Source organism: Lactuca sativa, chromosome 6 (assembly GCF_002870075.4).
Source record: "Lactuca sativa cultivar Salinas chromosome 6, Lsat_Salinas_v11, whole genome shotgun sequence".
Taxonomy (NCBI): domain Eukaryota; kingdom Viridiplantae; phylum Streptophyta; class Magnoliopsida; order Asterales; family Asteraceae; genus Lactuca; species Lactuca sativa.
The window spans coordinates 95,228,870-95,300,958 of NC_056628.2; the positions used below are offsets into that span (position 1 = coordinate 95,228,870).

Below are 72,089 nucleotides of genomic sequence, written 5' to 3' on the forward strand. Positions count from 1 at the left end.
CAGTAACCCGCCAAACCCAGAAGACTCTTGATCTCGAATGGGGATCTCGGCACCTCCCATTGCATAACTGCCTCAATCATGGTCGGGTCGACCAAAATCCCATTCTGGTTAACGAGGTCTCCCAAAAACTGGACCTCTCATAACCAGAAATCACACTTGGAGAATTTGGCATAAAGCATCTCCATCCTCAATACCCCAAGAATCTCGCGAAGATGCTCCTCGTGCTGTTCCCTAGTCTTCGAGTACACCAAAATATCATCAATGAACACGATCACCGACCGATCCAACATGGACATGCACACCTGGTTCATGATGTCCATGAACGTTGTCGGTGCATTGGTGAGCCCGAAAGGCATCACCACAAACTTGTAATGCCCATAACGAGTCTGAAAGGCCGTCTTCTGGATATCTTCATCGCAAACTCTCATCTGATGATACCCAGATCTCAAATCAATCTTGGAAAACCAAGATGCTCCCTTCAACTAATCGAACAAATCTTCGATCCTCAGAAGTAGATAGCGGTTCTTGACTGTGAATTTGTTCAACTCCCGGTAGTCGATGCACATCCAGTGTGAGCCATCTTTTTCTTGACAAAGGGACCGACGCTCACCACGACGATCTACTCGGTCTAATGAAACCCTTCCCCAACAGCTCCTGGAGCTGTGAAGATAACTCCTGCATCTCGAGCGGTGCAAGGCGATAAGGTGCCTTGGTAATAGGCATCACACCCAAAATCAGATCGATCTGGAACTCCACCTGCCTCTCAGGAGGCACACCCGACAATTCCTCAGGGAAAACATCCGGGAACTCACACACTACTAGAACATCGGAAATAGAACTCGGTCTCTCATTGGCATCTCGCATATCCATCACGTATGCTAAAAAAACCTATGCACGCCTTTTTTAGACTCTGTCTTGCCCTAGTGGTAGAGCCGAAAGCTGATCCCGATCTAGTTCCCTCACCATACAAAGTAAGTACTCCCCAACTAGGGTCTCGTATGGTCACCATCTGATGCTCACAGTCAATCACGGCTCCAAAACGGCTCAACCAATCCATTCCCACTATGACACAGACATCACCCATCGCTATTGGTACCAGATGTATTGGAAACTCAACACCAAAAATCTCTAATACACATCCCCGGAATACATTAGTGGCAAAAACCACATGCTCATCGGCTTAGAAACCCTCAATGGTCGCCTCAACGCCTCGTGTCTAACACTGATGTGATGACTAAATGATAAGGACACGAAAGATCGACTCACACCCGAGTCAAATAACACCAAGGCAGGCATAGAACTCACAAGAAAAGTACCTATATGCAATACAGTATAAGCATAAATAATTCTCAAAATAACATGTATAAGGAGATACGTACCAGCAACAACATTAGGCGTTGCGCGGACCTCCTCGGCAGTCAGTTGGAATGCTCTCCCACGAGCTCTCAGAGCCTCAGCCTTCCCCGGCCGACCATCAGTAACACGGTAAAGCAGCATGAGAAGAAGCCTGGGTTGATCCCTGGGTGAGCTGAGGACAGTTAGCCTTCCAGTGGTCAATCTGGTTATAATGAAAGCAAACCGAAAATCCCTTGGGGTAGTCCTTCGCCAAATGCCCTTCCTTGCCATATTTGTAGCAAATCCCTACTCAGCAAGATCCTCACGACTCTTGCCGCACTTGCCACAATTGCGGCCCTTCTGGCCTCCTGCTCTCGAATCAGCAAGCTTAGACCGCTTCGTTGTTGGTTGCGACTGTACTAGCCTCCTGTCTCTCCCCTGAGACAGGGTGATCCTCTTTCTCCATTCCTGTTTATATTGGCCGTGAAGGGGTTACGTGTTGCATTGGTTCGGATGCGTCTAGCAAATGTTTATGGGGGTATTCATATTAACGGGATTGAGATTTCACATTTATTTTATGTTGATGATTTGGTGGTGTTGATGTCTCATTGGCATCCTGAGAATGCTAATCCGATTGTTCGTATTGTAGAAGAATTGTATTCGAGAAATCGATTTAGAACAAGAAAAATCAATGTAATGAACTCAGAAAGTAAATAAGACTTTGAAGTTTGTATAACTCTCAATAAGCTCGATTACAAAACAGATAACGAAATTGGAAAACTCGTATCTCTAAATCTAAGCTCAGTCCCTATTTATAGGGAAATAGAGAGTACAAAAAATACTAAGTCTAAAACTATTAAGCTTCGTATGAAAATGACTTAGAAAATATGTTACATACGAAATTGACTAAACACTATTCGACTCTTTACAAGACTTCGACCCTTACAATCTACTCCTTTGTGAACGAGTCGAACTACTCAGTTTGTATGAATCTGAGTAGCAAAGTGCATCATCAGTCGTATCTCCGAGTACCAGGTTAAAACCTTCCTTAACTCCTTCTTGTCACCTTTGTTGTTTTTCGTGTAATTGTTCATACGAACTATAAAGTTCGTATATTGCGACGTTGTATATCTTTCGATCTTAGGAACATGAAAGAGAAACCTCTTAGCCTTCTCCTTTGTATCCTTCCCAGCAAAAACTAAACCAAATCGTTTCAAACATATCTCTCCATCAACATACTTCTTTAACTCAGCTTGTGACTTCGAAGGTTCCATAGCTACATCTACCTTCCTTCCAAGATCTGAAGCCAACTCTTCGTCAGTCAATGCCAAATAGTCATAGTAATTATCAATGAATATTTTGATATGTGCTAGACCAATTCGAAAAAAAATCGAATATGTTTCCTTGAGCTGAGTTTCTTTGATGTCTTTTAAAAGCAATGCAACTTGAATAAGATCAATCAAGTTCATTAAAGGGAAGTCTGCAATGCTAAAGTCGAATGATTTGTTGTTTGCACGAACAACATAATACCTGAAGTTTTGTATCATGGTTTCGAACATAACATCCTTCTTAATAGCAGTAACTTTCTTAATCTTGATCAGGGACCATACTTCATCTTGATCTTTTCCAAGTACAACATGAAAACGAATTTTCATGTGTGTATAATCATCGGGGCTCTTGAATTTCTCACTGACTTTGTATTGTGCAGTGATAAACATCATTTAATTGATCGGAAGTCCAACTGACTGAAATCCGTGTTAGCAATCGAATAACTTTTTCTTAGTTTCTTCTCGAAAGCATACATATGATTGAATGCAACTCTCGATTTGATTGATTCATACAAATATAGCTTCTTGGGATCACCTTTGTCCATACCAGGTGGATCATTCTCCCTTAGCCTCAAAATACTTTGGATATGCCTCTGAAGTTCGATTTCAGCCTCAAGTTCTGCTTTCTTTTCTTCTTTAGACTTTTCGATTAAAACACCTTTCCCTTTGTCGTTCAAATCAGGATTCGGTTTTGTAGAACTTGAACTACCCCCTTATGTAGCCGAACCAATCACAATCCCTTTTGTAACATCCCGAATATTAAATAAATAAATAGATAAGGGTTAATATGATTCGAAACCCTATAATAATTAAAATAATAATAATAATATGGCAAGGTGTTGGCCTCGATGAGTTAATTGTCACGATTTAAGCAGTTGGGGGTTAAAAGTGTAAATTCCGGAGTGGTTTGTATATATTTTCAAAGGCATGGGCTGATTTGTAAGTTATTGGGACTTAATTAAATAGATTTTTGGGAAGAAAGGACCAGATTGTAAATTTTAGATTCAATTTGTAATGATTTCTGAGGGCGGGGGTTATTAGGTAAATTTTGTACTTAGTTTGAAGAAAATCGGGTAAGGAGGGGCTGAATGTGATAAAATGAATAGAAGTTTGGAGGGATGCGAGATCAGTCGGTGATCTTTATTCCCTCCCGTGTTCATGAATCAAACCCTAACCATTATTCTATTGAGCCGCCGCCGATTGGGAGTCCTCCTTCTGCCGCCACTCTTCTTTCCGGTAAATCGTGATCGGTGAGACCATGGCCAGCCATCGGAGAAGCTGCTGCCAGTAGCGTTGAGCAGCACAACGAAGTCAACAGTGAGTCGTCGCTGCCCAATCGAGATTGTCTGCCACGATCGCTACCGGTGAGACCTTGAACCGCCGAGCGCTCTTCTGTGATGCTAGCGCCGACGAATCCGAAGACCAGGAGCCAAGCCCCACACGCTGTCGTCGCCACCACCGCCCTGTGGTTATTCCAAATCTGCTAGCGAGCTCCGGCTGCTGCCACGACGAGGGCTGTGTTAGGGCGTATTTGGTGATCTTCATGCAGGTGTGCGTTGCTGTTTCCATTTCGGATTTGTGTGTGTTCTCCTTGTGGTCGACACCCCACTGCCACCACCATGAGGTGGTGGCTACCATCCATTTGTGTTTTCTGCCGCCACCAGCCGCCATGGGAGGTCGTCGTGGGTGTGTTTGTGAGTTTATGTTTGAGTATAATTATTGTTTTCGGAAATTATGAGGTTGAATGGGTGCTTGTATGGCCGGGAAACCCCCCCCCCCCCCCCCCCACCACCACCACCACCGTGAAGTGGTGGCCACCGCCGTGAGCCGCCACTGACCACCACTACCTGAGGTGGCAGTGGGTGGTCCTTGGCATAGTGAACCCTAATCAGCCTAAATGCTTGATATGGGCTTGTTGGATGGTTTATGGGCTAGAAAATTAGGGTTTAGAAAACCCTAATTTTAGGGTTTGTTGGCTTGGGCCTATTGCGACCCGCATTTGGACCAATGGACTGAAGTTATAACCCATGACGATTTTATTGTATGATGGCTTAGTGGAATCATGGACTTAATGGGTTAAGCCCTTAATGGGTTAAGTGAGAAACACTTAACCCTAATCATCATTTTATGTTGAAACCCTAGTTTCTACTTGGGTCGTGTGTTGAGCCTTTTATTGGGCTTTGGTGATTGGGCCATTGATGAGCCATCCAAGAGTAGTCATGTGGACTAGAATATTTAGATGAGCTTTAGGGTAAGACCTGTGTGAGGTTTTGGGCCCAATTTGGAAAATTGGGCCATGGTTGGGCCATTGGAGGACTTTTTGTGAACCCATTTGGTATTGGGCCTTGGTGGGCCCATTGGGCTTGGATTATTTATGGACCGGATTGGAGGACCATATTTAGACCTAATAATGTGAAGGTTTGTCTTATATCCCAATAGGTTTATTTGTGGGTTTGGCTTAGTGATAGAAGTCGGAGTGTACCAGCAGCATTTATAGGATCTGTTCCCCATCCGAGGTAAGTCTTCTCACTATACTTTACCTTGAGTGGTAGTTATGTGTGACCGGAAGGTCTTATGTGCTTACATTGAGTATTATGTTATCCTGTTGTATGTGATATGCTATGCATTATGTCTTTGTGATTTATGCTATGCGGAATTTATAGACCGGACCGAAGGGTCCAACGATTTATGAGGTCGGAAGGCTTAAGCAGACCGGACCGGAGGGTCCAACGAGCTTAGGACCAGAGGGTCCACAGAGTTAGGGCCAGAGGATCCACAGAGTTAGGGCCGGAGGGTCCACAGAGTTAGGACCAGAGGGTCCATAGAGTTATAGCCTCGAGTGGCTAATATGTGTTGTATGTGGTATTTTGGGGGACTCACTAAGCTTTGTGCTTACCGTGTTTTGTGTTATGTGTTTCAGGTACTTCTCAGGATCACGGGAAGGCGACGGCTCGATTGTACACACAAGATGAAGATTTATGTTTTGGAGGATCCTGGATTATTAATCAAACAGTTATGGATTTGTGTTTTGTTAATTTGATAATTGTGGATTTTCATGTAATGTATTATGAGAATCTTATGATTTAACAATGAAAATTTTATATGAAAATTTTCGGTGTTACAAGTTGGTATCAGAGCCTTGGTTTGAGGGATTCGAATGCACCTTCGGGTAGATCTGGACTCAAACTGAGGATTTGAGAAAAAATTTCAAGGAAATGATTTTTCTAAAACGGGCAAGAGTTTCTATAAGAATACGAGTTGGAGCAGTGTGTACAATCAGCCAGAGCCCGAACGTTGATTTCCCAAAATACCCTTACGTTTGTATTATGAGATATACTATGAGATATTATGCATGCTAGAGATAGGCTAGGTGTTTCATATGCTAGGACTAGAGTGGCCTGATTTGTGATGCCTTAGCCTAGGAGTTATTGTTATCTGTGATGTGCTTTCGAGCATGTGTTGAGTAAGAGTATCCAGCTGGAATCCTCTAGAGAGGGTTTTGAGTAAAGGGGTAATCTAGGAGAGATACCTAGATGAGCATTTGAGGAGTCTACTTATAGAGTAGTCAGATGCCCGCGTGGGGTAAAGTTGCTTGACCTCGGTGGTATCCTTAGAGTATGAGGAGAGCAAGTGGGTAATGACCTAGAGTGGTTTATATGTTAGTAGAGATTATTCGATGCTCGAATGCTACTTGCTTCGTGCTTTGTGGAACTCTTGATGATGAGAGCTAGCTACTAAGTGAATATGACGATATTCAGGAGGTAGATGGCTGACATCATAAGGAGTTCTTCAGCAGCTGATGGCGGGAAGTGTGAGAACCTAGGAAGAGCCTAGGAAAGGGTGACCCTATTCAGATGAGTACACTGACATCATTGGATATTTCACAGAGGAGCGAACACGCATAACGGGGTTGGTGAGTGAGAAGGTCGAGCAGCTACTTAGGGACTCAGGGATGGTCCGTGTGGAAAGTATGGGTAGATGTGGTAGGTAGTATGGGCCCGTACTACTGCAAGCAGAGGACCCATACTCGATGTAGAGAACATTCTGGAGGTCCTAAGTAGCAGATGAGAGGTGACTTCATGGTTCGAGTACCATGATTTGTAGCAGATGAGAGGTGATTTCATGGTTCGAGTACCATGATTTGTAGCAGATCGAGAGGTGACTTCATGGTTCGAGTACCATGATTTGTAGCAGATCGAGAGGTGACTTCATGGTTCGAGTACCATGATTTGTAGCAGATCGAGAGGTGACTTCATGGTTCGAGTACCATGATTTGTAGCAGATCGAGAGGTGATTTCATGGTTCGAGTACCATGATTCGTAGCAGATCGAGAGGTGATTTCATGGGTCGAGTACCATGATTCGTAGCGGATTGAGAACAGATAACATGGTTCGGGTACCATGATTCATAGCAGATCGAGGGGTGGCCACATGGTTCGAGTACCATGACCCATGGCGGTTAGTGTTCCTGGTTCTACCAGTTATGTCGTGGTGATTGTCTAGGCTGAGATCAGATGTGAAAGAGTTTGGGGCCAGAAGGCCATGATGAACAAGTTTTAGTGAAGCATCCCTGGAGAGGGAAATCGAGTTAGCTCCAAGGGATTGTTGGTGATATGCCAGTTGGAGTCGCAAGACTCAAGGATGAGTAGAGATAGCAGTTATGGAGGATTGCAGCATGAGTGAGCAATCAGCCGATAGTGGAGATGTCATCTTCTGTGACATGGATGGTATTATTTCCGTTTCCTGTGGGAAACATAAGAGGCGTTCACAATTCGGTTTCCGAGCTTGGGGGTAGAACCCTGCGGGTTAGCATTGATGGCGACCTTTCATCAGAGTATTTGGGCAGTATGTCTGTCGAGAGGTAATGTTAGAGCATGAGCAGGTTGTCAGCGGGGACTGAGATGGTTAAGGACAAGGATACACCCTATTTGAGCATAGTAGGGCATGTATTAGTTGCAGCGACAGACGATCGAGAAGAGGGTATTGGGGTAGTGGATCTTATTATTTATGATGAGTATCGAGTTTCGTAATGATTACTCCATTCTTATTACAATCCACGTGATGTATCATTGATTGAAGAGTCGAGGATGAGGAGTATGATAGTTCTTTATTTCAGATTAAGAGTCAGAGTTACTACTGGACCGTTGAGATGTCCGATAGTGGGATGATACGAGATTCCGAATGACTAGAGGTAGTCATGATGAGAAGTTTCTGAGGATTTCATCTGAGATTCAGGTAGTTGGAGTTGCTCGAACTCCATCAGGGAGATCATTGAGCATTGCGTATCACCTTCCAAGAGTAGGTGCGATGTTATGGGTAAAAAAATGTTTGTGGGATAGATTGTTGGTGAACCAATTGGTGATGGTTCGAACCCTGAGTGGGGGAGGACCGGGTGGTTTTGAGGAGATCAGAGATATGTTAAAGAGCAGTTAGAGAACTGGATATAGAGACCTGCGGTGCGGATTCCTGAGACCAGGATTATCGATGGTCAAGGCGAAGTGCAAAGCGAGATAGTCCATGTTGTATGTGTTCAAGAAAGGATGAGTGTCTGCACAACAGGTGGTCGTTAGGCAGAGGCCTTGTAGTAGGTAAGAATTTTTCGAGGTGGTTGGTTCGATGAATGGACTATTCTATGCTCTTTGGAAAGGGTAAGAGATGATCGTGCAACCAGCTTCATAGTCGGTATGAATATCCTTGGAGAGGTTTGAGCGACAGAGGAGGGAGTTTAGGATTGTCGACATCATGTTCTGATTCATCGACGATTTCTCTGTGTTTCAAGTTGAGGATTGGGATTTTCGAAGTTCTAAGATGTGCGAGATGAAGATCAGTTTTGAGATTCCAACAGAGTACATTGCGGTATCTGAGTATGATGTCGTGAGTATGAGATCAGTGGTGGGGGCGAGACATCATGAGATTCTGTGATGGTGTGCCGAGACATCCGGGCATGATGTCCTAAATTTCGGTTTATTTCGAGTCTTGAGTTATGAGATGACGAGTGGTGTATCAAGTGTCTATGGTTCCGGTGGGGGCCCTTCAGCTAATTGACATCAAATAGATTTATCTGAGAAGGTGAATTGCGGCGAGAAAAAGAGGTTTTGTCATGACGGTGGTCGTCCAAAGTTGTGATGTTTAGCCTGGATGGGTGTATGTGTACCTATCTATGCTGGGCCGTAGAAGATGAGTTAATGATCGTAGTGTGTTGTCAACTTGAGGATGAGATTGTGAAGTGGTAAGATTAAGTGCGGTAAGACTATGGGGAGCTGCAGCTTCAATGAGTCAGTGTAGAGAAGTTGTGGTGATGCTACAGGGAGCTATAGTACTCACTATTTAGTGAGAGGTTGTGATGATGCTACGGGGAGCCGTAGTAATCACTATTCAGTAAGAGGATGTGGTGATGCTACGGGGAGCCGTAGTACTCACTGTTCAGTGAGAGGTCGTTGTGATACTGCGGGGAGCCGTAGTACCCACTAGTCAGCGAGAGAACATTGTGATGAAGTGCTCTCTGATCAGAGCTTGACGCAGAAGAGTTTTAGGCTTGGGTAGTCCTAATAATTGAGTCTTTGGAAACATGGTGGTCGGGCCAGGGGCGAGATTGTGGTCTCCATGATGGTTGGGATCCGTTATATCTCGAATTGATTAGAGGTTGTGGCACATTGGTGGGAATTGGAGAAGTGATGTATACGTAGATTCGTAAATCATGGGTTGTGAGTTGAGTATCAGATTGGATTTGAGAGATTCCAATTCTGCTGTTGAATCAGACTCTCGAGTTTAGTTTGGCCCTATCTGTGTAAAGTTAAGATAACCTGAGATTTTAGATCCCTAATGGATTTCATTTTGAGTGGTATGGTTTACATTTGATGTTCTAGACCTGGGAGGGTTAGTTCATTCGGCTTGATAAGGACCGCAACATACATGAAGTTAGTGAGTGTTAGTCGACAGAGGTTGGTAATGATGTGTGATTACAGCTTGGGGTAAAGCGAACTTAGTGGTTGCATGTACATGTGGTTGGCTAAGATAGCTCTATTGGACGGAACGGCTGGGGTTATGCTTGGGCTTATGGCCATGCCGTTCAAGATGTCGGGCGTGTAAGGGATGGTAAGGAATGATTTCGAGCACGAAATCTAACTTGAGTGGGGGAGAGTTGTAACATCCCGAATATTAAATAAATAAATAGATAAGGGTTAATATGAGTCGAAACCCTATAATAATAATAAAAAAAAATATGGCAAGGTGTTGGCCTCGAGGAGTTAATTGTCATGATTTAAGCAGTTGGGGGTTAAAAGTGTAAATTCCGGAGTGGTTTGTATATATTTTCAAAGGCAGGGGCTGATTTGTAAGTTATTGGGACTTAATTGAATAGATTTTTGGGAAGAAAGGACCAGATTGTAAATTTTGGATTCAATTTGTAATGATTTCTGAGGGCGGGGGTTATTAGGTAAATTTTGTACTTAGTTTGAAGAAAATCGGGTAAGGAGGGGCTGAATGTGATAAAATGAATGGAAGTTTGGAGGGATGCGAGATCAGCCGGTGATCTTTATTCCCTCCCGTATTCATGAATCAAACCCTAACCACTATTCTATTGAGCCGCCGCCGATTGGGAGTCCTCCTTCTGCCGCCACTCTTCTTTCCGGTAAATCGTGATCGGTGAGACCATGGCCAGCCATCGGAGAAGCTGCTGCCAGTAGCATTGAGCAGCACAACGAAGTCAGCAGCGAGCCGCCGCTGCCCAGTCGAGATTGTCTGCCACGATCACTGCCGGTGAGACCTTGAACCGCCGAGCGCTCTTTTGTGATGCTAGCGCCGACGAAGTCGGAGACCAGGAGCCAAGCCCCACATGTTGTCGTCGCCACCACCGCCCTGTGGTTATTCCAAATCTGCTAGCGAGCTCCGGCTGCCGCCACGACGAGGGCTGTGTTAGGGCGTATTTGGTGATCTTCATGCAGGTGTGTGTTGCTGTTTCCATGTGTGTTCTCCTTGTGGTCGAAAACCCACTGCCACCACCATGAGGTGGTGGCTGCCATCCATTTGTGTTTTTTACCACCCTATGCCGCCACCAGCTGCCATGGAAGGTGACTGTGGGTGTGTTTGTGAGTTTATGTTTGAGTATAATTATTGTTTTCGAAAATTATGAGGTTGAATGGTTGCTTGTATGGTCGGGAAACCCCCCCCCCCTCCCCCACACACACCACCACCATCGTGAAGTGGTGGCCGCCGCTGTGAGCCGCCACTGACCACCACTACCTGAGGTGGCAGTGGGTGGTCCTTGGCATAGTGAACCCTAATCAGCCCAAATGCTTGATATGGGCTTGTTGGATGGTTTATGGGCTAGAAACCCTAATTAGGGTTCAGAAAACCCTAATTTTGGGGTTTGTTGGCTTGGGCCTATTGGGACCCGCATTTGGACCAATGGACTGAAGTTATAACCCATGACGCTTTTATTGTATGATGGCTTAGTGGAATCATGGACTTAACGGGTTAAGTGAGAAACACTTAACCCTAATCATCATTTTATGTTGAAACCCTAGTTTCTATTTGGGTCGTGTGTTGAGCCTTTTATTGGGCTTTGGTGATTGGGCCATTGATGAGCCATCCAAGAGCAGTCATGTGGACTAGAATATTTAGATGAGCTTTAGGGTAAGACCTGTGTGAGGGTTTGGGCCCAATTTGGAAAATTGGGCCATGGTTGGGCCATTGGAGGACTTTTTGTGAACCCATTTGGTATTGGGCCTTGGTGGGCCCATTGGGCTTGGATTATTTATGGACCGGATTGGTGGACCATATTTAGACCTAATAATGTGAAGGTTTGTCTTATATCCTAATAGGGTTATTTGTGGGTTTGGCTTAGTGATAGAAATCGGAGTGTACCAGCAGCATTTATAGGATCTGTTTGCCATCCGAGGTGAGTCTTCTCACTATACTTTACCTTGAGTGGTGGTTATGTGTGACCGGAAGGTCTTATGTGCTTACATTTGAGTATTATGTTATCTCGTTGTATGTGATATGCTATGCATTATGTCTTTGTGATTTATGTTATGCGGAATTTATAGACCGGACTGAAGGGTCCAATGATTTATGAGGCCGGAAGGCTTAAGCAGACCGGACCAGAGGGTCCAACGAGCTTAGGACCAGAGGGTCCACAGAGTTAGGGCCAGAGGGTCCACAGAGTTAGGGTCGGAGGGTCCACAGAGTTAGGACCAGAGGGTCCATAGAGTTATAGCCTCGAGTGGCTAATATGTGTTGTATGTGGTATTTTGGGGGACTCACTAAGCTTCGTGCTTACCGTGTTTTGTGTTATGTGTTTCAGGTACTTCTCAGGATCACGGGAAGGCGACGGCTCGATTGTACACACAAGATGAAGAGTTATGTTTTAGAGGATCCTGGATTATTAATCAAACAATTATGGATTTGTGTTTTGTTAATTTGATAATTGTGGATTTTCGTGTAATGTATTATGAGAATTTTATGATTTAACAATGAAAATTTTATATGAAAATTTCCGGTGTTACACCTTTCGGTTTTGTAATCGGTTTTATGGTTATGACAATTGTTGAGATGGGGTCAGACTTCATTGGGATTGAAATAGTGATTTGTGTAGAAATCACATTTCCAACAACTTTCGAATCTTCAATTGTCTTCTTCTCACATTCTCCCTTTTTATTCACATTCGTTCCTTTGCTCACTTTCTTTTCTCCCCCTTACACCCCTGTGACAACAAATGGGGCATTCTGTGGCAACATCTGAGCAAACTTCGATATGGGAGCAACAGCCTTCTGAATGACTTGATCAAGCACATTCAGCTTCTGAGTAAGGAACTCAGTAGTTAAAAAGGATTGTTGAGTAGGCTTTAATAAAACATTTTTCAAGTCAGCAACTAACTCGACCATCTTCACAAACTGGTCCTTGTCTTCAGTTGCTTTAGATTCGAACTTCAGCATAGTGTCTTGAAAAGTCATGATAAAATTTGTAATTGCCCCAGCAATTATATCAACCTTCCCTTGAATTGAATTGTACTAAGAATGCATATTATGAATCTGCTGAGAGACTTCCTTCTTCAACTCTTCCAGTTTCAAGTTGACAACTTCTCGAACCTTTTTAACATCTTGTACAAAAAGAACATGACGTTCCTTCGCAGTAGATTTCAATTCCTTCAAAGCTCCTTCAAATTTCCCTCCTTGAGTCTTTATTCGAAGCTCATTATTATGATCAGATTCATCTATCTCTTCAAGAAGTCTTCGTTCAACAGCTTTTAACATAACATCTACTTCAATACCCAAAACCGAGTGTTTTGCTCCAGAATCAGCTTGGGACTGAAGAATAGAGTTTAACTTCTTGTTCAAGATTTTAAACTACTTTCCTAACATTAACATATGATCAGGAATCTCCTCCTCTTCCGAATCGAAATGTAATTCATCAAAAGTTCCTCCGAAACCTCCGCCTTCTGTTTCATCATCAGAATGAGGTTTGGGTGTTTCTATGTATTGGGATGGAAAAATAGTAGTGATAGGTTGTTAAAGGATAGTTTCAAACAATGGAGATGAAGTAGAAGTAGATATGGGTGGAATGATTAGTGGTAATGAAACAAACGAAGTAGAACTGATGGGTGGTAATGAAAGAGAAAGAATAATAGGATGTGAAATATCAACACTCATTGTAACATTCACTCCCGAATCAGATACGTTAGCAGTGATGTTAGAAATAGGAACCTCCTCATGAAATGACTTGGTTACCACTATTTCGAGTGGAATAGTTGTTGTAGGTGAAATGGTAGAAGCATGCGAAACTAAAGAAGTTATGGGAGTAGAAGTTACCATAGGAAAAGTCGAAACCAAAGGAGTATCAGGAACAACTTCGTTCTCCGAGGAATCGTCTCTTATTACACTCTTTCGCTTGTACCGTTTCACTGTGATATGCTTCTCAACATCTTGAGGACGTCTCTTTTGTTGGATTAGTGTCTAAGTCCATAACTATTTTGGTATGTACTTGACCCGATGGTGCATGGTCCTTTTGGGTTTCCTTCACCAAAGCAACTTCATTGGAGAAAATAAATAGAGAGAGAGGTTATTATGATTTATTAATATGTTATAAGGATAATATATTAAAGGAGAAATCATATTTGTTTAATTAATATTGGTCAATAATTAATTAAGAATTAATTTTGTGATCAAGTGTAATTAATTAAACTAGAGGGGCTAATTTGTAATTATGTGATAGTTACAAAATAAGGTAAGGATTACCTTATATATAGGGTGAACGAATTTAAGGTGATAATGCCTTAGAATTCGACTAGGATAAGGGTTTCTAAGACTTATCTTATGGTTGCTTGGTGGGCAAGCAACTAGATAAGGATAAGGACTAAAACCCTAATCTTTACACCTATATAAACCCCCTAAGGCTCATGAATTCGTCTAACCCTTCCCAAGAAATCCTAGGGACGAATTCTAACACCTCTCCTCTCTCTTTATACCTTCTCCATTTGCTCTTGGTGTTTGTAAGCCATTAGAGGAGTGACACTTGTGATTCTAAGCCTTCCAAAGCTAATTCAAGGAGGAATTAGGATTGTTATTGCTACATAACAATCAAGGTAATATCTTAAACCTAATTATATGTTAATATTGATTTCCATATGCTAGAATTAGGGTTTATAGTCTTGGATTCAAAGCATGTACAATAGAGAAACCTAGATCCAAGCATTAGGGTTTGTATGAGCACATAGGATGTCTTATGACCAAAAACCCATCAGTGGTATCAAAGCCTAGCTTGGTTTCAATTGTATTGATGCATTGTATATCTAAAAAATTTGATTTTTGGTGTTTTGGAGGCTGGACTCGCCGAGTCCATAACTGAACTCGCCGAGTCCAAGGTGACTCGACGAGTCCAGGCTTGACTCGACGAGTCAACTCGTCAGATAGAGCTTATCTCGGGATTTCTTGCTGTTTTTGCATTGGGATAGTTACCTTATCATGTTAGATCAATATTAATCCGATTATATGATATATTTGACTATATTTTTGATCTAATTGAGGATATTTATCAATTAATAAGATAATTGTTTCCTTATAAGATAATTGATTAATTATTTTGAGTAAATTGATAAATTGTTTTGCAAGAAATCATTAAACAAATCAAATATGGATAATTATGTAATTAAATGTTAGTTTAGATTATTTGTTATTTGATCCTTGTTGTTATGAAAAGTTTCATATTTTGCCCTTTAGGTTTTATAGTATAAATTTGAACCCAATAGTTTTGTAGTTTTGACATTTAAATAGTTGAAACCCTAATGTGTTGAAATGTTTCAAAACTTGCCCTCAAGTTTTGGAATTTAAAAGTTGATTAAAAGTTTAATTAGGAATGTTAAATTCTAAAACTCTAGTATTGTTTTGAAAAAGTTCAAATCACACCCTTATGGTTTTATTAATTAATTAAGGTGTATAATTAAAAGAAGTTTAATAAATCCATAAAAGTTTAGGTTTTCAATTTAATTGAATTAAAGGTATAATTGTTAAATTAGACCACCTAGTATTTTGAAAGTATAAAATACACCCTATACTATATATATCATTAAAAGTCTAACATTATATATATGTATGAGTAAAAGTCAGTCTTACCGTTAGTAGGCCTCATTCACGAAGCTAGTCTATAAGGGGTGTTTAAGGAAATTGCCTATAAAATGGCGATTGAATGGGTATCCACTCTTACCCACCGCACTCTTGACTAGTGGAGGGTCGTTAGCCGAACGGGTAGGATAGGACAAAACCTTCCATTATAAGTATAATGAAATATAAAAGTAACTAAATGTTTTCATAAAATTCCCAATCTTAGTTACTTAGGCAAAAGTGAATTGATGCAATTCCATGAAATTACACTTTGTGCCCTTGCGAAGACGTTAGTGGAGCGTGTGTGGTTTACCGGCACACTAAATGGTTCTAAGCAAAGGTAGCAAAGGGTGACTCAATGTTTGTCATAGTTCGGTGGAGCATGTGTGGTTTACCAGCACATCGAATAGGTGAATGTAACATGTGAGGGCACCATGTAAGTTTGCATGGTTATTCACACCCGCTTTGTGATCCTCGGCATCCCAGTCACAAACAAGAGGGGCATATCGAGATTTAAACATTCCATTGAAAGTTCAATGAATCTCAAAGGATCTAGGAGTTTTCATAGATTTAAAACTTAAATTTCTTTTTCGTTTTTCATGGTGGAAATTAGTGAATCGTCATTCACTTACCTTCAAATATTCTGCAATTAGGGTTACAGCATCCCTCTCCCGAGTTGTAGAATATTGTGTTGGGTCCTAGCCTTAGTATTTCATTTGGGTGATTTACTAAGGACTCAATCTATCAACTAACTTGAATTCGTTTTTCTCCCGTTTTGTAGATGTCAAAGTTCGACAACTATGGTCTTCCCAAATTCCGTGGAACAAGCATTCCACATGAAGATGGTATTCCACGATTCAATCGAGGAACGAGAAATCATGCTTCACTTCCTCCTCCTCCTCCTATTGTTCTCCCCAACCCACAAGATCGAACAATTGAAAGGTTCAATATCACTAAAGCCCTATTGGAATGAAACATGAAGATGGTAAACCCGTGTGTGCCCACGTTCTAGGAATGAAATCACACATTGATAGGTTGATAATGTTGGGTGCGTCATTCCCTAATGAGTTGGCTGTGAATTGGGTTTTGCAGTCACTTCCTGAATCATATAATGAGTTCAAAAGAAAGTATTATATGATGGATCATGACGACAACCTCATTGACCTAACTTATATGCTCATTGCTGCTGAATCAGAAATGATTTGGCGAAGCAATGGAGTGTATTTGTTGGGAAAGTCAACCAACCATGCTTCCGAGGACGTTCTAGGAGAACCGACCTGCGTTTGCTGCCAAAAGAAAGGGCGTTGGATACAAGTCTGCCCAAAGAGCCTGAAGAGTCCAGAAGATGGGAGAGTCAAAGAGTATGGTTGCGCTTCAGGTAAAATCCACTATCTAACTCCATTAAGTTCCTATTCATTGATACATAATGTGATAAGATTGCATTTGAATGTTTTACAGGATCGGTGAAAAGAAAGGAAGCTTGGTGAAAGAACAAGATGAATCTAATCACAAGGAATGGATCTTGATCGCATGGACTTGAAGATTAGATTTTGAGCTTAGATAGTTATGATAGAGTTGTTAGAAATTTTCTTTTGAAATACATAGTTTTCAATGGATTTTGCATTGTAAGGACAAATGTTTTCCGCTACTTTTATAAATAAAATAAATTTTCATTTGACTTATTTATTTATTTCCTTGCAATGAAATCGTTATGAAAATTGGTGTTTGCATATTTCTACAAAAAATGGATATGATTCTTATTTATGGTGTTTATGGAAAAGTCGAGAATTTACCAAATAGGGAGAGTTTCTCATCGCTCAAGTTTCATTTGGACAGAAACTTGGAATCATGCAACGTGGATGCACGATGAATGAGAAATTTCGTATTTGGAAATTAGACTGATTCATTGACAAAGTGTCAAGTGAAGGACTAGGAGATCGAGAACACAAAGTTGTGTATTGATCAAAGTCCACCATAAGAGTAACAAGATATTCGTCATGATTTACTAAAGGTTTAGTAAATATGATTATACTTATAAGATTAAGTGTAATTCTGAATTGATTGAAAAAGTTTAAATCAATAGTAGAACGAATAACAAGAATCAAGTAGGCAGAGAGATAAAAGTTTCTCCATTCTAAGAAGAAGGGAGAGTACCTTTTATGCTTTATGATAGGTCTTAATGATTAAGAACCATATCTCAATTGATCCTCTAAGTGAGTCTTGGTACAATTGTATGTCCAAGAAGAGGAATCAAAGATTGAAGAAATGGTCAAATCAAGAAGTCAATCATACTTCGTTCCAAAACAAGTCCTAAAGTTAAGATTGTGACATTGAGTGAATAGTATTAAGAAGGTTTATAACATTCACCAATTGTGGAAAGTTGTGATGTCTTGGATAAGACAAAGACCAACTAAGACCAAAATTATGAAGTGTTTTGTTTTGATAAAAGCTACACTAACTCTTGAATATTTGTTTGTCAAGAAATGTTTTGACAAGAGAATCGTATATGTCAAGGAGTCAGTGGGAGTCTTTATAGTCTTGAAAAGTTTCAAGAACAAATCAAATAAACCTAATCGATCATCACTAGCACACGAGTTGAGGTTTACAACCTATCGTGAAGACATTATTTTGTTTCTGTGCCAATCCAATCGAGTTAATTATGCATGTGAGTCCTATGAGTTCTCATTTGAATGCATAAAAGGCAAGGACCTTGATCAATGGAAAGTACATTGATAGGAAAAGGTGAGCTGCTTAACTACTTGGAAGACGTGGTGGGCAGCTGTGCTACCATAAGGCAAGAAATCAAGATTAAGAAAGTTCGATCCATATGAGTTTGAATTCGTCGTAAACTTTGGTTTTGACAAATTCACATGGATAGGAACAAATACACCGTTTAAATCTAAGTGTCATAAGATTTCCTCCTTCATGAAAATGATTGTGAGGAAATGCTTTCACTAAGAAAGATTTTAAGAAGATAGTGATTATAAAATTGCATTCTCGAATTCGATTATGGTTACGGTATCCCTTTCCATAATTTGAATTGTGAGGTTTGGCAATTAGTCTTAATTGTTTAGACACACATATGAACTATTGAAGGAAAAAGTGTATAAGAAGCCTTGATAAAAGATTATCAAAGCACTAAGTATTAGAAACATGAACTTAAGAAATTCAATAAGTATTGTTTTTCTGAAAGTTAAGATGTTTATGAATACATGTTGAAGCTAGTGGGAGCATAAGTGTTATGTTTTATAATAATCATCATGATAGTGGGAGCATAAATGTTATGATTGTATGATTATTAAGGAAAGTATTGCAAGTTGGCAATATTAATTATAGAAAATAAGAGTCATTCCTTGCAAAGTTGTAAGGATGGAATAGTTGTTTTGCGATAATTAAGGGAGAGAATATTATGCTTCATTTCAAATCTAAAGGATTAGGTTGTGGAATGTTAATAAATTTAGTCAAGGGTACATAGTGTGTTCTTAAAATTTTGATTATGATTACAGCATTCCTCTTCACAATTCGAATTTTGAGAACATAGCAAATAAAACATTATGCGCCGTGTCCCATACGCTTCGGGTATAGGATCGATTGCAAATGCTTTAATGTTTGACCATTCTAAAATTTTCCAAATGTCGAGCGCATTTAGAGGGAAAAGGGACTAGAATTGGTTTTGACTAAAATAATTAAACAACTATCAAAGTACAATCCAAAGTTCGACGAGGATTGGTCGCTTGTGAGTAGTTGGAAGTATAGTATTGGAAAATATGGAAATGTTTCCATATTGGATGGACAATATCGACATTATCATGAATAAAAAAGATTCTATTAAGAATAAGTTGTCATATGGAAGCGTATCCATATTGGGAATTGAATATTGAGAAATCTATGACTAGATTAGAAACTTCTATGCAAAAGGATGTTCAAAGAATGTACTTTGAGTAAGAGACATCACATCTATGGAATTGTATTGTAACAATCTCCGATAGAGGACTTTATAATCTCATTGGCAATAGTCTTTGTGACTTTGGTGCAGTGACATTACAAAAGGATCATTGCATAAAGTGTTAGAATCTAGCATATTCTATAAGTGGCAAGAATTTGATATTCTTACACTTATGAAAAGGATTTGGAGTTGTGAAATGAGAATGATTGGAAATGTGTTCAGTTTGATCTATTTCACAAAGTAAGAACCATAGGTAAACATTGTGTGCATGCTAGGAGCATGGGACAAGTGTAATAATTCAAGTAAGAAGTTGATTAACCGAAACGACAAATAATGAGTAATCGATATGGTGATAAATAAAAGGAGTTTTATTTATACTCAAAGGTTTGAGGCCATATGGGATTAGTATTATTCTTGTATTTCACATTTGCATATTTTGACTTCCAAAATAATTGAGTTTATTAAGAATAATCGAATTATTCGAACGGGCCACAGTTGTTCATATGTTGGAAGTAGATATGAATGAAGACTGTCGTGAATTGGTGTGTGGATTGTCTAAAGAGCATTAGACATAAGCAAATGTTTGTTGCAATGTTCATGAGTGCTTATGAATATGAATTTGAGCATTGGATTAAACCCACGCTCACTTGGATCACTCCATGAATTGTATCACGAGTGATTGGTGAGACGATAACATCTTATATTCTTGAAACCGAGATGTGTGAGTTGTATCTTGCAAATCAGTTTCACATTGATAATATGTAAACGCACTAGTAACTTGGTGTTATAAAACATATTGTTGTGTGTGATTCGGTGTGTGAGTGCAAGCGAGCATTGTATCAAAGTTTATCCATTCCATTTATTCAAAGTAGGCTAAAAGCGATATCTTTGGGCCCCTCAATGGTTTAGTGATGACAAACGTAAATGCTCGGTCGGGCTAGGGCTAATTTGATTTGTTCAATTACTCTGTCGTCATAAATCAGAAATCGAGAAGTAGTACAAAGAGAATGATTTGAAATCATGTCTCATATGATATCTAGAATGGAGGAATATATGATCCCTTATCTAAGGACACGCGTATTTGATATGATCAAAGTTGACAGCGGCTTTGGAAAGCTACGATTGCAGATCGGGATCCGAAGTCATACGCAGAATAGTTGTTAGACTTATCCAAGTGGGAGACTGTTGGATTAGTGTCTAAGTCCATAACTATTTTGGTATGTACTTGACCCGATGGTGCATGGTCCTTTTGGGTTTCCTTCACCAAAGCAACTTGATTGGAGAAATAAATAGAGAGAGAGGTTATTATGATTTATTAATATGTTATAAGGATAATATATTAAAGGAGAAATCATATTTGTTTAATTAATATTGGTCAATAATTAATTAAGAATTAATTTTGTGATCAAGTGTAATTAATTAAACTAGAGGGGCTAAATTGTAATTATGTGATAGTTACAAAATAAGGTAAGGATTATCTTATATATAGGGTGAACGAATTTAAGGTGATAATGCCTTAGAATTCGACTAGGATAAGGGTTTCTAAGACTTATCTTATGGTTGCTTGGTGGGCAAGCAACTAGATAAGGATAAGGACTAAAACCCTAATCTTTACACCTATATAAACCCCCTAAGGCTCATGAATTCGTCTAACCCTTCACAAGAAGTCCTAGGGACGAATTCTAACACCTATCCTCTCTCTTTATACCTTCTCCATTTGCTCTTGGTGTTTGTAAGCCATTAGAGGAGTGACACTTGTGACTCTAAGCCTTCCAAAGCTAATTCAAGGAGGAATTAGGATTGTTATTGCTACATAACAATCAAGGTAATATCTTAAACCTAATTATATGTTAATATTGATTTCCATATGCTAGAATTAGGGTTTATAGTCTTGGATTCAAAGCATGTACAATAGAGAAACCTAGATCCAAGCATTAGGGTTTGTATGAGCACATAGGATGTCTTATGACCAAAAACCCATCATCTTTTTGAACAATAGAGAAGAAGGAGCAAGAATTTCACGGATTACAACTCCTTTACGGTTAACTTGGGTCTTATGAACCGTCTGAAAGTCATTAGAGGATAACTTGCGAAATCGTTTAAGAACTCCTGATTTTGAAGGAACGACTTCCTTCGAAGGTTGATCTTCATTCTCTTCTACCTTCTTGTTATCATCACCTTTGACTTCTTTGGTGAAGATTTTGACTTTGTAGCTTTTACTTCATCACCATCAGACTTCGTCTTCTTCGATGGCTTTGAAGATCCTGCTTCGACTTCAAGTAACACCCTAGTTGCCACATCTGGGTTTACATTCTTCAGATACTTCACAAGAATCTTGTGAGTAGGGTTCACCTTCTGGAACATTACATCAGGAATACGTGCAACACCTGTAAATATATTCTCATCATCTACGAATGTCTTTGGGAACTGATACTTCGTGAATTCAGCAGTATCCTCACCCTCAGGGACTTGAATTCCCTCTTTCTCATATACTTTCTCCAAGATTAAACTCCAGTATCTGGCACAAGAAATTCCCTTAGCCACACTTGTTCTTACCAAAATTTTCGTGAATTCCTTCCACAACTGAGTAGCATAGTCCACACTCAAATCGTAATATAATCCCATTACCATTGCATATACCTCTAGTCTTCCCTTGTCAAGACCCACACTTATGCCTGTTAAACATCGGAGGAAAATCCCAAACAAGAAATTCCATATATAGGGAAGCCTGGACTTTTTGAAATCTTTTATCTTTTCGAGTAGTGGCTGGTGACCCATCTCGTTGAGCATATGTATGATTTGAGGGTTTGTAGGTTTGAAGAATGGTGGTGAATTGGGAATCTCCAAAAACTGAGAAAACATCTTCTTGGTGAGACGAATACGTTTCTCATTCACCAAGTTAAATGTAATCATATCTATGGCTTTGTTGTATGTTGTAGTAGAAGCAGCCATGGACAACCAAGATATTGGAACTGCGAAGGAGTTGAACATCGCAGTAGCCAAAACAGATCTCTTCAAGACAACGATCAGCATTTTGAGTTCTTCTGGATACAACGATACATTGGATTCAACCTGATAGTTTGAAATTTGAATCTTCATCATCGGTTGAGAAGCAACCTCTTCAGTGTTGGAGGTTAGAACATCAGCCATTGTTGAGTTGTTTGAAAGCTTTGAGAGAATTAGGGCTTTTCCAATTTTCAGGAATTTTGAACGCGTAATGAGCAATTGAAAAGAAATTGCCTTTTATATGTAACTTCAATATAAGATGAACCGTTTCTTATTAAGATCATGTCACGTCTCGCCTTGAATTACGCACCTGTAGCCGTTATTGTAGCCATGTCAGATAAAGTTTCTTGAAACTAGGACCAAGTTTCCAAACGGTTACTTTTAGACTGTTCATGAGTACTTGTGGATAAGATCAAACCCTTCAGATTGGAGGTTGGGCTCTTTCGTTTTTGGGATTCGAAACGAAGTCATTTGCCAGTCTTGTGAAATCTTCAGCCTAAGTTGGTATTACTTAGAGCCTCAAGGATTTCGTGAGTGCAGCGATTCAATGGAAAGAGATAAGAAGCAATTTTTTTAAAAAAAAAAATTGGGATCAGTGATGTCAAATGTTTTGACACGAAAGCAGTTAAACCCCGGGCAAAGGTTGCTTCGTTAATTATCAAGAGAGATAACTAACAGCTTGTTCATTTTCCCATGAATTACAATCGAATACTTATAGAGAAGTATTGAAGGGCTTCTTTTTAAAGGGTTAATGGGTGGTATACAAATTTCGTTACATATCAGCCTAAACATAACGTGAGTAATTGTAATCGAAATTACTTGTTTGACCAGTGTAGTCAGTGACAAGTGGCTTTGGAAAATTTGTTAAAGTGACTAAGAAAAAGAATTGATACTCACACGGAAATCACATTCAAAGAAAAATATTTAAACTGGATTTTGTTGGGAAACAAATGTCATGGGCTTCGAACATTCGATCAAAACCACTCATACGAAAAAATGTGATTTGGAGTATACAAAACGTTGGTACAGAAACCGGTGTTTTGTAAGAATCTGGAACAAAGTTCCCCATCAATTCCTTAATAAGTTCGTATATTTGGGTTTCACTTGCATCACGATCTCATGATTTAAGATCATTAACACAGATTTTTGACATGTTTAAGTAACGATTGGTTTGATCAATGACCTCTTGAACATGTGTCTTTGTGTGTGAAATGTGTTAAGAAATTTGTGATGAAAAAGACTGGCTAAGATTCGAATGTACCTCTGTTATATATGGACCAAACAGATAACTCTTAACTCATTTGAGAAGAGTAAGGTAGCCCATTGGACTAATGCGAATGTAAGCCTAATTGGGAAGAAAATTTCATATGAAATTTCATTAAGGCTTTCGTAACACACATAGAGTCAGTTGAGGCTTGGGTCGACATGTTGCAGCATGCTTCTAGGGACATCTTAACTAGTACAAATATTTAAGAAAATTACCTTCCCATAGAAACATAAGCATGACCCTTTGAAAAATTGTCGTGAAAATGTTCTTGAAGACACAAAAAATAACAAAAAAAAATAACCAAGTAACAAAAATCTTTTTGTGATTTTATATTTTTGAAAAGAAAACAAATAACAAAAGAAAATCTTTTTGTTGTTTTTGAATTTTCGAAAATTAATGCAAAAAAAATATATTTTTGGTTTTTCAGTTTTTGTTTTTCAATGAACAAATGCTAAACTAATGAAATAAAAAGAATGTTATCAAAAACGTGAAAAGTTTTAGTTACAATCTACGCAAATGAAGCGTGTCGAAGCCTCTTAATGCACAGTAACCTCTGAATGGTTAATACGATAAGTCTCTAAATCAACACCTTTTTCACCAACATCATTTCGTTAATCTTGAATATTTGATCCTGGTACTGAATTCGCATTTAACATTCCCAAACCTGCTAAAATTCTCACAAAATTTTTTTCATCAAGTGGTTTAGTGAAAATATCAACAAGTTGATCGGTAGTTTTCACAAAATGAACTTCAATGTTACCATCTTCCACATGATCTTTTATAAAATGATAACGAAGAGCAATGTGTTTTGTTTTCGAATGTTGTACTAGATTATGACAAATGCGAATAGCACTTTGTGAATCACAGTACAATGGAATCCTTTTCGTGTTAATTGCATAATCACGCAATTGGCTTTGAATCCAAATGATTTGAGAAGTGCAAGCAGCAGTAGAAATGTATTCAGCTTCAGCAGTAGAAATAACTACACAAGTTTGTTTCTTCGACTGCCAACTCACCAACTTCCCATCCAATAAGAGACATCATCCACTTGTACTATTCCTATTGAGAGTACATCCACCAAGGTCTACGTCTAAGAAGGCTTGAATATAAAATCCTGATTTCGAAGGATACCACAATTTTAACGAAACTGTTCCTTTGAGATAATAAAAAAAAAATTCTTCACAGCTGCTAAATGTGGTTCTCTTGGATTTGCTTGATACCTTGCACAATTGCAAACAGAAAAAATGATATCAGGTCTACTTGCAGTTAAGTAAAGTAGAGAACCTATCATGCTTCGAAACAAAGTAAGACCAATAGTAGGTGATTCTAACGAAGGTGTTAACTTCATTCCTACTGCCATTGGCACTCGTAGCTTCGTGCTATTAGTCATTCCAAACTTTTCAAGAAAATTCTTCGTGTATTTCTCTTGGTTGATGAAAATTCCTTCTCTGTTTTGTTGAATATTCAAATCAAGAAAATTATTGATTTTACCCATCATGCTCATTTCGAATTTACTTTTTCTAGACAAATTTGGATCAGTAGAGCCAAAAATAATATCATCAACATAAATTTGAACAAGCATTAGATGATCCCCAACTTTCTTACGAAATAATGTGGGGTCAACTGATCCTTGTTTAAATTTTGATTGTTTTAAGAAATTGGTAAGAGTTGCATACCATGCTCTTGGTGCTTGTTTTAACCCATACACAGCCTTATCTAAAATGTAAACATGATTAGGATATTCTTCATTAACGAAACCTAGTGGTTGTTCAACATATAATGTCTCTTCGAGCCCTACATTCAAGAATGAACATTTGACATCCATTTGATAAACATCAAAGTCTTTGTGTGCTGCATAGGCTAAAAATATTTGAATAGTCTCGAGTCTTGTGATAGGGGAAAAAGTTTCTTCATAGTCGATACCTTCTTCTTGCGAATAACCTTTTACTACAAGCCTAGCTTTGTTTGGAATAATATTGCCATCTTTGTCGATTTTATTTTTGAAAATCTATTTTAGCCCGACAATAGAAACATCATTAGGTTTTGGAACAAGTCTCCAAAACTTGTTTCGTTCGAATTCAGTAAGTTCAGATTGCATAGCAACAACCCAATCTGAGTGTTCCATAGCAACCTTAACTGTTTTTGGATCTATTTTCGAAATAAAAATATTAAACATGCAATATTCTTGACTTAAATTTAATATTTCATTTTTCACACGAATCTAAGCTCTCGTTAAAACTTTATCTTGTGGATTAGCCATTATTTGTTCTTTTGGATGATTCTTTGTCCATTTCTCAAGTGGTGGATATGCTGGATCAAATTCCAATGGTGCATCTTCGTACATTTCTTCATTTTCAGTACCTGCCATAGAAATATTATCATCAAATTCATGAAATTCATCATTTTGCTTAAGATTAATTGTATCTAAATCATCATGCTCCCCCTCAACATGATTATCATTTTGATGCTCCCCCTCAAATTCACGATCCATACTATTCTTCTCCCCCTCGAAAGGATGCTCCCCCTCAACATTTAGAGGTATGTTCGTATGCTCCCCCTTTATACGAGCATCTAGCATACTTTCGCCATTCTCAGTAGTATCCAAAGTGAGTGTTGAATCATCAGTATGTTTTGAAGATTCGGATGTTTGATTATCATCAGCATGAACTTCTGCATCAATTCCCTGTCCAGAACACCAAAAATTAGATCATAATCAAAATCAATGGAATTATCATTTTCAATTTGATTGTTTTATTCAGCAAGAATTGGTTTTTGTTCAAACTTTCTTTCCACTTGTTTAACATAGTAATCATCAAAGGTAAGATTAAAAGTTTCTTCAACTTTGCGAGTTCGTTTGTTCAACACTCGATATGCAACTGAATTATGCGAATATCCAAAAATATTCCTTCATCAGCTTTAGCTTGAAATTTGGAAAGATTGTCTTTAAGATTCATGATGAAACATCTGCAACCAAGAACATGAAAAAATTTGACATTAGGTTTTCGATTATTTATGATTTCATAAGGAGTGATATTAAATCTTCTATAAATAAAAGAACGATTCTTAGTAAATCATGTTGTAAAGACGACTTCAGCCCATAGATATTGAGGAAGATTCGCATATGTCAACATTGTTCTTGCAGCCTCGCACAATGATTTGTTCCTTCTTTCAACAACACCATTTTGTTGTGGTGTATATGGTGATGAGAAGTTATGCGAAGTTCCTTTTTCAGTTAAGAACGAATCCAACATGTTATTCTTAAACTCTGAACCATTATCACTCTTTATTCTTCGAACATTCTTCTTCAGACTCATCTCTATCTTTTTGATAAAATCAATCATTGTTTGAGCAACTTCAGATTTTAACATGAGAAAAAATACCCAAGTGAAACGTGAAAAATCATCAACAATAACCAAAATGTATCGTTTCTTGTTAAGTGTTTCAACAGTCCAAGGTCCACAAAGGTCTATGTGAAGAAGTTCCAATGGTTCAACAATTTTTGAATCTATCACGATAAGATGTCCTTTGCGATGTTTTCCTTGTTCACAAGCTGCACAAAGAGTATTATTATCAAATTTTAACACAGGAAGACCATGGACTAAGTCCTCTGTAACCAACTTGTTTAGATTTCGAAAGTTTAAATATGACAAACGTCTATGCCATAACCAGCTGACATCATTTGATGCTTTTGAAAGTAGACAAACAGATGGTTTGCCCACAATGGGTTTAATATCCAGTGTGAACATATCGCCATATCGTTTCGAATTTAGCAACACTTCTTTCGTCTTGACATTTGAGATTATACTCCCTTCTTCGTTAAACACCACTTGATTTCTAGTGCCCAACAACTAATTGCGAAACACTAATCAAATTATGTTTAAGACCTTCCACATATGCAACTCGATTTACTGTGAATTGCCCATTCGTTACTTTGCCATATCCTTTGACTTGACATTTTTTATTATTATCAAACTTCACTACTCCAGCATTTTCAAGACTTCGAAAATCTCTTAAGTTCTCCTTCCTTCCAGTCATGTGACGTGAGCAACCACTATCAATGTACCATTTCGTATCATATTGCTTGTCACATAGTACCTGCATTTAATTAAAGAATTTAGGTACCCAATGCTTTTTGGGTCCTTGGTTATTAGCTTGAAACAAAGAGTGAATTTTAGAACTGAAAACCCAAGTTCGAACTTTTGCTTTGATACTATCAATTAAATCAACATCATTATCTAAAGATATTGAAATATAACTTTTCGATGGTTTTGGATTTTCATTAGATTGCACCTCAGGCTTCTCAATTCTTGTTAATTTTTTGATTGGTTTCCATCTCTGAACTGGAGTATTCGAATCTTGAGAAGATAAACTTCCAGTTGTTGACTCATTCAAATACTTTTCGTAAGTTGTTTTGATCGGAACTTCAGAAAACCTTCCAGACTGATACCTTTTGCCTTGTCCCTCAAGCCAATTATTAATGGAATGAATTTCTGATTTTCCGTTTGAACATGAAACCTTTGTTGGTTTTGTGATTGAAGGATTTGGAAATTTTGAATTTTGTGGTGTAAATGTCACTATTGATTTTGAAATTTCGTTTGTAATGGGTTGACTATTCGTTGATTTTTGAACATTGTTAAGTTTTTGATCATTCACAACCTTTTGTGATGTCTCATACTTTCGAATGTTATCAAATTTTCGAACATGTGCAACCTTTTGATTAATGGGAAAGGTGTCTATTACATTCATTGGTTGATGAAAAGACGTGTTTCTTTGTTTATCTGTGACAAAAAGGCTTTTGAAAACTCTTTGTTTTTGAAATATATGTTAATTTGGATTTTCAAACATTGTTTTTCTCAGACGAAACTTTGGATTTAGTTAGATCGAATTTTTCATTAGACACTACTTGCCAAAAAATTATATTTTGTGCCTTTTTTTTGAAACTTTGTGTTCTTTTGAAAACTTATCAACAAGCACTTTGAATTCGTTTGAATTAAGTTTCACAATTGGAGTTGAATCAACAACTACTTTTGTAACAACTTCTTTTTCTTTTTCAGATTTAACAACCCATTTTTGTTTTGGTTTTTGTTTTTGAAAAACATATGAATTTTTAGTGAGGTTGTTTTCAATTGTGTTTGATTTGCAAAGAGTCCTTCATTTGTTGAACGCTTATTGTCTTCTTCGACCAATTTGTTAAAATCTGGCTTTATATTCTCTGTATTTCCAGTAGTGACAAACACTTGATTTGGAAACACAACATTATCAGTACATGTAAAATTTGGATACACAACTGTGTTGGTTTCCAGAAAATGTGCTCCTTTTTCACTAATCACTTTGTCGAAATTTTCCTTGTCACCATACACTTGTTCAACAACAATTCTTGGAATTGAAGTTTCAGTTGAAACTTTCTTTTCTATCTTACAAACATTCGAAGCTTTGATTTCGTCCTCCTCATCATCACTACTATCTGTCTGACTGTCTCGAACTTCCACATCATCAATGTCAAAAAAATTCGAAGTAGAGGGTTTTCCGATATCATCCTCAACCATCGAATCAATAACAATTTCTTTACCTTTGACCTTAGATGTGATGTTAATGATAGACAACTGAGAACAATCAATACTTTCTTCTTCTTCAATTTCACTGATTTCGCTAAGAATATCCGAATTCTCATCGACATCAGTAAAATTGAGTTGTGAATCAAGTTTTGAGTGTGCAGTTCTTTTCAAAATTTTCACTTGTTCATCTTTTGTCAAACTTTCATTAACAATATTTACCAATTCATCAGCATTTAAAAACTCATCTATTTTAACAACGCCATAAGCAAACATATTGTCTGGTACTTTGTTAGAATCAGCAATTGTGTTTTCACAATCATATGACATGACATCAACTTTTTGTCTTTTGAATGTAAGAAAAGGCAAAAGTTTACGATGTTGTTATTTGCTAATGTCAGAAGAATGATGTAAAGCAGTTAATTTGGCATATAAACATTTTGCAGCGTTACAATAGATGTTACATTGTGCCAACAACATCCTTACATCTTTATCTAGATTCTCTCCATCATTATTGACATTTCCTAATTGTAACTCTAGATACTTTACCCTGCAACGTTTCGTGTCTAGCAACTTTTGAGTCGTAAGCAATTGATTATTAATTCTCTTTGCCTCGTTACTAGCAGACACAACAATAGCATAAAAGTAAGCAACAGTATCATCAAAAGCAATTATTTCATAATCATATGCATGTAAAGGAATATTAAAAGATTCGAGTATAGAACGTACCTTAGTTGTCATAGGAGATTTGTTACTTGACTTTGAAATGAAGCAATGTCCAGATATCTCCTCTTTTTCTCCATCCTCAAATCTTGAAAACATGGCACCATGAGTAGGATGCCTCATTTCCTCGTCATCAAACCCAGATGACCAAATCTGATAAGTGACACTTTCTTCATCTTCATCCTCTCGTCTTGCCACAAGGGACAATCCCTTGGCTTTCTCACGAACTTCCTCCAGTTTTTCAGCATAATATGCTTCATCCTTTACTCTATTCTTCTTTTCATCTTTCTTTCGAAGCATGCAATCAATTGCAAAGTAATTCGCATCGTTACAATAATGAAAATCTACACCAGAATCCCCTTTCAATTTCTTTTCTGCCTTAAACTCTTTCACCTTGTCATCATTCTTCTCAGACTTTTCAAATTTCATTTTCTCTTCTACACCAGACTTCGTAAAATTTCCTTTCACCTCACTCTGCTTTCCCTTAGGATCAAAAGGCTTTTTGAAAAAAAAATTAACTCGATTATTCGAGTAAAAAGCTACAGCTTCATTATCCAAATTCAAGAGAAAACCTTCTTCATCTGAATTCTCCTTTTTAGCAGATTCCACCTCAGACACTTTCGAAACCAGAGCCAGTGGTCCGCCTAAACTCTGTTTCGCTTCTTCCATTATTTCAGAAACTTCACTTTCGTGTGTCTTCAGCTGATTGTAGACATCATTCAAAGATAAACTGTCAAAGCTCTGTTGATTTTTGATCATCATACTAACACTCCTCCATTCCTTCCTAAGTCTCATAACAAAAGTAAGATTATACTCCATTAAGGACCTTGTAATTCCATAGCGATTGCATATGTAGATCAACTCATTCAGACAATCGTAGTAAACTTCAATTGTTTCAGTTTCCTTTTGTCTGAACTCCTTCAGTTCAACCAAACACTGCGTAACAAAATTGATCTTAGTCTTCTCACTTCCTTGATACTTTTCCTTAAGAGTATTCCAAATCTCCTTAGAAGTTTTACAACCACGAATGTAGTTGTAAACAACATGTGGCAAAGCACCTCTCAACTCTCTCATGTATCTCTTTTCGTTGTTCTTTAGTCTTGTTTGTTGCTCTTCAACAACAGAAGTAGTTCCAGATGAACCTATGTTTTGAACAATCAATGGAGGTTGAACTGTTCCATTGATGCAATTCCACAACTCTTCATCCAAACCATTCAAGTAGTCTTCCATACGATCAGCCCACTGATCGTAATATTCTGGAATCATCATTGGAATTTTGGTTGATGATCCAAGCAGATGGGAATATGAATTCATTGTGTTCATGTTGAAGTTCGCCATTGATGAACACGAGAAAAATTCAGAAATCACAGAAAACTTGATGAATTTGAAATTTGATCAAACGAATTGATCAAAAACTTATAATCGATCACTCGATTATACAATTTGAATGCAGAATTTAATCAAATCTGTAGATCAGACGTGATTTTCAGAACCAAAAGCGCGGAAACTTTTGAGACAAAAAAAATGACTCAAAATCAGATGATTCAGAATGAAAATCAGATCAATGCAGTTTGATTCCTGCTCTGATACCAATTGTAGAAGAATTATATTTGAGAAATCGATTAAGAACAAGAACAATCAATGTAACAAACTCAGAAAGTAAATAAGACTTTGAAGTTTGTATTACTCTCAATAAGCTCGATTACAAAACAAATAACGAAATTGGAAAACTCGTATCTCTAAATCTAAGCTCGGTCCCTATTTATAGGGAAACAGAGAGTACAAAAAATACTAAGTCTAAAACTATTAAGCTTCGTATGAAAATGACTTAGCAAATATGTTACATACGAAATTGACTAAACATTATTCGACTCTTTACAAGACTTCGACCCTTACACGTATTATGTGATGTTTCATTCTTACTTCGGGTCTTAAAGCAAATTGATTGGAGTGGGAGTTTCTGATTCATATATTAAGGTTGTTGCGGAGAGGGTGGGTGTGCGTCAGATTCTCTTCCTTTCACTCTTTTAGGTGTGCCAGCAGGTCAGAACATGTTTAGGGTTAATGCCTTGTTAGGTTGGAATTTGAAATGCATTTTGTTTGTCGATCGACATACCTTTGTAAAGTTAGTTTTGGGTAGCATGGGTGCTTACTTAATGTCAATATTTCTAGTCCAAATTTTTATGCTTCGATCCATGGAGTTGTTGAGAGTTAGTTTTGTTTTTTTTAGTACAGACCTTGATGAGAGGCGCATGCATTGGGTTATATAGGATAGAGTTTTGGCTAATAGAGGAGAGGGTGGGTTGGGTGTGGGGAGTTTGTTTTCATTTAATTGGGATATGCTTTTTCAGTAGCGTTGGAGATTTTACCATTCTCTAAATCCATTGTAGATGAGGGTGGTTCAAGATTTGTATGGTATAGGTGGGGGGGATGTTTTTTGATGACTGCAAAGAGATATTGGGTGGGTCCCTAGAATAGGATTATTCGTATGTTGGGTCACGTGAGGGACCATAGGTTGGACTTTCACCCTTTATGCTCGATATAGGTGGGGGATGGGAGATATATGTATTTTTGACATGATGTATGATCGGGGAACATGACCTTTGCAGTGTCATTTCATAAGATTTGATGCTATTGATATGCACAGACAGGCGTTAATTAGAGATTGGGTAGGAAATGGGGTCTATCATACATAATCCCGGGGGTGACGTTGAGCAGACATGGTGGGATAGTTTTATCTCTTTGATGATGGATGTACAATTGGAGTCCAAGTCGAATAGACTGGGATGGCTCCTTGACATGACAAACAGTTTTTCTATTTCCTTTGCTTGTTCTTTTGTGGATAATGGGATGCTTTTTACGGGAGGAATGGAGACTCAATGGAACAATTAGGTTCCTATCAAGTTAAACATTCTTCTTTGGAGATTGCAATTACAAAGTATTCCCACTAAAAAGAGACTTTCGTATATGGGCATTGTTGTGGAGTTGATCATGTGTCTTGTTTATTCTCATTCAACAAAGACAGTAGAGCTTATTTGTAGGTTGTGTGGAGCTTATAGATTTGTGGATGCATATTACGATTTGGTGGGTGTTCAAATTCCTGATCTGGTTACCATTCGGTCTTTAGCCTTTAGTCTCTTGGGCAGATATAGTTAGGTTTTTGGGAGGCCAATGTAAGGCTTTTGATGTTGTCGTGATGACTAATTTTTGGTTTTTATGGAATGTTCACAATCTCATTCTATTTGGAACGGTTTTGCCTAGGAAATCCTTGATTTTTGAAGATGTGGTAGATATGACATTTTTTAGATTTCTAATAGATATAGTAAATCTAAGTTGGGTTGGGTTCCTTGGTTCAAAATCTTGCTTAACTTCTATTTATTTGTAATGAGTTGTTTCTAGTGTCTTATTAGTTTCTTAATAAAATTGTCATTCCAAAAAACAAATTGTATGAAAAAAATGTTTTAACTTTTTTTTTTAAATTAAGTTTAAAAACTTTATTAAAACCAAAAAAAATTCTAAACATTTTAAACCGATAACATCTAGAACTTTTTTCGTTTAAAAAGTTATATGAAAAGATTAAAAAAAAATTCAAAAAATTATAAAACAAGTTTAAAAAAATTAAGGAACGATTTCTGAACGTTTTAAACTTGTAACATTTATAAATGCTTTTATTTAAAAAGTTGCATGACAATTTTTTTGAAAAAAATGTAAAAAAGAGGTTATAAAAATATTGTAAAAAGGTTTATAAAAATCTTAAAAATAGTTGGAAAATTTTCGAAACAGTTGTGAAAAAATAAATTTGCATAAAACATAAATTTATGTTGAATTTGTAAAATAAAATGTTTCGACAATGTTCATATCAAAATTTAAAGTTTAAACAAATTTAGTAGAAATTTAAAATTGGCACAAGTGAAAAAACAAAAATTCATAATTGGTTATCTTTTTGTTTTTGATTCGTTGGCACCGTAAAAACATGTTATAATAGTTTTTCTTAAAAGAAATTCTTAAGTCCTTTTGAGTAAAATGGTAAAATTACTGGTGCAATGTATAGAAAAAATAAGTTCAACGTACCTTTTGAACAAATATATATATATATATATATATATATATATATATATATATATATATATATATATATATATATATATATATATATATATATATATATATATATATATATAAGAAAAGTAATAGCAAAATATATATATAAAATAAAGTTACCCTTTTAATTTATTATTTTTTCTCTTATTTGTGAAGATTGTAGTCATAGTGGGCATATGGACACATGTTGACATGATTGTGCAACATTATCACTGAAACCTGTGTACTTCACATTTGGTATCACATGGGCATCTTACTTTTTATATTTTGTACTAAGAAAATAATCGATGTGCACAATAAATAAATAGGAATAAATATTAATTTCGTAATAATATAAGGATTGTAAATGACTAAATGACAAAATGTAAAACTAAAGTATAGTCTATAAAGGTATTTGACCACTGTTAATCACTCCTTGTGTGCATAATAAACTCTTTTTCTTTTGTTGCTACTAAGTGTTTTTTTAGTCTAAAATTCCTTTTAAGCATCAAAATGAAATTCCAAACATCTTCTAAATATCAAAATTTATCTTGACAAAAAGTGATACTACATGATGTGGAATTTTATAGACCCAAAGTTGTTTTTTTATTACGAATCAAGTGTGATAAATAGAAAAATTATTGAGATGGTAGCCTATTACTACTAGTAAAATTAACAAGGAAACTATAAATAAACGCAAATTTTACTATTTCATAAATTTTAACTCAAGTTTATTTTTGATATTATTTGTAATTATTTTAGAATACTATCATTTATGTTGCAATCATTTTTTCTTCTCTATTCCGCATCTCCACTCCTATTCTTTCCTACTACTTTTTTCATTTTGCCTCTTCAACCACTACTTTTTCAATATGTTACATGTTTCAACCTAATAAGAAACATCATATTTATAAGATCTAAATTCTAACCCACTAAACTGACACAAACTCAACATGAAAACGGATTGAACAACATGCCATGATAATTAAACAATTCAGATAGGGTCAAACTCTTTTGACATCTTTAATATTTCAACTTAATATTTCTACTCAACACGACATGTTTGTCAGATCTACATGATCTTCAAGATTATCTGTAAAATGATATATAGTTACTTTATTTCAATTCAAATGTTGTTTTTTGCCCTTCAACTCCAACTATTCATTTGTCGAGATAAGTTGATTAAAATTAAACAAAAACATGAAATCATAAATTCACCTTTTTGTTAAGATAAGCATCAGAAAAACCCAACCATAATCAATATGGCCTAATGACAATCAACTAGTATGAAACTCTTTAAAATTGAGTTGACTTATATTCGAATCCTACATGTTTCAAGCTTAAAAAGTGATCAAAAAAAGACAACCGAAAACCCATAAACATGCCTCCAAGTGTTGGTTCCAGGTTGGATGCTTAAACCTTTTATTACTCCCCTAGCCACTTATGTACCAAAAAAGCAAAAGCATATCTTGGTGGGACAAAACATGAGTGCATTGTGCCCCCTACCAAAGATCTCATACCAATTTTGGACTTATTGTTCACTATTATAACATATGATCAGACTTCAGAACCTCCATTTTTCATGATCAAATTTCTTCACAGGAAGGAGAAGGAGTTGTACTCTAAGCTTAATTATATGTACCCTGGAAGCATCCTCAAACTCCAACAAAAGGAAACCAGAACAAGAAAGCAACAACAGATTACAGATCAAGTAACAAAATCAAAATCAGCAAAAGGAGTTCTATTTCATCAACCAAGATCAAGGGAAGATCAACGGTATCAAAAGCAAGTCCATGATTAACATGGATGGGACTGATCATAGAGGAATACCAATAAAGAGTAAACTTTGCTTGATGATCATGGCACAATATTGCTCAAGTTAAAGAATTTGAACCCAGGTAAACCTTACAATAATCATCTTTTGATGTTTTTGTTTTCTGTTTTTGGCATTTACCAAGATCCAAACTAAAGTTTTGGTCTTTGTTCAATTGATAGTGTGTCAGATGATGGATAGCTAGGGGAGGTTCAAAATACACGTATATGTGTAATTCTTGAAAGGTTAACTACAAAAAATAGCAAATATAATTTCATTTATTTGTTGATTATAACATTCTATTTTCATCTTCTTTTTATTACAACATTGTATTTTGAAAAATATACCAAATTATAACAATGTCATCCAAATACAACGCAATTTTGACTATTATAGTTGGGTAACATTTTCAAAATACAATGCCTTTATAAGAAATAAACTTGTGAGATGCTATAATAAACAAATGAACAAAAGTACATAGCTATTTCATTCGTTTATCTCATTCATTAATTATGGGTTGTTGTGTGCCTAATTCACATTGCACTTGTGAGATTGTTAGAAAATAACTTTTTTTATGAACAAACTAGTGAAAAAGATGGATAAAAAAGAAAAAATCAAACGCATTGACCACAAAGTCAAAACAATCAAATTCCACAATGGCTACGAAGCAATTCAAGAATCACAACTTCAACTTTTTATACCCCCCACAATGATTTACTGGAGTCTCAACCCTAAGAAAGACTCACAAGTCATGGCTCCAAACTTCCTTCTTTAAACTAGTGCAAATTAGTAAAAACATTTCAATAAAACAATTTTAGCCAATAATTGGTGGTATTATATCTCAAATATCAATCAATCAAATCATTCTTTGATTTGAGTTTGAGTTTGAGTTCTTCCTTTCTTTGATTTGTTCTTCTCCTGCATTTTCTTCTTCTTGGCTTCTGCACTGATCCATGTGTAGTCAGCAGGAATAGCAAAAGGGTCTTGAGTAGTTTCGATTCTACTGCTTGAAGCACCAGATGATGAGCTGGCACGGTGGTATGGAGTTTTGATCCACTGGAACCAAGATGATGATGACGTGGAGGATTGATTGGCCATTGATGGGCTGTCACGGTCGCCACTTGTCGGACTTGTAGGTGGGGTTGTGAATTCATCCAACGGTTGTAACTCTTCAAATTTTGTGAAAGTAACTAAAACCCTTATGGTCGGGATCACTGGAATTGCTACCTGAAAACATCACATATTATTATTATTATCACCCAGAAAATAATATCAGTATATAAAAACTTTTGTAAATCTGTGAATTTATAATAGGAAAACTTTTATACAAGATTTGTGTTATAAAAACTTTGCATACATAAGACTTTGCAATTTTTCAATTCATTCCATGATGGAATCAACAAAATGGAAGGAATCACATTCCTTTAGAAATGCTCCATTCCATTTCATCGGATAAACAAACACAAACAGGTTTATTATCAATTCCAATGGAATGAACCATTCCATTCCTTTACATAGTCCATCATGAATCAGATTCAACCACAATAACAACTTTAAATGAAAAATATGAATCCTTTATAACATGAAGATGTCCATCTAACATTTCAATAAATCTTATTTCTAGTATCACCAAGCATTACGTTTATAAACAATGTTTATTTCATACAATATGGCCACTTCTTACATATAACCGATTAACCAATTACAAGCAAAAAGGTTATAAAAATTGCTCCTAGTACGAAATGCCAATGCATATTTTGTATAACAATGAACATTATTGCATAATATGGGAAAAAAAAAACGTAAAACTTCATTGCATAAATAAGTAATTAACCCATAGATAACATAAGAAGTAATTTTAGTTTCTATCCTTCTAACAATTCGTTTTGTTGCACATGCAGGGTTGAAGCTACTACGAAACTGATACTAAAAACCATTCATTACCCTTCACATAACCACATCCAAACACCAATCACAAGTCTAACAAATTTGATAAAAAAAATAATAACGAAAACTTTAAAAAGTACCTTAACAGGAAAAGTCCCCATTGGAAGCTTTGTTGTAAGCAAATCTCTCAATCTCCTTATCGCCTTAACTTTATTCGCTAATATATCAAGCAAAGGCAAAAGCTCCTCAGTTCTCAAAGGAAAATTAGGAGCAAGCCAAAGAATCGGCCTCAACCCTTTTTTATACTCATTCTCACGACTTCCATCTTTCCTTCTATTTCCACTTGTTGACCCATTCGAAGAAGACGCCTTCAATTCCTTCACTTTCCTACTCTCATTTTCTTTCACAGTCACCTCCATCGAATGCCTCCCCGGTTGAATTTGACCTTGACCTTGACTTTGACTTTGACTAGGGGGTGAGTCACCAAGAAGATCACTAACCTTTTCCTCTAAACATAACGACCCACGAGGCGGTGCCACACCCTTTCGACCACCCCGGTCAACTTTATTCCCGCCTTTCCTCCACCCATCGAACCACCCTTTTTTATCTTTCTCAATTTTAATCTCACCATTTTTGTAACTCGGTATATCTTCAATTGGAATATCGCGTTGCTCAAAACAACTATGTCGATGCCCAATCACGTTTTCGTTATTTTCGTGGCCAAATTCGGAAGAATCAAACTTTAGTGCCGCCTCGAGTTGCTTCCGCTCTTCGTCTGTTAAAATCTCGTTAAGTTCCTCGCTTTCCGTTTCGTTTTCATTACACGATGAAAAAAACTCATCGTCTGACATGGCACCCGGGACCCGCCTAGACTTTATACTCACAACCACATTATGCATATCATACACTTTACATTTCCAACTCCCAACCGATTCGGTTTTCTCCTGTCTGCGCCATGTCATCTGAGGTAAAAGAACCGCTTGTGTCACATCAATCCCCGGGCGGAATATATTTGTCTGAGACATGGCTTGGACTTCCTGTTGCACCTCCGCGTCAGAAGCCGGTGCACCTGCGCCATCTAGCGCGTTCATCACTTCTTTGTTTTTGTGTGAGATCATACAGAGGGACCCGGGCGGGACTTTTCCGTCTTCGGACCCGTCTCCTAAGAATAAAACGGTTTGATCCGCGCGTTGAATACGGAATCCGTCGAAACCGGCTAATGTCATATCTGCCCTTAGATTTGCGCCACGTTTCCAAATCTTGTAGGTATCGGAAGGGGCAATTCGGGAAATGAACGGGATGACTGAGCTTTCGAATTGGAAAGTGATTTCCATGTAGAAGTCACGCATTCGTCTCATTGTTCCTACTAAACGAGGTAATCTGCGACACCATTTAGCCCAGGCGATTGGTTGATAATGTCTGACTATGATTCTAGCGATTACTTCTTCTCTGTTGCATATAGCTTCTTGTAGAGCACTCCAGCCATGTTCGTTTTGTAAGCTCCAATCTGCTCCGGCAAGCATGAGCATTTCTGTGGAGGTGACGTCACCAAGTTTGACTGCGAGGTGAAGTGGGGTATCGCGATTAGGGACGTCACGTCGGTCGATTACGGAAGAGATTGTATCGGCTTTGGCTTCCTCGGTTAAAGAGATTGATTCGTTGTGGATCTCTGATGGGTCACAGAGGCGTGGAAGTCCGGCGATGATTTTTCTTAGACCACCGTAATCTTTTGTTACTACGGCTTTGTGTGTCGGGCTATGGGAATATTTCGTAACGTCGATGGCTGCCATCGTTAAAATTTTGAACCCAATGAAACCCTAATGAAACATCCGAATAAAGAAAAAAACGGAAGGCGGAAACTATAGGGTTTCCTTCGAATCTCAGCGATACGGATTACAGTTTCAGTCTGGCAGCCATCGTTAACATTCACTGAAATCAACTAGATTGAACAAAAAAACAGCTGTATTCGCATCAAGTTGTTACAATGGAATAAATGTAAATTACAAGGGTTTCACGAATGAAAAAATCTGACCTTCTTATAATTTATTCTGGGTCGTTTGAGTAGGCGGCAGACGAAGATTGATGAGAAAAGAGACTTGGCTACTGAACTCCACCACCAATACAAATATAAAACTAACAGACCCTTGCGATCCAATCCAGATCAGACAAACCCCAAAACATGTGGGGAGGTGGGGTTTGAAAAATATTTAAAAAATCACCAGAAATAGGGAAATCTTCAAGGGTTTTGGGAATCTAAAGACGGAAATTGAAAAGGTCACGAAGAGAATCAGACGCTATAAAACCCAAACCCCACCATTCAAGCAAAGAGGAGGAAACCGTGTGTGTGGAAAAAGAATAATAAAACTAAAGGAAAGTATCAAATAATTAAGATTGGGACTTTATCAGGCATTTTCTTTTAATGGAGAGAAGGGACGGGAGTAAAGTCTAGGGACAATTTTACAGATTCATAAAAGGTTGAAGAAGAAGGAGAAAGAAGAAGAAGAAGAGGACGACGATGATAAGGGTAAATTTTTGGGTCAGCTTTAAGTTGGGGGAAGGGGCAAAGGTCCCGTTCTTTTTTTACTTTTAATTCAACAGATAAGAACACGGAAGGAGTATCGTAGTGAGAGAAGGAGAGCGCGTTTTAAATATAGTACCCTATTTAAATGGGGAGTTTACGTTATAAAATAACAAACTCGTAATTTCGGCACTCAACTTTCATTCTTTCAACAATTGTCCCCCTAATTCTAATGAAATTTAAGCATGTCATCGTACCTAATTTTTGCTCTAATATTAATTTTTTTTAGGATTTATTACATCAAATATCTTATTTATGGTTTAAACCTAAACTTTCGACTACTTTACCATTTAGGGATTTGCATATAACATTGTTTAGCTATACACAATAATTTATAATTTAGATGATTGTACAGTACAATCAACTAAAACATAAATTATTGTGTATAGCTAAAAAATGATATGTGTAAATTATCGCTCATTTTAATTGGTTTGTAGGTATTTTATGATAAAGTGTATGACATCTCAATAAAAGAAAAGATAAAATCAACGTTGATATTATATAAATCTTCAATGTTGTAGCGGCTCAACCTTGTATTTTGTTAAGTTATGGTTTAGGGGCCCCAATTTTTACCCCATGTAACGTCCTATTTTCACAATCAAAAATTTATTTTTAAATAAGATAAACTTCTTAATTATAAATTCATTATTAAGAAAAACCATTTATGTCCAAATACATTTATCGAAAATCAGAGTAATATAAGAAACGTGGAATCCTTAATGTTGTTGATTAGTGCGTACAATCTCGTCTTCACCTTCCCACAATCACCGATAGAACCTAAAACATAAATAATTGGGTAAGCACAAAGCTTAGTGAGTTTCCTCCAAAATACCACATACAACAAACATACCAACATGCATAACGGGATTACAATCATCGGATTGGAATATCCTGGCACAATCAGTTATCGGACTGGAATGCCAACATGCAATGGGTACAATCAACCATCGGACTGGAATACCTAGGGTTTGTTGGCCTGCCACCTCAATAAATCGTTCTTCCCGAGTCTCCATGTCTACGGCTTGCAGCCAGCCCGCACCAGGTATCTTGGTATACAACACACAACAAGACCGTCTCAACCTCAACCACTACCATATGTCAACATATAAACAAACAATGATCACATAGGTACATAATACATGCAAATATCAATCATACAGTACATTACCGCCTACTAGATCTCTCACATCACACTGCTCCACTACCAGCTAACCACCATGGAATGCATAACAATAAGTAACCAGAGGTGAGATAGCCACCCGAACAAATGATCTTACTCTAGAGCCACAACCAAAAAAGGAACAGGTAAGAAGCCTAGATCAGGAGTTCTCAGGCATACAGTCCCTAGGCCATCCTTCTAATAACTGATAACTAAAACTAGTGGGTCGACATTGGTGACTTCGACCCACACGTACAATGAAGATAAACTCACATGAAATGAAGAACCCCAAAATACTAAGACACACTTCCCTTTCTGCACTACTTTCTCCCAAGAATCCACTAATCACCAAAACCAAATAAAATCTTAATCAACAGTCCAAAACCCTATGTACGTTCTTGAAGGTGTGACCTAGAGATGTTGGTATGCCCAACATACCACCCTCCTTCCAAAGTCAACACAATTTCAAACCACCATAATTTCTTCGTTTCAACTCTCGTTTTGACGTCCTTTATATGCACGGAAAGGTATTGAAGAGCCGCATAATATTATCTAGATATATTGGACTAAAAACTTATCGAACTAAAATTTGTAATTCATGAAAGAAACCCGGTCTATTACTTTTCCCTGTTTACCCTTCGGCCTAATACAAAAATCTAGTGTTAGATCTTACAACTATAATTATCACCTCCCAAAAGGTCTGAACTTTAACTCGTTAAGGCCCACGACCCTGAAATAAGAAATGACAATAAACATGATGTTACACCCTAAATTCTTTGAACTTAACCCAATATTAATATATCTTAAATCTCTATTAGTCCATTACTTATTGTCCGATAGGCCGCATTACGGTGAGCGGTCTTGATTCTTGAAGATGAAACACATGTGGCACATCAATACGATCTTGAAAACTAAAACTCCGCATTTATCTTCTATTCTTTTATCTTGATTCTCAATTCTTCAAATCCTCATCGCGAAACGGTTTGTGTTTCACGTCTTTTCCAATTTTCCATTATTTATTAGGTTTGCCTAATTAAGTTTAAATATTTGCAATTATCAATTGATTACATAATACAAAATTTTAATTGTCAAGTCTTTAATACTTTTGTATGGCTTTTAATTTCCAAATATTTTCAAGGAAGCAGTCAGCAAGTCAAGGCTATCAGGCAGTAGGCATTTTCATTAACCCATTACTTCCAATATTATGTTTGTTCATTTGTAGTTATCTTGGTGATTAAAAAAACATATACATAATAATAATAAAAAAAAATTAACTCCGCTATATATAAACTTTTTAGTTTATTATTGTTGGTCACAAGCTCGGATAAAGGTGGAATGTTTGTAATGTAAAGTATTGTAAAGGCCAAAGGGCCTTATATCTTTGGTTCGCTCAGAGCCCCAAAATTGGTTGAGTCGCCCCTGCTTCAACGGTAATTAATGGCAGAGCCAAGGTCAAATAATGGGTTGCACCAAAAATTGTGTAATACACATTAAGAAAAAAAAAAGTGTAATTTCATTAGACATAACAAAGTGACAAAATAAAGTATAGAATATATATTACATTTTAAAGTTCATGTATTCGCTCTTTCATTTTCTGAAAGCGTGTAATTACATTTTAAGTCTTAACATTCTCAAATGCTTCCTATTCTACACTACAAATCAAAGCATCATTCATAATATTGTCACATGTTCTATTATACAAATTTTTCTTCAACAAATTCATTGCAAAAAAATATCATTCAATGGTTACAATTGTGACGAGCAAAACCAAAGTTATTTTTACTAATCTATAAACCAAATGGAAAAAAAAGGTGTTTCCCTGTTTCCACCAACAAACGAAAGAAACCTGCAATTCCCTTCAACTTAACAAATTTCTCATCAAGGAGCAAAGATTGGTGATAGATATCAATTTATGCATTAAGATGCACCCGTTTTGAATCGTCAAAATCATTTTTGTATATCTCGCTTAATTTCAATAACTTTGATTTATCAAACCTAGAAAATGAGTCACAATGACTTAAAGCCGCCATGCTCTTTATTAATTTTGTGCCAATAAACCGATCCCCAAATTCTTGAACCTGCATATCTAAAACTGTGTTAAAATCACAACTTCAAAATGATGTTGATTAGTCATAATGATCATATGCTTTCATGGGGTAACATAATATTCCGACATTTCCACAATTCCAATACTATGTTTTTTCACTAAAACCACATACCTTCATAAAAATTTGTGGAAACCCATCTTTTCTCAAAACTAGCAATGCTTTCTTTTTCCCTTTTACTAATGAAGTCGCTTCCTCTTTGACATATTTAAGTACCTCAACAACTTCTACAAACAAATTCATCAAACGTACAAGTGTTCTATAATGTGAACCCCATCTAGTATCTCCAACTCGAGCAAGAGAAGTCTCTTGATTCAAACCTCTTCCTATTTCAGTTTCACCAATGCCAATTTCGGCTTCAACTCTTTCTTTTTGTATCTCTCGTATCATATTTTTTCTCTTACAAGAACCACAAACCACAATAATCACCAAAGCTAGTTATTCACCACAACAATTAACTGAAGTTTGTGTGCAAAACAATGTATATGATATGTGAAACTATTTTCTTTTAATATCAAAGATTTCAATCCGTTAAATGTGCTACTTATATTACTTGCTCCATAATAACCTTATCCCCACCTATTTATTTCAAAAAATTTAATATAAGACATAAATATATATATATATATATATATATATATATATATATATATATATATATATATATATATATATATATATATATATATATTAGTTTATAACTCGTGGGAACCATATTTATAAAATTAATTAAACTTTTATAATAAAAAATTATAATTATTAATCAATTATTTTAAATAATTCATTTTAAATAAACTATTAATTAACAGATATATAAAATTTTTAAAGTTATTATAACTTCAAATTTAACATATAATTAGAAAATATAAATTTAAATTTTGAAATGAGTTGCCTAATATATCTAGATGACACATGGCATAACACTAATGAGGAGTTGTATTATAGTGAAATTTGACAAAAGGAGATTAAAACTATATCCAGATGACACCTGGTCCTCCGGTTCTCTGATGCGGTGGCTCCGATTGCTCCGAGAAGACTTACGAGGTCACAACTAGGGAAAACTAACCCTTCACCATCACATTGTCACCTTCTACCACCACGAACCACCCTTATCCCTCCATTCTGACCACCATCAAACACCATCGATGTAACATCCTGAAATTCAAGTAAGCTATTTTAACCTTTCCATTTTATCAAGTTGTCAAGATTGGTCCCTTGAGAGAGTTCTTGTAGTAAATGAGTACGCTGGGCGTACTGGGGAGTACGATGCGCGTACTCATGCGCTTAATTTAGATGCGGACTCGCCTGGGTACGCTAGGCGTACCCAGGGTTACGATGGACGTAACGGGTCCAAATGCAAACCCTAAATGTTTGGCTTGTGCACTATTTAAAGGATTCTAAGGCTCATTTCTCAGCCTCCATATCATAGAGTGAAACCCTAAGAGAGAGCCTTCCATCGTCCTTAGCTTGAGTGTGTGTGTGTGTGTGTTTTGGAGCTAAAAGTGTCTTGGTGTGATAGTGAAGAAGAAGGAGAAGAGCTTGTGGAGGCTAGGGCTTGAAGTGCAAGTTTGGATCTGAGATCTATAGAGAAAGGAGCTTCATCTAGAGGTATAAAGCTCAAAACTTTCCTCTTTATTTGGTTAGATGATTGCATGGACCATTTCTAGGGTTAAAAGTCCCAAAGGTGGAGACTTTATGAGTGTAATGTACTCCATGGACCTAGATCTGTCCCATTTCAGTGATATTTGTGTTATAGATCCATAAAGTTTCCATCTTGGTCGTTGTTATGAGGTCATTTTGAGTTATGAGCTTTCTAGAGTTGGGAAATGGAATGTTATGGGAGTTAGTGACTTGTCCAGCCATGCAAAGGCTTAAAGTCACCAACTTTATGGATTAAGAGGCTTATAAATGGTCAAATCTAGAAGTTGGACGTGGGTCTTAACTATTTAAGACCTCAAGAGCTTAGAGTCTAAAACTGGGATTTACATGGGGAGTAATCCCAGTACGCGCGGCGTAAGGGGTCGCACACCCTGTTTCTATGAGGACGCCGGGTACGCCCAACGTACATGTTTGGTACGCGCAGTGTAACCCGGAAAGTTGACTTTTGTTCAATTTTAGGGTTTGGTCAACTTTAGGGTCTTTGAGCCATGAGAGGGGTAAAATGGTCTTTTACCCTTCTAAGAGTACTAACAGAAGGAATAGTCTAGCCTTGAGAGATGTATTGATTTAGAGTGTTTATTTCATATGATTAGGCGGAGGCTAGACCCGATTTTACAGAGTTCGAGATTTACCGAGTTACCCGAGGTGAGTCTTCTCACTATACTTTACCTAGAGTGGTAATTAGAATTATGTGACAGAGTATTTTGTATGCTTTCGCATGATGTGATTTCTATGTGATTTATGTTATGTTTGTTACAGAGTTTCCAGTGTTAGGACCGGAAGGTCCACAGAGTTATGGGACTGGAGGGTCCCACTAAGACACATTGACCAGAGGGTCAAACAGAGTTATAGCCTCGAGTGGCTAATATGTGTTGTGTGTGGTATTTTAGGGAACTCGCTAAGCATTATGCTTACAGTGTTGTGTTATATGCTTCAGGTATCAGTGAGGATCGCGGGAAGGCGTCGGCTTGATCAGTGCACACATAATGAGCTTTTACATTTTATGATCTTGGGATGTGATGTTATGAACCGATTATGTGATACAATGATATTTTTATAACAATTATGTATGAAAGTGTGTTTTTAAAATGTTAAAAATTATTTGAAAATTTGGGTGTTAATAGTTGGTATCAGAGCCTTTGTTTGAGGGATTCGGGTGCACCTTCGGGCATATCTTAACTCAAACTAAGGATTTGAGAGATTTTCAAAATAAAATTCACAAAGTTTTTCTCAAGAGTAAAAAGTTTTTGAAAGAGCAGAGCAGAGCAGTGTGTACGATCAACCAGCTCCCGAACGGTGATTTCCCAAAATATCCTTACATTATGAGTTATGAGATATGTTATGATATGATATGTGTGCTAGAGTAGGCTAGGTATTCTTATTAGGACTATAGTGGCCTGATTTGTGATGCCTTAGCCTAGGGATTTTGCTGCTAGGAGATGCTTGTGAGTGAATAGATAGTAGCGAGGAGCTTATGAGAAATCTGTTAGAGAGTAGACTATATATAGAGAGAGAATAGAGTACTTGGGATTTGGGAACCTAGGAGGAGGACTTGGGGTGAATATTGATGCGGTGTGGATGGTAGTATTGGGCCCGTACTACCGAAGGCACTGGATCAGTGCGTAGCCCAAGTAAGAATCCTTAGGGTACCAGGGATCAAGTAGGATTGGGATATCGAGTGTGTGTACACTCGAGCGAGTCTCTGATATCTTGTGTTGTATTTCAGAGAGACATCATGGTGGGGACACGCCACAGGCCAGGGACTAGCGAGGGGGTGTGAGCGATGAGGAGCTTCGCCAGATGATTCATGATGAGGTGGCTGCTGCCATCCACGCTGAGATTCCAGAGATGTTCGGGTCTATCAAGACCACACTGATTGAGACTTTTGATGAGCGGTATGTTGCTCTTACTGATGCTACTGTTGTTGCAGCCACTACGGTCGTTGCTGCTGCCAAACTGCAGGGCGGTGACGCGTTGCTGTACCGGGAGTTCAGCAACACGAAGCCACCAGAGTTTGATGGGACTCAGGATTCGATAGCCGCAATGAGGTGGATCTCTGACATTGAGGGGTTTATACGGACGAGTAGCTCGCCGTGGGGAGTGCCGATCCTTTGTGTCAAGAAAAAGGATGGTTCACACTGGATGTGTATTGATTACCGGGAGTTGAACAAGCTGACGGTCAAGAACCGTTACCCCTTGCCGATGATCGACGATTTGTTCGATCAGTTACAGGGAGCGTCTTGGTTCTCCAAGATTGATTTGAGGTCTGGATATCATCAGATGAGGGTGCGTGATGAGGATATCTAGAAGACAGCGTTCAGGACTCGTTACGGGCATTACGATTTCGTGGTGATGCCTTTCGGACTCACCAATGCACCGGCGGCGTTCATGGATCTCATGAACAGGGTGTGCAGGCCGATGTTGGATCGTTCGGTGATCGTGTTCATTGATGATATATTGGTGTATTCGAGGTCCAGAGAACAGCATGAGGTGCATTTGAGGGAGATCCTCGGAGTTCTGAGATCGGAGAGGCTTTACGCCAAATTCTCCAAGTGCGATTTCTGGTTGCGGGAGGTCCAGTTTCTAGGACACCTCGTCAACTAGAATGGGATATTGGTCGATCCGGCCAAGATTGAGGCGGTGATGAGTTGGGAGGTGCCGAGATCCCCTTCAGAGATCAGGATTTTCCTTGGGTTGGCTGGTTATTATCGGAGATTCATCCAGGATTGTTGTTCCTCTCACCAGGTTGACCCGGAAGGGTGTGGCTTTCAGTTGGGGCCCGGAGCAGCAGGCCTCATTCGAGACACTTCGCCAGAGATTGTGTGAAGCCCCAGTGTTGGCCCTTCCGAAGGGAATGGAGGACTTTGTGGTGTATTGTGACGCATCGATATCGGGACTGGGTGCGGTGCTGATGCAGAGAGGGCATGTGATAGCATATGCATCGAGGCAGCTGAAACCTCCTGAGACGAGGTATCCTACTCACGATCTGGAGTTAGGGGTTGTGGTGTTCGCCCTCAAGATCTGGCATCACTACTTGTATGGGGTTCGGGGTACCATATACACGGACCACAAGAGCTTGAAGTATCTGATGGATCAGCCCAACCTGAACATGCGTCAGAGGAGATGGTTGGACGTGGTAAAGAATTATGAGTGTAAGATCATGTACCACCCGGGCAAGGCTAACGTGGTAGCCGATGCCTTGATTCGCAGGGCAGAGAGTGCTCCTTTGCGAGATGTTTGTATGAGGTTGAAAATGATGACTCCGGTGTTAGACACCATTCGGGAGGCCCAGGTGGAGGCCATGAGACCGGAGAACCACAAGAGAGAGCGGGTGATTGGTCAGATATCTGAGTTCATTGCTGATAGCCAGGGGCTTATGACCTTCCAGGTCTGGACTTGGGTGCCATTTGAGGGTGGGGCACGTGCCATTTTGATGGAGGAGGCGCACAGGTCGAGGTTTTCGTTCCATCCTGGGGCCACTAAGATGTATTTGGACCTGAAAAGAGATTATTGGTGGCCCTGTATGAAGAGGGATGTGGCGTGGTTTGTAGAGAGGCGCTTGACATGTCGCATGGTTAAGGCCGAGCACCAGTGTCCACATGTCAAGTTGCAGCCGCTTGAGGTTCCCCAGTGGAAGTGGGAACAGATTTCCATGGATTTTATCACCAAATTGCTGAGGACTGGGAGAGGCGTCGATGCAATTTGGGTGATTGTCGACCGGCTGACTAAGAGCGCTCATTTTCTTGCTATCAGTGAGCGCTCTTCCGCAGAGAGGCTGGTAGAGGTGTATGTGAGGGAGATGGTATCGTGGCATGGTGTACCGATCTCGATTGTGTCAGATCTAGATATGCATTTCACTTCCAAGTTCTGGAAGAAGTTCCATGATGAGTTGGGTACTAGGTTGCATTTCAGTACCGCTTACCACCCACAGACAGACACACAGAGTGAGCGGACGATTCAGACGCTCGAGGCCATGCTTCGGGCATGTGTGTTGGACTTCGGAGGGAGTTAGGACACGTATCTGCCTTTGGCTGAGTTTTCCTATAACAACAGCCATCATTCAAGAATTGGTATGCCGCCCTTTGAGTTATTGTATGGGAGGAGGTTTCAGACTCCCATTTGTTTGGGAGAGGTAGGGCAGCGAGTGATGGGCAACACTAAGATAGTGCTTCAGACGACAGAGTAGATACAGCAGGTTAGACAGAGATTGCTGACGGCCCAGAGTCGCCAGAAGAGTTACGCGGATAGGCGTCGATCCGAACTTGAGTTTCAGGTTGGAGATTTTGTACTCCTGAAAGTGTCTCCTTGGAAAGGAGTGATCCGATTCAGGAAAAGGGGCAAGTTAGGGCTCCAGTACATTGGACCATTCTGGGTGATTGCGAGGGTGGGCAGGGTAGCATATCGATTGGAGCTACCTACGGAGTTGATCCAGATTCATCATACCTTCCACGTGTCTCGGCTGAGGAAGTGTATAGCCGACGAGTCGGCAGTGGTGCCATTGGAGGATATCAAGGTGGACGCGGGTCTGAATTATGTTGAGAGACTGATCGCGATCTTGGACCAGAAGGTCAAGGTTCTGAGGAACAAGGAGGTGCCTCTGGTTCAGGTCCGGTGGCCGCATCGGAGGGGGTCCGAGCTGACTTGCGAGTCGGAGTCAGAGATGCGAGAGCAGCATCCGGAGTTGTTTTCGGCATGAGACTTCGAGGGCGAAGTGTGGTTCTAGTGGGGGAGAAATGTAACATCTCGAAATTCAGGTAAGCTATTTTAACCCTTCCATTTTATCAAGTTGTCAAGATTGGTCCCTTGAGAGAGTTCTTGTAGTAAATGAGTACGCTGGGCGTACTGGGGAGTACGATGCGCGTACTCATGCGCTTAATTTGGACGCGGACTCGCCTGGGTACGCTAGGCGTACCCAGGGTTACGATGGACGTAACGGGTCCAGATGCAAACCCTAAATGTTTGGCTTGTGCACTATTTAAAGGATTCTAAGGCTCATTTCTCAGCCTCCATATCATAGAGTGAAACCCTAAGAGAGAGCCTTCCATCGTCCTTAGCTTGAGTGTGTGTGTTTTGGAGCTAAAAGTGTCTTGGTGTGATAGTGAAGAAGAAGGAGAAGAGCTTGTGGAGGCTAGGGCTTGAAGAGCAAGTTTGGATCTGAGATCTACATAGAAAGGAGCTTCATCTATAGACTATAGGTATAAAGTTCAAAACTTTCCTCTTTATTTGGTTAGATGATTGCATGGACCATTTCTAGGGTTAAAAGTCCCAAAGGTGGAGACTTTATGAGTGTAATGTACTCCATGGACCTAGATCTGTCCTATTTCAGTGATATTTGTGTTTTAGATCCATAAAGTTTCCATCTTGGTCGTTGTTATGAGGTTATGTTTGAGTTATGAGCTTTCTAGAGTTGGGAAATGGAATGTTATGGGAGTTAGTGATTTGTCCAGCCATGCAAAGGCTTAAAGTCACCAACTTTATGGATTAAGAGGCTTAGAAATGATCAGATCTAGAAGTTGGACATGGGTCTTAACTGTTTAAGACCTCAAGAGCTTAGAGTCTGAAACTGGGATTTACACGGGGAGTAATCCCAGTACACGCGGCGTAAGGGGTCGTGCACCCTGTTTCTATGAGGACGCCGGGTACGCCCAACGTACATGTTTGGTACGCTCAGCGTAACCCGGAAAGTTGACTTTTGTTCAATTTTAGGGTTTGGTCAACTTTAGGGTCTTTGAGCCATGAGAGGGGTAAAATGGTCTTTTACCCTTCTAAGAGTACTAACAGAAGGAATAGTCTAGCCTTGAGAGATGTATTGATTTAGAGTGTTTATTTCATATGATTAGGCGGAGGCTAGACCCGATTTTACAGAGTTCGAGATTTACCGAGTTACCCGAGGTGAGTCTTCTCACTATACTTTACCTAGAGTGGTAATTAGAATTATGTGACAGAGTATTTTGTATGCTTTCGCATGATGTGATTTCTATGTGATTTATGCTATGTTTGTTACAGAGTTTCCAGAGTTAGGACCGGAAGGTCCACAGAGTTATGGGACTGGAGGGTCCCACTAAGACACATTGACCAGAGGGTCAAACAGAGTTATAGCCTCGAGTGGCTAATATGTGTTGTGTGTGGTATTTTAGGGAACTCGCTAAGCATTATGCTCACAGTGTTGTGTTATGTGCTTCAGGTATCAGTGAGGATCGCGGGAAGGCGCCGGCTTGATTAATACACACATGAGGAGCTTTTACGTTTTATGATCTTGGGATGTGATGTTATGAACCGATTATGTGATACAATGATATTTTAACAATTATGTATGAAAGTGTGTTTTTAAAATGTGAAAAAGTATTTGAAAATTTGGGTGTTACAGTCGATACCTTCATCCTCAATCAGAAAATCACCACCACAACCTTCAATTGTAACAAACAAACCACCCTTGTAACCTCCTTCATGCTCACCTTATCATCGGATCATTACCACCATCACCAAAAAACACGTGACCACCATAATCAACTCCAAACCATCAACTAAAACTATATCTGCCAAGAAAAAACAGAAAAATAAATCGACCAACATCCCTACACCAACCATATACACCCTTCATCTTTTCCAAACAATCGTTAACTATAACGTCCGCAGATTCGGGCTAGTCAATTAAAAGACAATAAGCGTCAAAGAATGACTTTTGATATAATATTGACTAAGTTATAGTATATTTCACAAGGGTTTCGTACATATAAAGAACGTTGAAATCAGAGTTATAACGAAGAAGTTATGACCTGTCAAAGTTTCATGACAAAACCGACACGACATTGTGTGACACAAAAGGTGAGTTTGTGATAAAATATTTTTAGACTTAGCAATAGAAACTAAAGTCGTAGTATATGTTAAACCGAGAGTGTCCATAAAAAGAACGTCTAAATCTGACTTCATATGAGGAAGTTATGATTTTTCCAAGATTTTGCATAGCAGTGCACAACTCGGAATTCGAATTTTAGATCGACCGACTTTTAGTTGACACAATCTAAATGAGAGTTGAAGATCTCATTGATAAGAGCTCGACGATAAAAAGACAGATGAAAACAGACGTCGGATGACAATGTTATGAATTTTTAACGGTCTTTACTAGTCCAGGCCTATTAAAATATAACTTTAAAAATAAAGTCAAAATTAGTCGACGGGGTCTAAATGAAAGTTGTAGAGTACGTCACCACCTACGCGTGTATATAAAGAACGTCGAAAATGGAGCTTCTATGCGAATGTTACGAAATTTAGAAGTCAAGAGGGTGCTGATGCGAAGAGGGTGACATGGTCGAATCTCTGCCCTTGCTTGCTCCCCACGACCTCGCTTCGGATCAGTGACACATGCCCCCTCGTATGCGGAGCGTAGTCCTCGTACATGCAACGTACCTCCGAGGAACGCCCAACGTACCGAGGATCAGCCCCCTATAAATACCATGCGAGGCTCAACACTTTCCTTCACACCTTAACCCTTCTCTCTCTCTCTCTAACTTCTCTTTAAACCTCTCCCAACCCTTAGTACTTCCTAAATGGTAAGAGAAGAATCCCAGAGCGCCAGAAGGTTCTTAGAAGAAGAGCTTTTCGGCTCAGAACTTCTGCCCCCGTAGAGCCTGGTTCCTATCCAAACCCTCTTATAAGTAAGTTGTGATTACCCTACTCTAAGTATAGATTATGTTAAATTTATTATCATTGTTATGAGCTTATAAACAATAAATATACTATAAAATATAATACATATAGTGTTATTATAATATATTTTAACTACTCGCGGTACGGGAAATCTGACTTGAAGGGTCGCATAGGGTTGTTGGATTTCAGAAGTGTTATAATGCCAAAATGGTCCTGCCCTCCAGTGTTTCATGTCTGACCCCAGTCTATACATAGTGGTTGAAAAGTATTGTTTAACACTTATAAAACAATACCACTCATAAATACTCTCAATAAATATTAGACTAAAATCTAGTGGTATTAATACTAGGCTTCGTCGAAGGAAAATAGACTCGTTAGAAGTGAAGCGCTGCCCGAGTTTGGAATCGTCACTTTAACAAGTGAGTGCATAGTTACTTTCATCTTACACATAGGTATGAAGTATTTAATATAAATTACGTGCTATGTGTGCATATTATCTGTGTTCTTGATATTTATGTTGGATGAACAAAATATACATGTTTTATTTGATTTAAATTGTATATATATTTTATACCTATAAAAATATTGGGTAAAGATGGTTAGATGAATGATGAGAGATGAAAGATGATATAGATGAAAATTGACAACTATGGACTTACTGCCTGATAGATAAACGCTAGAAGCTATGGACTTAGTGCCAAACCGATAAACACCGACATCTATGGACTTAGTGCCTTACAAATGAACATTACCAGCTATGGACTTAGTGCCTTACAAATTAACGTTAGTAGCTATGGATTTAGTGCCCTATAAATGGATATTGGAAGCTATGGACTTAGTGCCCAACAAATAACATCGGCAACTATGGACTTAGTGCCTGTTAAATAAACCTTGGCAGAGATGGACTTCGTGCCTATTCCTTAGAACAATCCTTAGGAATGAGTGAGTGAATGATAGATGATTCTTAGTGTAGATCCTTAAGAAACAAAGAAGATAATGAGGATGGGTAATTGAGTTAATTGTTTGATGATGAAACATAATAACTTTATTATTGTGGGTTGAAAACCCTATGTACTCACCAGGTTTCCCAACCTAACCCACTCAATTTATTTGTATCACAGGTGTCACACCTCGCTAAAGCGGAAACATGGGACATGGCAGTACAAAGGGTCTCATAGCAAAAGTTAAAAGACAACACCAACCATAGTATTAAAAACATTACAATTTACAATGGGTTTGAACAACTTTTAAAAGAAATTACAATATAATTGAAAAACAACACATGCGAATGCTCCTACAAGTGATGTGTCCCTAAGTGCCATCTTATAGATGAGTTCCTAAAAAAGCATGTAAAATGAGTGGTCAACTACCGAAATAGTTGGTGAGTTCACAGGTTAAAAATAATATTGGTTTCATGAATCGTAATCAAAGTTTTGATAGAAGTTTCCATAAATAAATGTACATTACTAAAATGAGTAAATAAGTTTGCATAAACAAAGTTTGTTGTCCTCATGAGAAATAAAGAATGTTGCTCAAATGAGATGCAAAGTTCATATTCACATAGGAAATATAGTCCTTTGCTAAAACAAGTAAACGAGTTTCATTGATATAATGAGCAATCAAGTTTGTTGCTACATAGAGCAAACAAGTTCATTGCTAAGACAAGTAAATAAGTTTCCAGTAATAAAAGTTCGTTGCTATAATGAGAAACAAAGTTTATTGCTATAATAAATAAGCCAGTTTGTATGTATATAAGCAAAAAATGAGTTCACAACCAAGCCTATGACTGATGTCCTATCAAGAGCTATGCTTATCGTTCCATATATTAATTTGGTATCATGCACTCAAGCAATCGGGATGATGCTCACAATGCTTTGAGATGATGCAAATGATGCCTTGAACTAAGTTCCACTTATACCACTACCGATTCCTACAACGATGTTACACACTAAAGAGCCTCTTATCGAAATCTAATACTTGTATACTTAACTTCTATAATAGAATTATGTCAATAATGTATCAAAATTTTGATATTGATAAGTTACAACATTTTTCTTTGAAAATTAGATTTCCATGAATCAATTGTTATATAACAATTTAAGTGTGAAATTCCTATTATTGAAATGTTAAATTTTAACATTTGAGGAGGTGTTCCAATGATTAAATATTCAAAAACTAAATCAATTTAGTTCCAAAATTTCCCAAACTTTGTATTTTAATTCTAACTGAAGTCAAAGACTTTAAAATATATTTCCTTGAATTTTTGATTTCTCTAACTATTTTTCAACATTTTAATTTCTTGAATAATCACAAAATCATGGAAAAATAGTAAATGATCATGAAAAATTCTTAGACTTTTTGTGTAACTATTTCATAGCATCCCTAAACTGGGAAAATTATTATATGTTACTTTTGATTAATAAAACCTGGTTTTTGTAATTTAATTGTGTTTTAAATCAAGGAATTCTAATTAAATAGAAATTAGTAACTTAAAATCACACAACTTTTTATTAGTGTTCCAATTGCAGTAAAAGATTTTCAGAAAATGTTTCATGCATTTCATATATGTATATCCATTTTTCCTATATTTAATTCTCTAAATCAATACAAATTCATGAAAAATATCAAATCAGTTAAGAAAATTCCCCAAACTTTGTGCACTACTGTTATGAAACATATATAATTTGGGAAAAATATAAAAACTGATTTTCAACTAGTTTTATGTAACAGCCCGGAATTTCAAATATCGATATAACTATGATTTATGGGTGTTTTGAGAAGGGACTCGGCGAGTTGGAGCCTAGACTCGCCGAGTAGGACCGCAGACTTGGTCGCGGGTTCGCGACTGGACTCAACGAGTCCAGATATGGACTCGGCGAGTCGACGCTGTTCAGCAGAAACCCTAGCCGTTTGGTGTTGGATCGTATATAATGCCTCTTAGGCCGTCATTGTCCGTCTTTTGGCCGATTGAGAAGAACCCTAATCGTTGTGGACGTCTAGAGAAGGAGAGAAAGCTTTTGGAACCTTGAAGAATTTGTTAGGCAAGAAGAAGAAGAGTTTTGGCCAAAGGAATATCAAGGGGATTGAGTTCTGAGGTTTGGAGACACAGAGAGGGTGTTATTCAGGTAATATTTCGGATCATTTCTGCTATATTGATGTGTGCACGAATTTAGGGTTTATGAAACCCATTTGGTGATTAGATGGATTATTATATTGTTACCCAAGCGTTTGTAACCCAGTAATAGAATGGTTAGAGGTCCAGAAGGTCCCATGATTGTGTATTTCGGGACCATACGTATTTCAGGAAGCAGTTGCTCGACTGCATGGCATGGACTCGCCGAGTTGTTCTTCAGACTCGGCGAGTGGCTTGAAGATTGACTGGGACTCGCCGAGTTGTTCTTTAGACTCGGCGAGTGGAGTCGGGGTGGCCCCGCGATTCTTCCAGGAGAAACTCGTCGAGTAAAAAGGGGATACTCGACGAGTAGGAAGGGAATCTTAAGGAATCGGTGAGTCAAGGACGAGTGGACTCAGAGTCGTTGAACTCGGCGAGTTTTGGGGTGACTCGGCGAGTTAGGTCGCGGGTTGAGTGAAGTTCTGAGTATGGGGACTCGGCGAGTCACAGGGTTGACTCGACGAGTAGGGTCAGTCAGGGGTTGACTTTGACCTTGTCTTTGTTTAATGATTGACCAGTGGTTCCAGGGGTATTTTGGTAATTGTTGTTTATCGTTTAAGTTCAGTGCATTGGCGACTATTCAGGACTGGAGATCGTATCAGAGATCGGTGCAGCTTGAGCTATCTGTTCAGTCGGTAGTTTCGAGGTGAGTATCCTCACTATATCGCTAGGGTTTATGGCACCAATGCCAACCCTTTTATCGGATGGAAATCCGGGTAGTTGTCAGTTGTTATATGTTATGGGCCGGAAGGCATTACTATGTGGACCAGAAGGTCATGGCCTGGAAAGGCGTATGTATGCATTTAGTATGTTGACTGATTCATAGAGTAAGGTATGCTAGTGACCGGCCAGACCGGTATCTCGGTTAGAGTAATGCTATGGTATGTGATCTGTTGATTGATTGTTGTCTATGAACTGCTATATGATTATTTGTTATGTTATGTATGCATTGTATGCTTATGGGCCGAAAGGCAATATGTTATGGGCCGGAAGGCAAAATGTTATGGGCCGGAAGGCAATATGTTATGGGCCGGAAGGCAATATATTATGGGCCGGAAGGCGATTATGTTGTGTTGAGGACCGGAAGGTCAGGGCCTGGAAAGGCGTATAGGTGGTTGGTATTCTGGGGGTATCTCACTAAGCTTTCGGGCTTACAGTTGTGGTTTTATGTTTCAGGTTCTCAAGAGTCTGTGACAAGGCAAAGGCGTGATCGTACCGTTCCTCGCGTTGGTGGTTTATGTTTTGAACCTGGGAAATTACTCTGTTAAAGAATGTATTGAAAACCTTTTTGTAACAATGTTAATAAAATGGATGGTATTGAAAAGTTTTAATTATTTTGAAATTTTGGATGTTTCAAGTTGGTATCAGAGCCTTGGTTTGAGTGAATTGGGGAAACATTCGTGTGACTCCAGTCTCAAATCGAGGAGGATTTTAAAAAGAAAAATTAAAATGAGAAACTAAAATGGTTTTCAAAGTTAGTAAAAGGAGGACGCGGAGGTACGATCAGCCGGAGCCAGTAAGTAACCCCAAGATACCATACTTGATATTGTTTATTTGAGCTTGATAGCACAGCATGCTAGAGTTAGGCTAGGGATCTTCAGGAATTCATGATAATGTTGCCTGATATGTGATGCCTGTAGCCTAGGGTCCCTTATGGGATATTCTCATTGTTCCTCTAGTGGTGAGGGTTGATAGTTGTTATGCATGTTCCCTAGGGTATTGTGGTAGTACTTCATACAAATATGGGTAGGTGTGGAAGGTAGTATGGGCCCGTACTACTGAAAGCACAGGACCCATACGCATATCAGGGAAACCATGGTCTCTAGGGTAGGGTTGCGAGAGTTGGATCCCAGGATTTTGGGAAGTGTCTGAGATAGGAAGGGTGTCTTCGACATGGAGATTTCGAGGCATGATGATAGTGGATCCGGATCAGGATCGGGAGCTGGAGAGCGAGTTCCGGGTGAATCGGTGCCGTCGGGGGTTATCGATCGGATGAGCACGAGCGAGCGGGATGTGAGGATTCGCGAGATCCTGCGTACAGAGGTTGCTGCATTGTTACGGGCCGAGTCGCCAGAGTTGTTTGGGTCGATCAAGACCGCCATGATTGAGTATTTCGACGAGCGATATGCGGCTCTCGTGGAGACGGTTGCCGCGGCGGCTACAACGGCTGTAGCAGCGGCGAGGGGAGGAGCTAGTCGGGGTTTTCAGTATCGGGACTTCTATTATACGAAGCCCCCCACATTCGATAGGGTTCAGGACCCGATTGTTGCTATGAGATGGTTATCAGACATGGAGGGGTATTTCTCCACGAGTTTCTGCCCTGCTGATCAGAGGGTGAGGTGTGCTCTGAACCTGTTGAGGCTAGGAGCGAAGGATTGATGGAGATTGACTACGAGGTCATTTTCCGACGCGCAGAGGGCTGCGGTTTTAGGGGATCAGTTAGAGAGACGTTCAGTACTCGCTATGTTCCACGGGATGAAAAGGAGAGATTGGCTCGGAAGTTCCTTGAGCTGAAGCAGGATTTGGAGTCAGTGACTGAGATCACCGAGATGTTTATTGAGAGGGCGATGTTTCGCCCTGAGTTTGCTTCGGAGCAGGCTCAGATGTCCCGATATCTGAGTATGCTCAAGGGGGATATCAGACAGTTCGTGTCTGCGCAGAGGTGCGAGACCTTGTTGATGTTGCAGGAGGCCGCCATGCGGCGTGAGTTAGAGGTGGAGTTGCAGTTGGGTGAGCTGAGGCAGGCTTCGATGCAATCGCAGCCAGCGCCGAAACGGTCCAGTACCGTTGATGTTAGAGTGGGGGATCGGAGCGGCCACACTTGTGGGAAGTGTGGGAGGGGTCACACCGGAGTTGCTGGTCCGGTGGTGCATGCCGCAAGTGCGGAAAGAGGGGCACTATGCGCGGGACCGTCGGCAGTCAGTGCCGATTCGGGATTCGAGGATTTGTTATCATTGTTAGCAGGCTGGACATTTAAGGGTCAACTGTCCACAGCTTTCTACAGGACCGGTGCAGGCTCTAGCATCGGCCACCTTGAGGAGTTCAGGAGGAGGACAGGATGGAGCGGAGCCCCGAGGGCTCGGGGTCGTGCTTATCTGCTTGCAACAGAGGGAGACGGAGCAGTGCCGGAGGCAGCTGCGGGTATGATGCTTTCTTGATGGCTTGATGAGCTTGTGTTGATTGTGGCGTATTGTTTGTGCTGGTAGTGTGGATTTCGATGCGGTATTCGTTGTTTTGCGGGATTGGCATGGTTTTGGATTGGTGCTTCAGGTTTTCGCTTTGGCAATCGTTGTTCCCTGATGGGTTGGTATGGTTATAGTCTGGTGTTTTGGTGCCGGTAGCCTCGTGCGGTTTTCGAGGTGGTATTCATCCTTTGGCAGGTTGTGGGTTTGGTTACGGGTTATTGTTGGAAATTCTCGTTGGTTATCGTTCGTGAGGGTTGTTAGTGGAGATGCGGCACTGGGTTGAGTGTCGGGTAGCATCTGCAGTCGTGAAGTGGATAATTGAAAGACCGGATCCTTTTGAGTGGATTGATCAGGGAGGAGATGTGTTTTACTGAGGGTTGCTTATGCTTGTGGAAAGCAGTCAATGGGTGAATGTGCTCTTTGTGCAAGATTGTTCTGAAGGGTCGTTAATGACGATCGGTGGCAGTTGGTCAGTGCTTTAGTGGGGGAGAATTGAAGAATTCTCCGGGAGATCGATGGGTATGTGAGGGTACTTAGCTGTTGGGATTCGGCAGTGTTTGTCAGCTCAGAGTATAGGCCGACGAGAGCGAGTGTCGGGTATGCGGGGCGGGATACAGACCTAGGGCGTTTGATTGTGGAGGCCTGAGAGAAGGTCGGGATCAAGCTTGAGTAAGTAACCAAGGTTATGTGATCAGGGTATTGGTATGTTTGAGGTACGCGATGGGTTGTACTGTATTAATCCCACGGGATTATGTTGTGCATGTTCTAGAGCTGGAACCGGAAGGTTCCCAGAGTTAGAACCTGAGGGTTCGCAGAGTTTGGGTGTACGGACCCACAAAGATATAGCCTCGAGTGGCTAGTATGTGTTATGAGAGTCGGTCCAGTCATGCTGGAGGCTCTGTTGGTATTGCTGGATCAGTTTGAAATTGCAGATCGTGTATGTTACAGTGTGGTTGCATTGGAAGGTCTGGCCCCGGGTTAGTAATCTTGTTTAGCTGAGGCAGTGATTTTGATGAGTGAAGAGAGTGCATGGGATTGAGAGCCCCTGCAATGATAACCAAAGTATGTGAATAGCGGTTACGCAAAAAGGGTGGTGTCGCTTGGAGCGAGCACCGTGACACTGGTTGGAGTGGCATTATGGCCAAGAGGGTTCCTTGGAAAAGGAAGAGAGGAAGGTGTGTAACTCCGAAGGGGGTGCAAGTTCACGAAAGTGAAAGCTGCAGAGCAGAGTTATGGTTAAAGTATTTCGAGTATGGTTTTGAGCATCGCGTTCGCGGCAGTGAAGTAGGAACCCATCCGGGTTGGGATGGCTGTCGAGACTCAGAAGGGGTGCAGGGGGAGAGAGAATCTTGAATTTCCAGTGTGATTCTAATCAGAGTGGAGGGTGGGTGTAGTGGTTCAGCTTGGGAGATGTTCGAGGATATCAACAGTGTATCGGGTCTTCCAACCTGCGGGTGTTGGGGCTAGTTCAGCATGTGTATGCGATGGCAAGAGGAGAACTTGTGAGAGTTACTCTGAGAGTGAGAATGGATCTCTCAGTTGGTTCGGGATGGACAAGGTGGGCTTTGGATCGGGGATCCGGTGGTTCATGGTTTCCTAACCCTTATTGGTCGAGTGATTGTTGGGATTTAGATCAGAGTTGCATCTTGGGTAATTCTCGGTTACAGAGAGCGATGGACAGTACAGAGATTGGGCTTCAGTTGACAGAGCAGATTCAGCAGATGAGACAGAGGTTATTGACCGCCCAGAGCCGACAGAAAAAGTTATGCAGACAGCCACCGATCCGAGCTTGAGTTTCAGGTCGGCGACTTCGTACTCCCGAAGGCCTCTCTTTGGAGAGGAGTGATTCGATTCAAGAAGAAGGGCAAGTTGGGCCCCCGGTACATTGGGCCATTTCGGGTGAGTGCAAGGATAGGCCGGGTAGCCTGTCGGTTTGAGTTGCCAGCGGAGTGGGGACAGATCCACGACACTTTTCATGTGTCGCAACTGAGAAAGTGTATCGCCGATGAGTCGGCAGTGGTTCCATTAGAGGATATTCAAGGGATGCGAGCCTGAATTATGCGGAGAGATCAGTGGTCATCAGAAATTGGAAGATCGAGGCTATGAGGTATAAGGAGATACCTCTAGTATTAATTCGGTGGCAGCACCGGATGGGCCGGGAATGACCGGCGAGCTGGAACGTGAGATTGCGGGAGCAGCATCCGGAGATATTTTCAGAATGAGACTTCGAGGGCGAAGTCTAGTTCTAGTGGGGGAGAGTTGTAACAGCCCGGAATTTCAAATATCGATATAACTATGATTTAGGGGTGTTTTGAGAAGGGACTCGGCGAGTTGGAGCCTAGACTCGCCGAGTAGGACCGCAGACTTGGTCGCGGGTTCGCGACTGGACTCGACGAGTCCAGATATGGACTCGGCGAGTCGACGCTGTTCAGCAGAAACCCTAGCCGTTTGGTGTTGGATCGTATATAATGCCTCTTAGGCCGTCATTGTCCGTCTTTTGGCCGATTGAGAAGAACCCTAATCGTTGTGGACGTCTAGAGAAGGAGAGAAAGCTTTTGGAACCTTGAAGAATTTGTTAGGCAAGAAGAAGAAGAGTTTTGGCCAAAGGAATATCAAGGGGATCGAGTTCTGAGGTTTGGAGACACAGAGAGGGTGTTATTCAGGTAATATTTCGGATCATTTCTGCTATATTGATGTGTGCACGAATTTAGGGTTTATGAAACCCATTTGGTGATTAGATGGATTATTATATTGTTACCCAAGCGTTTGTAACCCAGTAATAGAATGGTTAGAGGTCCAGAAGGTCCCATGATTGTGTATTTCGGGACCATACGTATTTCAGGAAGCAGTTGCTCGGCTGCATGGCATGGACTCACCGAGTTGTTCTTCAGACTCGGCGAGTGGCTTGAAGATTGACTGGGACTCGCCGAGTTGTTCTTTAGAATCGGCGAGTGGAGTCGGGGTGGCTCCGCGATTCTTCCAGGAGAAACTCGTCGAGTAAAAAGGGGATACTCGACGAGTAGGAAGGGAATCTTAAGGAATCGGTGAGTCAAGGACGAGTGGACTCAGAGTCGTTGAACTCGGCGAGTTTTGGGGTGACTCGACGAGTTAGGTCGCGGGTTGAGTGAAGTTCTGAGTATGGGGACTCGGCGAGTCACAGGGTTGACTCGACGAGTAGGGTCAGTCAGGGGTTGACTTTGACCTTGTCTTTGTTTAATGATTGACCAGTGGTTCCAGGGGTATTTTGGTAATTGTTGTTTATCGTTTAAGTTCAGTGCATTGGCGGCTATTCAGGAGTGGAGATCGTATCAGTGATCGGTGCAGCTTGAGCTATCTGTTCAGTCGGCAGTTTCGAGGTGAGTATCCTCACTATATCGCTAGGGTTTATGGCACCAATGCCAACCCTTTTATCGGATGGAAATCCGGGTAGTTGTCAGTTGTTATATGTTATGGGCCGGAAGGCAATATATGTTATGGGCCAGAAGGCATTACTATGTGGACCAGAAGGTCATGGCCTGGAAAGGCGTATGTATGCATTTAGTATGTTGACTGATTCATAGAGTAAGGTATGTGATCTGTTGATTGATTGTTGTCTATGAACTGCTATATGATTATTTGTTATGTTATGTATGCATTGTATGCTTATGGGCCGGAAGGCGATATGTTATGGGCCGGAAGGCAAAATGTTATGGGCCGGAAGGCAATATATTATGGGCCGGAAGACGATTATGTTGTGTTGAGGACCGGAAGGTCAGGGCCTGGAAAGGCGTATAGGTGGTTGGTATTCTGGGGGTATCTCACTAAGCTTTCGGGCTTACAGTTGTGGTTTTATGTTTCAGGTTCTCAAGAGTCTGTGACAAGGCAAAGGCATGATCGTACCGTTCCTCGCGTTGGTGGTTTATGTTTTGAACCTGGGAAATTACTCTGTTAAAGAATGTATTGAAAACCTTTTTGTAACAATGTTAATAAAATGGATGGTATTGAAAAGTTTTAATTATTTTGAAATTTTGGATGTTTCATTTTACATGATTTTTCTGTATTTATTCTATCAAAATAGAGATAAATAGATAACAATTTCAAAAATTACCCAAACTTTTTTTAGTAGTTTTAATAGACATATAAAAGTTGGGAAAAATATAAAAGTTGTTTCCAAATAGTTTAGATATTTTCTTTGTTTTATTCACTTAAATAAGCATTAATTCGTGAATAATTATTAAACAGTTAAGGAAAATTACCAAACTTTTTGTAAATTTCATATACATTGTAAGTAAGCTGGGAAAAATACCAAATGTGATTTTCATATATGGGAGTTCAATTTTTGGATTTATGTGTATGTAATCTTAGGAAAATAGAACAAAAATAGCATATAGAAGACAAAAATCATCCTACATTTTATATAGCATCCTAATGTAATATAAGATGTTCTGGTAAATTTTCCTGAATGTTAGATGAGTAAAACTATTTTTCCCGATTTTAGTCCATTATATACTCAAAAAATCGTGGAAAAATATAAATACATCATGAAAAAATCTTCAAAATATTTTTCTGACTATTCCACATGGTATAAAAGCTGAGAAAAATCATATATGGGCTTTTCACATTCTCTATAATGGTTTTATGATTTATTGGAACTAAACAAAAGAAAATTTAAAAATCCTATCAAACAGTAACCAAAATCGATGAAACTTAATGAGAAGCCTTTATTAGCTTTAGGGGCCATCCACAAGTTTATCCAGTATTTATGGAGCTCTGAAAGTATTTTATATGAATTATTATTTTATTTTCTTAAAATAATTAAATTCAAGAAAGATGGATTATTTTTTGAAAATATCTAGAACTTCTCATTTTGTTGGTGGGATTCTGGGAAAAAACAGATTCAGGAAGAAAATGAGTTTTGGGTATCTTTATGTAAATAAAATCCTTGATGAACACATTTGAAAGCTTTTAGCAATGAACTTTGAACATCTAACATTTAAAAAAAATCTTCACATGTATGTTGGTTTAATGGCTATGCATGAGTTTGAAATGTTCAAAATTCATTTTTGAAAGAAAACTCATGGCGCATGTGGTGATTTTTCACCCAAAACTTGTAGAAAGGTGCATTATCTTGATTTTGACTTAGGTTTAGGTAATATGATTTCACCATTTACAACATGCATGTTGTTTTTGGGTGAAATCCTACCACCATTATCATCAAAACCGTATGTGTGTGTATGTGTGCATGAAAATCTTAGTGAAATGAAGGAAAAATGAATGGAGAATGAAGGATTTCGGATTTACCTTTAAGAACACTTCTAGATAATAAACATTTCGTGATTATAGTTGTTATTTGGCTGGGAAATTCTTGGTTCATAGAAAGAGGAAGAGAGAAATGGAGTGGTGGAGTGTGAGACAGAAATGAGAGAGAGATAAGAGAAGATGGAGTGTGGAGTTGGAAAAAATGATTATGTGTGCTGGGAAGAGACTCCTTTGGGTGTAGGGTCCAAATTTTGAAGAGGAGAGAGGCTCCCTCTTTCTTTAAATTTTATAACTTTCAAATCTTTTATAAAAATTTCAATTTTTATATAAAATATGCACCTTAATATAGTTTTTTTCTTATTTAGAAAACCTTGATTTTTGACTTATGAATTAAGTATAAATGTTAATGAGTTCAATTTTATTTTCCTTGAATATATTTTCATAATTTTAATTATTATAATATAATATTATAAGGTTCATAATTGTTTTTATAGAATTTTTAAGGTTAAAGTTTATAAATTTGAGTTTTTAGGGTTTGTAGGGTTCTAGGGTTGAATAAATCTTTGGATATCAAATAAATTAAATTTTTGAGACTTCAAATCATTTTATGGTATTATAACCCTTTTATAGTTATGAAAATATTGGAGATATGTTTTTGTCGGTTTATTGACATTCTATGTAGTGATTCCGAGATTCAAGTGAAACGAAAGAATCAAGTATACTAGTCCTAGTTTTCAGCTTTGACTTTAGCTCCTATGAGACTCATACCTAATTTCTAATACTATTTCAAGTGCATGATGTGTGTGTATATGATTCATGAAAAGGTGTTCAAGTCAAGGAATGACCAGAATTTGAATAGTTGTTATAGTTAAAGTAACTATAGAAGCCACGTATCAATATGAAATCTAAGTACGCTATCCATTGTTTCTAATTGTTTCCAAGTGTCTAGTAGGTTATAACTTAGCTTATAGCTACCAAGTCTAGTATGTGTCGTGCCTATATGTGAAACTAAGTTTATTTAAATCTAGTACTGTCTCAAATTTTAATGGTTGTCACAACAGGTGTCGATACGAAGCTACATTATACCGAGAGATTAAAGGAGATGTAGATCACTAGTGTAAATGAATGTAAGTTTTGTTTATGCTTATGTTTCTGTATCGACGATGACATCCTAAAGTTTTAATATAAACAAAATACATTTCTTCGGAAATAATTTGATAATGTATTTATCATCTAGGAACAAATTCTACAATATTATTCTTTAAAAATGAATACTCTGATTGTCAAATAAGCATAAATATTTTTTTTAAATGACCGTGAATTTGGGGATGTCACACTAACCCACCATCACCATAGCTTCGTATTTTTCAGAGTAGCAAGAAATTAGCAGTGGAAATTCGAGAATTAAATGAGAAGTGGTATGGATTTATGCGATTCTAAGAGAAGAAAAGAAGGGATCTAATTTATTTCTTAATAATCATCAGTTGTTGAGCATTCATGTGAATCAAATACATACATACACATTAGACCTCGGTAGAGTCGTACATGGTGTCGATCAAATTTTAGAGCTGGCGTCGCATGCTGGTTAACAAGAGAGTCAATGGAATTTTCTTGATCTTATTCTTCAACGACATGTGTGTTCCGATTTTCAAGGTTAGGGTTTGATTTTTTAGGTTTGATTTTCATCAACGGTGGTCAGAGGTGAATAAAGTGATGGTGGTATGGTGAATTGGTTTCCAAGGAAGGTAGAGGGAAAATGGGAAGGGAAAGGGGTGGGTTGGGTAGCATCAAATTTTAGGGTGGGTGTAATTGATCCTGGGAGAATGAGAGAAATAGGAAGAAGAAAAGAAACAAGAAGAATAAAAGAAAAAAGAGTGGAGGTGGGGTGGGGGGATGTAGGTACTTTTATTTCTTTTATTTATTTAATTTCTTTTTTCTTAGATGTAAAATAGTAAAAAGAATGTAAAATAAAATCAAAAGGGTATAAAAGTCTTTTTATATGGGTGGACTGGTGGAGGACCAAGCTTTGTTAGAAAGCGAAACCACCTGAGTCTGAAAAAAGTTGGGGACTAAATATGGTAATCTAGAAAACCACATGGACCATTTGTGAAGATTAGTTTTTAACAAATTATCTAAGGTCGTGTACTTTCACAACCACCATCAGAATATGCAATGTACTTTTAAAACTTTTTTAAATATGACTAAGGCAATGCACTTTTAGTGGCAACATTCAAAGGCAATGTACTTTTAGGGTAAACATTCAAAGGCAATGTACTTTTAGGAGCAACGTTAGCAACATGAACCAATCACCACTCATCATTAATCCCCAATCACCATCAAGATCCACCAATAACCACCACAACACCATTACTTCCACCACCATCATAACCACCACTAAATTAATCCTGTCACCATCCTCACAACCACCACAACACCTCTTTTTTTCCACCACCCTCACAAACCGCCACTACACTAATCTTGCTCCCACCTTTACTATTGTGTAACATCCTAATTCTTACAACATAATTTTTGATTTTTCATTAAAATAAAAGAAGCCATTTTCATAAAGTAACATCATAAGAACCATTTTTTTCAAACGTTTGCATCCCAAAAACCAAAGTATGATCATAAGTGAAAAATCTCAAAATACGAAAGAGGTCAATGTGTGTACAATCATGCCTTTATTTTCCCATAATAATCTGAAGTGCCTAAAATATTTAATCCATAAATTTAAGCTAAAGATTAGTGAGTTTCCCAAAATACCATACGTAAAAATGCTCATACAAGCTACAAACATTGGCCTTCAGTCTACAACTAGTCTACCCCTCTATTCTACAACATAAAGTTAGTTGGCCCCACAACGCTGGTTTGACCTTGTATCGGATGGTTTTTGAGCATTCTAACACTCCTATGGTGTACATGCAACCCTATAAACCTTGAATCTATGTTTTCTCTAATATACATGCAAATTTGATTTTTCAAGGTTTACTTCCTAACTAGCATGGCATGGGGAATATATAATATAAAAAAAGTAGAAGTACAAACCTTTCTTGTAGCTTGGATTGCTTGAAGACTTTGTGAGCCTAGCACCCCAAATATTGTGCCTCAAATGCTTCACACAACACTACAAGGCTTGAAATAACTTGAGAGAATACACTTGCACTCAAAAATCAGTTATGCCCTCTTAGAACTCACTAGTAGTCCGATTTTGCTAGCTATAAGGTCCCTTTTATAGTGTTGTCACAATTAGGGTTTACACATGAATGCCCTTAATTGTCATGACTCTTCAATTCTAATGATCCATGGGTTTGTAACTCCCATGAACTATCCATGGAGCTCCAAATGGTTATAACCCAACTCCATAAACCATGGATCATAAATCCACCATAAAAAGATTAGATGGTTGTCATAATCAACCATATATATTTAATTAGTCTCATTTTGATCACCAAATTAATTCTAAATTAATACTTTATCAACACTAATTAAATATTACTATTATTAATATATTAGAACTTTATAATATATTAATAATCACAAGTGTCCTTTCTCTCATTTAGTCTATCCAAGTATTGCAACGCCATGCAACCCAAATCGACCATGCCGGGTCGGGTCAAGTACATACCAAATAAATTTATGGACTTAGACACTATATCCAATAGTCTCCCACTTAGATAAGTCTAATAACTATATTTGCATATATGACTTCAGGATCCGACTAGCAATTGTAGCTCTTTCAAAGTCTCTTGGAACTGAGATGATAATGATACGACATTTAAGATAAGCGATCATATAATCCTCTGCTCTCAAGATATCAGCCGGACAAACACATGGAACATGGTCTTACTTATTGTCCAACATTTGTTTCTAGATCTCTGATTTGTTTCGACATAGAACTAAATTAAACGCATCAATTAGGTTTTGACTGGGCTCGGTACATAAGTTAAAACCAAATCATCGAGGGGCCCATATATCGCTTCTATTTCTAGAAGGAATAGATAAACTTCGACTCATATGCTTGTACTGACTACTTGTTGAATTATGCACAAAAGCACGTTTTATAACATCGAGTTACCAATGAGTTTTCGTACAATTAATGGATAACCAACTCATAGTCAACAACTCATATCTCTAGGTTTGAAGATTTATATGATATTACCGTCTCACGATCACTCAAGATAAATTCCATGAAGTGATGCAAGTGAGCGTGGGTTGAATCCAATACTCAAGACTTATGAGCACTCATGAATGTTGTAGCAACCATTGCTATGTCTAATGCACCTTAGACAAATCTTACATGCCAAATTCATGACAGTCTTGATTCATATCTACTTCCGATATATGACCGACCGTGGAGAGTTTGAATAAAATAATTATTCTGGAAGTCAAAACATGCAAAATTGAAACCATAGTAAACGATTAACATAAGATAATAACACTTTACTCATAAATAAATAACAACTTTTATTTAATCATCAAAATGTCAATTACATTTTACAAGTTTTAGAGAACTATCTAATTATTAAAACTAATATCATCCTTCAGCCCTATGCGCCTCGCATGCTATAGATGCTTAACCCTACTCAGTCCCTTCGTGAGAGGATTTGCTGGGTTCTCATCCGATGATACCCTCTTTGCCACGAGGAGTCCTTCTTCTATTCAATATCTGATGAAATGGTATTTTCTGTTAATGTGTCTAGATCTTCCGTGATCTCTTGGTTCCTTAGCTAAAGCAACCGCACTTTCGTTGTAATTGAAAAATTCCATTGGCTCCTTTATAGCTGGTACAACTCCAAGGTCTCCGATGAAGTTCTTTAGCCATATTGCCTCCTTTTCTGCTTCACTCGCTGCTATGTACTCTGATTCACAAGTAGAATCAGCTACTGTCTCCTGCTTGGAACTTTTCCAAGTAATTGCTCCTCCATTTAGGATAAAGACCCAGCCTGAATGAGAGCGGAAATTATCCCTATCAGTCTGAAAGCTAGCATCACTATATCCTTCCACTCTCAAGTCATCACTGCCACCGAGGGTAAGGACCCAGTCCTTAGTCCTCCGCAGATACTTGAGAATGTTCTTTACCGCAATCCAGTGAGCCTTGCCAGGGTTCCCTTGATATATACTGACCAAGCTCAAACCAAAGGCAACATCAGGGCGAGTACAAGTCATAGCATACATGATAGAGCCCACAGCGGAAGCATATGGTACACGACTCATCTTTTAAATCTCAGCCTCTGTACTCGGACTCTGAGTCTTACTTAGCTTGGCATTACTCTCGATAGGTAATTCCCCTTTCTTGGATTCTTGCATGTTGAACCTCTTCAGCACCTTATCCAAGTAGGTACTTTGACTAAGTCCAATTAGTCTCTTACTCCTGTCTCTCATTATCCTTATCCCTAGGATATAGGCAGCTTCTCCAAGATCATTCATTGCGAAACACTTCCCAAGCCAGGACTTAACCTATTGCAAAGTTGGGATGTCATTTCCTATGAGTAGTATGTCATCCACATACAACACTAGAAAGCTGACTATACTCCCACTAGCCCAAACATGCACACAGGACTCATCTGCGCTCCTCGAAAAGCCAAAATCTTTGACTTTCTCATCAAAGCAAAGATTCCATCTACGGGATGCTTGTTTCAATCCATAAATTGATTTCTCAAGCTTACACACCCGATTAGGGTACTTTGCATCGACAAAACCCTTTAGCTGAGCCATGTAAACATCCTCCGCCAACTTTCCATTAAGGAAAGCGGTTTTGACATCCATTTGCCATATTTCATAATCATGAAATGCAGCTATGGCTAGCAAAACTCTAATAGACCTAATCTTTGCTACTGGTGAAAAGTTCTCATCATAGTCAACTCCTGGAGTTTGAGTAAAGCCCTTTGCCACCAGTCTTGCTTTGTAGGTGTGTACCTTCCCATCTATGTCGATCTTCTTTTTAAAGATCCATTTTCACCCAACTATGTTACGAGCTGGTACATTGTCAACCAAGTCCCACACTTGATTGTCATACATGGACTGAATCTCATTGTCCATAGCCTCCTTCCATTTAGCAGACTCAGGGCCTACCATGGCTTCCCTGTGATTGTTAGGTTCATCCAAATCTATTAGTGTACTATCACTAATAAATGTATCACCTTCAGTGGTGATGTGATAACCATAATAAAATTCAGGTGTGTTCCTAACTCTAGTGGAACGCCTCGGAGGTACGGACTCATCTATCGTCTCAATAGGAGTTTCCTCCTCAGGTTGGTTGATAGTGTTTGAGGTTCCTTCACCACTTGACTCTTGAAGCTCTTCAAGGTCAATTTGCCTCCCACTGTCCCCTTGGCTTATAATTTCTCTCTCACGAAAGACTCCTCTTCTTGCTACAAAGACCACATTATGACTGGGTCTGTAGAAGAGGTAACCAAAGGATTTTTGTGGATAGCCAATGAAAATACATCTCTCACTTCGAGGTTCAAGCTTGTCATGTGACTCGCGCCTCACAAAAGTGTAACATCCCGAAATATCAAGAGTAGAGTAGAAGGGCTAAAAGAGTAAATTGGGAAAGAGTGACTCGGCGAGTCCATGGGTGGACTCGGCGAGTAGAGTCGCGACTGGGTCGCGTGTTAAGTAGCCGACTCGGCGAGTCAGTAAGATGGACTCGGCGAGTATGCGCTGAGTGGAGAAAACCCTAATTCTCGGGGTTGAGCCCTATATAAAGAACATAACAGCCCTCTCTCAGCCTCTTTATTCATCCTCAAGTCCAGAAACCCTTAGCCTTCGTGTGTGAGTGATCATATCTCATTTGGGAGCTTGAAGGAGGTGCTTGTTGAAGGAATTTTAGGAGTTTGAAGGCTTGGAGCAAGGGGCTTTGCTTGGATTCGAGTTTCATTGTAGTTGGGGCGTTCCTTGGAGGTAATATCTCGTTCTTGGGTTGTTGTTATGTTGTTTCTTCATTTTGGGGTTTGTGGGGAGCTTGTCTTTGGATGTAATTGGAGTCTAGAGGTTAGATCTGAGGTTGCTACCTCAGATCTGGAATGGAGAAGGATCAGAGAGCATGAAAGTCCCTGTGTTGGAGTGTTTAGTGGAGCCATCATGTCCCAAACCCTAGCCCAATGTGCAAATGGCCTAGATCTCTTTGGATTCACGTAAAGTTTGCCACTTTACGTGATGGATGGGTTGTAGGAGGCTAGATCTATGTTTTGGATCAATTGCATGGCCTGGAGTGCTTCTGTATGGATTCAGACCGGTGGTACTCGGCGAGTCACATGGGTGGACTCGACGAGTTGCTTGAAGATGAGCTGGAACCCGACGAGTTGGAAGAACAACTCTGCGAGTAGGTTGAAGATAGCCTTAGACTCGGCGAGTCTGTTCTTGGGCTCGACGAGTCTTGTCGAAGAGTCCCAATCTTTTCTGGTTGAGTCGAGAATCGGCAAGTCAAGGGATGACTCGGTGAGTTGTGTGCGAGTGGACTCAGAGTTGTTGAACTCGACGAGTCTCGGGGTGACTCGGCGAGTTAGGTCGCGGATTGAGGGAAGTTCTGAGTATGGGGACTCAGCGAGTCATCGGGTTGACTCGGCGAGTAGAGTCAGTCAGGGGTTGACTTTGACCTTGTCTTTGACCAAGGGTTGACCAGTGGTTTTCGGGGACATTGTGGTAATTGTTGATTATTGTTTTGAGTTCAGTGCATTGGTGGTTGTCTAGTGGTGGAGATCATATCAATGATCGGAGTAGCTTGGGTTATCTGCTCAGTCGACAGTTTCGAGGTGAGTTATCCTCACTATATCAACAGGGTCTAAGGTACCAAGGCCGACCCTTATCGGATT

At 38.8% G+C, this 72,089-nt stretch overlaps 1 protein-coding gene and 1 long non-coding RNA gene across 2 annotated transcripts; one reads left to right on the top strand and one right to left on the bottom strand.

The window, feature by feature from the left end:
* Positions 1-35,316: 35,316 nt before the first annotated feature.
* On the top strand, positions 35,317-36,975 carry LOC111884334 (uncharacterized). Its single transcript, XR_002847699.3, has 2 exons — positions 35,317-35,730; positions 35,828-36,975. It is a non-coding gene; the product is annotated as an uncharacterized LOC111884334 (long non-coding RNA).
* LOC111884333 (uncharacterized) lies at positions 36,269-40,161 on the bottom strand. The gene is made up of 3 exons (XM_023880640.3): positions 39,565-40,161; positions 37,673-39,471; positions 36,269-36,872 (listed from the first exon to the last, which is right to left on the bottom strand). Exons 2-3 carry the CDS (start codon positions 39,320-39,322, stop codon positions 36,507-36,509), a joined length of 2,016 nt encoding a protein of 671 aa, XP_023736408.1. The 5' UTR covers positions 39,323-39,471; positions 39,565-40,161; the 3' UTR covers positions 36,269-36,506.
* Positions 40,162-72,089: the final 31,928 nt, after the last annotated feature.

Bases quoted from the DNA above. Each gene is read 5' to 3' on its own strand.
- LOC111884333 (XM_023880640.3), bottom strand. From the start codon at position 39,322: ATGGCAGCCATCGACGTTACGAAATATTCCCATAGCCCGACACACAAA. The intron at 36,873-37,672 runs GTACTTTTTAAA...TGATGTTTTCAG, and splicing joins TGGGGACTTTTCCTGTTAAG to GTAGCAATTCCAGTGATCCC.